This window comes from Telopea speciosissima, chromosome 1, assembly GCF_018873765.1.
Source record: "Telopea speciosissima isolate NSW1024214 ecotype Mountain lineage chromosome 1, Tspe_v1, whole genome shotgun sequence".
Classification (NCBI taxonomy): Eukaryota; Viridiplantae; Streptophyta; class Magnoliopsida; order Proteales; family Proteaceae; genus Telopea; species Telopea speciosissima.
In genome coordinates, this window is record NC_057916.1 from 26,857,581 (window position 1) to 26,922,301 (window position 64,721).

At 38.1% G+C, this 64,721-nt stretch overlaps 5 protein-coding genes and 1 long non-coding RNA gene across 6 annotated transcripts; 3 read left to right on the forward strand and 3 right to left on the reverse strand.

The window, feature by feature from the left end:
- Window positions 1–11,230: 11,230 nt before the first annotated feature.
- Window positions 11,231–14,577, forward strand: LOC122648071 (putative E3 ubiquitin-protein ligase XBAT31). The gene is made up of 8 exons (XM_043841343.1): window positions 11,231–11,451; window positions 11,560–11,619; window positions 11,739–11,810; window positions 11,942–12,063; window positions 12,162–12,302; window positions 12,389–12,496; window positions 12,760–13,024; window positions 13,709–14,577. The coding sequence occupies exons 1-8, from the start codon at window positions 11,269–11,271 to the stop codon at window positions 14,096–14,098; spliced, it is 1,341 nt and encodes a 446-aa protein (XP_043697278.1). The 5' UTR covers window positions 11,231–11,268; the 3' UTR covers window positions 14,099–14,577.
- A 4,000-nt stretch (window positions 14,578–18,577) lies between these two features.
- Window positions 18,578–20,676, reverse strand: LOC122658554 (uncharacterized protein At3g17950-like). Its single transcript, XM_043853569.1, has 3 exons — window positions 20,428–20,676; window positions 20,084–20,233; window positions 18,578–19,234 (listed from the first exon to the last, which is right to left on the reverse strand). Exons 1-3 carry the CDS (start codon window positions 20,437–20,439, stop codon window positions 18,752–18,754), a joined length of 645 nt encoding a protein of 214 aa, XP_043709504.1. The 5' UTR covers window positions 20,440–20,676; the 3' UTR covers window positions 18,578–18,751.
- Window positions 20,677–22,667: 1,991 nt separating this feature from the next.
- On the reverse strand, window positions 22,668–30,910 carry LOC122669065. Its single transcript, XM_043865704.1, has 5 exons — window positions 30,356–30,910; window positions 25,326–25,383; window positions 25,122–25,239; window positions 24,906–25,023; window positions 22,668–22,806 (listed from the first exon to the last, which is right to left on the reverse strand). The coding sequence occupies exons 1-5, from the start codon at window positions 30,908–30,910 to the stop codon at window positions 22,753–22,755; spliced, it is 903 nt and encodes a 300-aa protein (XP_043721639.1). The 3' UTR covers window positions 22,668–22,752.
- On the reverse strand, window positions 23,191–24,193 carry LOC122669073. The gene is made up of 3 exons (XR_006333962.1): window positions 23,815–24,193; window positions 23,504–23,508; window positions 23,191–23,393 (listed from the first exon to the last, which is right to left on the reverse strand). It is a non-coding gene; the product is annotated as an uncharacterized LOC122669073 (long non-coding RNA).
- A 3,432-nt stretch (window positions 30,911–34,342) lies between the features above and the next one.
- LOC122639844 lies at window positions 34,343–34,906 on the forward strand. The gene has a single exon (XM_043832883.1). It carries the CDS (start codon window positions 34,343–34,345, stop codon window positions 34,904–34,906), a length of 564 nt encoding a protein of 187 aa, XP_043688818.1.
- Window positions 34,907–47,756: 12,850 nt separating this feature from the next.
- LOC122669057 (two-component response regulator-like APRR1) lies at window positions 47,757–63,730 on the forward strand. The gene is made up of 7 exons (XM_043865693.1): window positions 47,757–47,923; window positions 48,048–48,254; window positions 49,142–49,303; window positions 49,410–49,543; window positions 50,057–50,224; window positions 62,143–62,230; window positions 62,601–63,730. Exons 2-7 carry the CDS (start codon window positions 48,086–48,088, stop codon window positions 63,548–63,550), a joined length of 1,671 nt encoding a protein of 556 aa, XP_043721628.1. The 5' UTR covers window positions 47,757–47,923; window positions 48,048–48,085; the 3' UTR covers window positions 63,551–63,730.
- Window positions 63,731–64,721: the final 991 nt, after the last annotated feature.

Here is a 64,721-nt window from a genome sequence, read left to right on the forward strand (position 1 = left end):
TCCATTTGCGTAACAAAACCAAAGAGGTGCTCCTTGGTTATTAAATAAGTGAATGTTTGAATGTCATCTCTATAAGTGTATTTAGAACTTGACGCATTCTTTTAATTGTCCCTTGTCTTATTCCTAAATGTTTTTTAAGATAGGGGTATAAAAGGATTTTAAAAAATAATTTGATAGAGACATATGGTTACGTGCACATTTTTTAGTATACATGTGAAATGACAATATTACCCTTATTAGAAAAAAAAATTGTGTAAATAAAAAAAAAGTAAGGTTAGAAATTATTTAACACCTTGAGATCAAGTTGTCAATAAGAAAATCAACCCGTGTATGTACGATGTATGTATAATTAGGTGATGACATCTATTTGGATTCGCCATACTCGAGTGGTCACAATAGAATTCCATGACTACGATTGAAAATTATCGGATTTGTTCTTTGATAATTTTTCGATGATCAGTTTAACAATGGGGTTGTTAATACTTGTGGTATAGATTTAATAGTTAAAAGGTGTAAGCTAGAGATTTCATGGAGCTTTAATGGATATTGCTGAGAATAATCCCACACTAGAAAACTTTGAGACATAGTTTTAGGTATCGAATCAGCTGATCTGTATCGGCAGTGATTGATATCAATACATACCGATACTTTTTTGTCGGTAAAAAGCAAAACATGTTGTTTTTGAACTTGCAGCTGATTTGGACTGATACGCATCAATATCGTATCGTATTGATATCGACAATAATCAATAACAGATCTGACACCGTGAACTAAAACCATGCTCTCAGATTTTAATGTCTTCATTTACCAGTTGGACTTTGGATCATCTTCACCTAATAGCTTATGTTTTTGAATCTAACTCCTCTCAGGTTCTTGACCGGTCAAGTTCGTAGGTTCCTCTCATTGGGGCTAGAAATGATGACCTCACCCTTGCCCGAACACACTGCCAGGGTGGGGTGAGGTCGTCATTTCCGCCCTCCCTATGAGAAGAACCTACAAACCTGACCGGGCAGGGGACTTGAGAGGAGAAAAACTCTATGTTTTTAGGTTGGATAATTCAATATGGTATTAGCTTAACACTACATCAATAGTATAATTGTGTGTGATTACCTGAAACAAGGACCACATGCCATGTGTATGATCACTTAAAAGAAAGGCAATATTTGAGGAATTCCAGAATCAATCCCACCTTGAATGCCTTCGTATACTAATTGGATTTCTCCATCTAATACATTGTATTATTTTCCAAAAAAAATAAAGACAAAAAGAATTAGGAGTGGACAATAATCCAGGGTCCTCTACAGTACTGGTGGGGCGGCGGTGCACATCCGACAGCACAGCAGAGACCTGATGGCACACATGGCACAAATGACCTTTACTGTACTGCTGGATGTGCACAGTGACCCCACCAGTACTGCAGAGGATTTTAATACATTAAGAGTGGACCATAATCCCATCATAAAAACTTATTTTAGGTCTCCTACATGGCCTGGATTCAAGGCGTTGATCAATGCTACCAACAAAGAAAATTAAAAGTAAGCAAGGGCAACTGTGTTTGGTGATAAAAGTAATTGTGGAATGCAGAGGTCCCTAAGCATATACAAGGAGAATGAGGCATTTAACACTTTATGTTGTATCCCACTACACCACCTATGACCTCTAACTCCTCTTTAAAGACACCTCCATCGAGACATTAACAACTCTATCTATCCTGGTCACAAATATTAATACAAAAATTCAATAAAAAAAATTAAATTTTATTTATATATTTTGGTAGTAGATGCCTTTTTCTTGTTTTGTATTTGTCATCTTTTTTTTCCTTTTTCCATTTTCTATATTTTAAATTTCTTTGGCTATTTGTGATCACAAAGGGAGAGAACTTTATGGGTTAGCATTTTATTCACTAGCTGTTAAGATAAGGCCTACTTACTCTAGATGGTGCCAATCCAGAAACTAAGTTTCAATCTAGATGCATTTCCTATATTAAAAGAGAGTGAGGGGGGGCTTCCCACGCCTCTATTGTACGTGAAGGGAATCTCTCACACCATACCAATGGCGGTAGAGAATAGATATGTAAATGGATTAAATACAATTTTGGATATGCATTTGATGATCTTCTAAACGGTTATGGATAATTTCTGGATTTTAATTTTTTGAATACAGATTATTCTAAACGGATATGAATATGGACCAGATGTAGATTTTTGACTATGCATTTATACCCTTAGCTGTTTACTTTGAGCAGAGGAATAGTAGAGAAGACGAAAACTCGACTAGGTTTGATGTTGAACGACTGAAGCCACTATCCACTAGGGTTGATGTTCAAGGGTCCTATTTGAAATTACATAGATGTCTTCATGAATCTTCTTCTTTCAATATTTAGTTTCTTGTTTAATTATATGAAATATGTTGTGAACTAATAATGGTCTTTTAGTATTATAAAAAATTAATTATAAAATTATTATTTCATCATAATTTTATAATCGGATCAGATAATATAACTTTTGAATGGATTTAAATAGTTTTTAGATACAGATTTTTTGAATAAGACTCCTTTAAACGGTTACAAACACGAATCAGATTAGATTTTTGACTATCCATTTACATCTTTAAATGATGGTGTGGGATATGATCCACATGGGGCCCACATCATAAGAAGAAGAGAAAGAAAATAAAAGATTAAACCCATGTGAGAAGGCATATGATACATTGGCTGTGTGAGATTCCCATTATAATATAATGTTTTGAAAAATGGTTTGAGAAGTCGACTATAAGGAATTTGATTTGGTAATTGTATTTATTGCAAGGTGGAAAGTTATTTTCAAATGGAGAGGAGAGAGATAGACACATGTGAGTGCTAGTGCAGGCCACACTCCCCGGCAGAATACTATTTAAATTCCCTTATTGCTAATGAAGTTTCAAAATACCTTTATGTCATTTTTTTTTTTCAAAATGATTTTTGTTGGGTATCCCATAAGGTTTGAACCCATGACATCTCGATGTTTCTTCTAATAAAGCAAAGGAGTAGAAATTCTTTAGTCTCACATTGCTTATGGAAGAGAATAAAATATATATTGCATGAGGAAGTGTTCTGTGTTCGGGAGTGTGGCTCCTATGCCAGCATGAGACCCAATCAATGCCCCCCTTTTGGTTCAATCTATAGGAGGTAAGGAGGTCATTTTAGAGGGATAAGGAAAGAGAGTTACACAAGGTGCATGTTTTAATGTTTTCTGTCTTCTCTCATAGAGAGACACATCCTTTGACCTTCTTTAGACATGTGTTTCCAAGGGGCATCTCTCATCTATGAATAGAGGACGTTCATAACACTTAAAGAGGATTATTCTAAGTTTTCTAAACTCTCTCTCATTCTCACATACCTCTCAAACTCCTCTAGGTTTTGCCTCTAGTTTTCATTGTTTTAAGAAGTGTCCTTATTCTTTTGTCCTGGTTGATTGAGTACAACCTGAATGACTACTTGGAGTGTTTCATCTTGGAGGCTGATTCGCATTACTCTGATTGGATCGTAAGAAAATTTATAATCTTAAAGAAAGTGATCAATGGCACAACTCAGCCCTATCATTTTTTTCCCAACATCGTCAAGTTTGATTATTGTAGTAGATAAGTTTGTGATTGTTCGTGAAGCAATACAACATTACAATATCATTGTTATATTTACTACAGTAATTGAAGATACAAGGGTAAAAGTTCATTACAAGTTCCATATGTAGTTTAATCAATTAATATGAATTGTCAAATATTAAGATGCAATAATACCCATCACAACCATCATTCAACAAACCGCGTAAAATAAACAAAACTTAGTGTATCTATAATTAGTTTCACTTTCACTTAACAAAGCCATAAAAATAATTAGTTTAATTAAATACATAAAATGTTATCACCGACTTGTTGTCCCTTTTTTCAAAATTAAAAAAACGATTATTTTATGCACTTTTGTTATTCATTTTAAGAGTTGAGAGCTGGAGACATAGAACCAGTCAAATAAGGTAGAAAGCAACACAAGCTACTTCAATTTTCTTCATCTTATAATCTTAAGAAAAGAAGATAATCCAAAAGGTCTCTAAAGGAACTAAATCAAACCCATGTTCCAATGTCACCAACACCAATAATAATAATCTTCCCAAAGAAAAGAATCAATTTTAGAGAATCATGGTGGGGGGCCACTCATGATGGCTAACCTGCCCTAAAAATCAACTTCAATTTATAATTTCCTTTATTTCTTTACTTCTGTTTTCTTTTTTGTTTGTCGAAGTTTGACACAAGGAACAATTAAGTATGAAATCTTTCACAAGTAAATGCAGGAGAGATGATCTTAAAATTTTTAATAATCATAGTAACTATAACGTGATTATTTTTAAAATACAGGAAGTAGTTTTTTGCTCGGGAGTGTGGCCTACGTCAATACTCTCATGTGTCTATCTCTCTCCTCCTCAAAACAAGGGGGCAGAGGTGTTTTCATATAGGGAGGAGAGAAATAGACTCATGGGAGTACTGGTGTAGGCCACACTCCCGAACAGAGAACTTTCTCCCTTAAAATACATATGAATACTATTTAAATAGACCCAAACACTATGACAAACCAAATTCAAATTAAATTAAATAATGTGTTCATGTAGTTGTGGTGTATTACCATTTCAAAAAAGAGAGACCAGACAGAAAACCTAGGATGGAGATAAAAGACTATGAACCGAAAGAAGAAACATGAGGTGGGGAAAGTCAAAAAAAAGTTAGCCCTAGGTCCTAGGATGAAATCCCAAGAAAGAAAATATTTGAAAAGAGAGCATTTGCAAATTTGCAATGAAGCATATCATAGCATTCAATTTTATGAAGAACACTCAAATCCATCAGTGTAACAGTTTTTTTTCATGATTGCAGTTGATATGGAAGTGTCGTCAATCACGGTTTTAATATCCGGATCGGATTTAGATTTTGGCCGATCCACTTCACGGATTTTCTTCAGAAACTAGGATTAGGGCATATTTGGGTAGATTCTTATCGATTCATATCCCAATTTTGGTTTTGTAAACCCTAGTGTCAATGAGGGATTGCACCAATACAATTGATATTATCATAGTTTTAGTATATGGTGTTGGATCTGAAATCATATTAGGCTATATCAGTTTTTTTCCTTCAAAGATATCAATACCATATTGTATTTTAATCATTTTACGCTATATTTGTACGTATCATCGATCTAGTATCGACCTTGCATCTATATTAATGTCAGCCAATTCCAATACAGATCAACTATATATCCCATTCCTAAAACCCTATCTATTATCTCATGGTAGATGGAAGAAGAGCAAGTGAACATTCATGCTTCTCAAAAATGTGCTTAACAACCCATGGTTTAAGTTCACAGTATTGGTCTCTATCAATATCGATTTAGATCAATCCGTATTAGTTGGGATCATGATTCTAAGTATTGGTATCATATCGCCCATATCGGGCGATATATATCGGTTTTGCCAGTCACCGATATCGATACCGTGCTGATATCATATCGGTAGTACGGTACGGACAAGGGATAAAATGGTGAGAAAATTTATTTTTTAAGGAATTTTAAGAATAATTTTGTTCGCTACAGTCGATCCAGACCGATAGCGTATCAATATCGTATCGATTTTGTATGTTACCGATACCCGTTCCAATACCGTGCACTAAAACCATGGTTAGGATCGAAAGACTTTGCTCCTATTTTTCTTTAAAAATTGGTTATTTTGATGTTTTTACCCGTAATCTGCATTGTTAGATCGTTACAAATTCAATTAGAATCTATTAAGTCGATCTGAGACCGATACCTCAAACCATGAACAACCCTCTCATTCCAAGGCATTCCAATTTTATTTTTTTAGGTGGGGGGGGGGGGGGGGTAGAAGTACGACATTCCATTTTGTATTTTTGTACCATATACGTAGTATGCTTAATTTAATTCTCTTCCTCCATAGGGAAAAGTGAACGTTGCAGTAGTGAACTATACAGTGAACCCATATTCTTGGTGGTTGTATACTTGTACTATTTATATGATATTTCAATTTAGTGGTTCAATTTGGTTGCAGATATATTTAATAAATGGATACATTAAACAAGGTACGGAATCTCACAACCCCATGAGCACACAAGCACATGCCATTGGCCAACCCTAAATAATTAGAATATGTTTTTTTGGGGTTAAATAATAATTAGAATCTTAGGAGCCGTGTTTAATTAGAGAAGGGATATTCTTTTATGTCTTAACCAAAGAGTAGGGTCAATCCAAATTCCAAAAAGCATTGATTCCAGGGAGGTGTCTATCTAAAGTAACTTGCGACTCATCACCTCCCAAGTGTTTCAAACTTTCAACACGCTTCCTTTTCTTAAGTCACAATTGAATGAGTCAAATTTAAGTTGCTTTGGATTGTTGAACACCATTAAAAACAAAAAGAAAACAGAAAGAGTGAGAGAGAGCAAAATATCCCTACATGTGGGCCTATGCTACAAATGAAAGAGGCAAAGAGGCAGGCAGGTATACAAATAGGGATCCTTTCACAATTGTTATTGGTCCCGGATTTGGGGCCTTTGTAGCGCGATAGAGTTTGTAACGCACCATCTGGTGGCCCACACTGTTCGGACACACAATCTAACACACAGGCGGGATGTTGGACTGCAGGCCATTGAATGTGCGCTACACTCCTTGTTACGCTACAGAGGACCCCAACACTATTGGTCCCATCTATTTGAATTAGAAGGATATTTTCGATCATGTACAATAGATGGTGGGAGTTTATGATAACAAGAATCTAATTACAAGATTAATTAATCAGTGATGAGGGGACTATTCCTTCTAACAGGTGAAGGAAGAGTTTTTGTCATACAAGTAAGAAGGATATAAAAAATAGATATGAGTTTCTCACACCGTAATGGGAGGCGTGGAAAACTCTCCCATTCCACAAAAATCACAATACATGAAATAATTTCATTAAGTGAAGGACCCACATGAAATCTAAGGAGTTAGATAGTAAGAGGTGTGGAAGAATCCCTCATGCCACAACAATCACAATGCGAAAAATAATTTCATTATTCTCCCACGCCACATCAATCACATTATAAAAAATAATTCCATTTAGTAAGAGGGTATGGGAAGGAATTCCTATATTGCGTGGGGATCTTTTTCCCAAAATAGAAATGACAAGCAAGAGAGAATGAGTTAATGAGTTCTTGTTGTCCATAAGGCTTGACATGATAAAGTATCTTTAATTCCTAGATAGGTATCTTCTTTAATATGGCAAGCAATCTTAAGCATGGTTTGAGGTATTGGTATGGTATCGTTCAGATCGAGTTATGTGTACCAATTTGTAGGTGATCGATCTCGATACCGTGTCGATATGACACGGTATAAATAAAGGGTAAAATGATAAAATAAAAATCATTTTTAAAGGAGAATTAGAGATAAATTTATCCAATACGATCAATCCATATCAATACCGTATTGATTTTCGAGTTGACCAATACCAAATTCGATACCGTACACTAAAACCATGATCTTAAGATCTTAAATATTTTGATCTCCCTTTCCATTTATTTGAACAAATTTAGGATTGAGTTCCCCTACTCCCCCATCTTATTGTCACATCACTAGTGGATAAAGAATTCTTCCAACCCGGCTGATGATGAAGGAAGATATTTGTCCAAAATAGAAATCCATTTGTCATTTTTTCCTCTAGTCTTTTCTCCCTTTGGACTTGTCATGTGCGGTCCTTTTTCTAGTCTGTTCTCCCTTTGGACTTATCATATGTGGCCTGTCCTATTCTTGTTTCTTTCTTTCTTTCTTTCCCTCGCCCTTCCACTCCTATAAACCCTAGGTGGGAGGATGGTCCTTTTTTCTCTCTTCCCTTTTTAGCTTTTGTGAAACTGAAAGAGAGATAGATTGAGCTCCTCTCCCGCATGGGATGATACCTAGCACACATTGTCTGATTGGGGAGGTCTCGATCCACACGCCATTGCACCGGAATATGTGCAATGGTGTGGATCGGAGCTCCCTAACCACACAATGTGTGTTGAACACCGTCCGGTGCACTTGTGCGCTGGAGAGGAGCCGTATCCAAGAAAGACCCTATCTTACCAAAAAAAAGAAAAGAAACTGAAAGAAAGACTTTATACCTCTACGCTAATGGTTTTCAAAAATCTGATCTCAGGGTTGTGTTTGGAATTGGTTATTGAATTGCTAAAGTACTTATTTGTGCTGTTAAACAAGGAAATAGCAATGGACAATGATTTTAGAAAGGACATGGGCATGTGCTAGCAAACATTACATGGGTTCCGGGTTAGGTTGGTATCAAGCATTATATGGATTTAGATTGGGAACATTAAAGTATTTACATCAAATAGGTAGGAAGGTGGAATTATATTTGAGTTTTTTTTGGTAAGAGAATTAAATTTGAGTTTGTTCAGACCTAAAGAGCAGCTGTTTGGGCATAGTTATTGCTTTTAACAACCTGACCCATTTAAGGCATAGTTAGTGTTTATATCATGTGAATAAATATTCACAATAATAGTCAACCATAAGCACACTTCATGGGGTATAATGGTGGTATGTCATGCAGTGAATGTTGGCAATATCAAGATTCAAATCACATATGATAAAATGGTTCAACCGGTTCGACCATCCGAGTCATTGGGTTGGAAAATGATCAGTCTTAGGGGTTGATCCATTCATGTAGATAAGGGTGCATTTTATTGTCACCAAAATGGTGAGTGAGAAGTTGTAACTTTTTTCATTGTCTGTTGTTTTATTTTTAAAAATAATTTAATATGAGAATAAATTAAATGATTTGGAATTGATTTGTCATTTGGGGAAAGAATGCTATCTGGTTGCGTGGCTCACGCAGTTCCTACGCCTAGACACAAAAGTATGCAAAAGAATTGCGCTACCTCCATGGAAAGGTGGAAATTCTACACAGAGCGATGCTTCCTTGTGTGCTCCCATTGGCTAGCACCAACGTTCAAGCTCTAGACGCCTATGCAACAATCTCTTTCCCTTAAAAATTACTTATCTTTCAGATAGGCATACGGAATGATAAAATTTACCCTCATTAAAAAAAATAAAATGTGTTATATTAAATGGGCAAAAGAGTAAGGTTTCTTGATTTTCTTAATTTCCACCAACCTTGGCTATAATAAGATTTTCAACAGGATCATGATTCTAGTTCATGATATTGGATTAAAATCGATATCAATAAGTATCAGTCATGTTAGGCTAGATCAGATGGTTTTGCCCCTAAGATTCTAATACCTTATTTATACTATTTTACCCCCCCCCCCCCAAACATGGTAATACCAATCCAATTGGACAAAATATCAGTATCAGTGTCGACTGACACGACCAATCTAATACTGATTCTTAAAACCATGTCCACGGCACCCCACAAAAAGGGGACAGGGGGGGGGGTTCAACTAGGTGTTAATATCCATGGCATTGTATATTTGAAGGTACTTTTTTACTAGTTATGTTGATGAAGAAAATTAAAAATACTAGTTACACTAACAGTGATCATCCGAGTTAAAAATTAGGTCGGATGGGGAAAGAAGATTCCAAGAGTGCTGCTATAAATGTAATTTAATGGTACTAAATAGAATAAGTAATCCCAAAGCATTTAAGCATAGACAATCTTTCAAATGTCTTTTGGGGTTGGGAAGAGCTATCTGTTATCATCATTATCTTCATAATGCTAGTATCCTTTTTAACAATCACATAATGAAGAGAATTGTAATATTACTTAATGCAAGAGAAGTATCATATATATATATATATATATATATTATTTATAATATGGATGCAATATTTGCTCTTTTTCAGGTTTAACATTTGCGTCGTCTGTGGGAACCCAGGGTTGTACACAACAAGTTCCATCGACTAGGAACCCTTTGTTGTGGTAGAAATAAGAAGGGGACGATCAGATTTTAACAATATGAGTGAAATAACCACCGTACCCTTGGAAAATTAAAAAACTATAGAAATTAGAAACCATCTATATTTAGGTGTGATCGCCTTGTTTCAATTCAAGAAATCAGAATTAAATTGTGATAAATCGATCGATACCAAGAGCCGACTCCCGACACTCCCTTTTTTTTTTTTAATTGCCTATGATTCATGTCTAACTCTTATTTTTATCATTGTTTTTTTATTTTAGTCCATTAAAATACTACAAAAATGAATTAAACTTATTTCTTGTATCAAAATATCCATCCAAATTTATTGAATAAAAAACTTTAAAAATCTATAATTTTAAAATATATTTTTTTATTATAAATTTTTAGAAAAAAATCTTTACTATTACTTTTTTTATTTCAATTTTATAGTTTGGACTTTGGACTGATTCTAATCCATATCGTAATCGGATTCTTAAACCTTGGGTGTCGGTGGTGGAGACTAGATCCATTTCCATTTCCAGTTTCAGCAAACAATAAAGAGAAACAAGAAAATTACCGTAGGTCAAACTGATTTCCGTTCGACGATTTAATGTGGTTCAGTGTCTTCGTAAAGTCAATCGAATTTGTCTAAGAACAACAACGGGAAGCAAATGGTGAAAAGGGCCGAGATATCCGGTTTTAAGACTGTGTGTGTGTGTGTGTGTGTGGAGTGGACTGTGGAGAGAGAGAGGGAGAACCTTCAACAGTTCAACTGCACGGTGGTTGTGGATGTGGCCGTGTGGGTCACGGTTTGGCTTTGCCGTGTGGTGGTATGGCCTGGCCTGGCCGTATGGTGTGGTGTGTGGTGTGAGGTGTGAGGTGTGGAACGAAACTTGGATTTGGTTTGGACAAAGACTCGAAACAGTGTAGCACCCGATTTCCCATATTATCATTATTTTTGTCTATATATGTATAAGAATCTAAATGGTACAGAAATATCTGTGATGACTTTTTCTCTCTTTTAGCTTTTAAACTATTGGCAGCTGCGGCTTGGAGCCTTGGACGGACCCCCTCCTCTCCTCTCCTCTCCACTGTCAGCTGCCCATCCTACTAATTACTCATTCCCCGTTTTCATATCCAGAGTTCCACACTCTCTTTCTCTTTCTTTCTGATTCTAAATACTGAAGTAGTTTGGGTGTGATCACTCCTTCTTTTGAGGGATCACAGGCATCATTTGTTGCCTTCTGAGGAAAGAGGCGCAGGATTCGGTGGTACCCGGTGCTGGTCTTTGTCCCCTTCTGTTGGATGTGAAACGACTAGAGGCCGGGGAGAGAGAAGAGAAAGAGTGGGGGGAAGGAGATGGGTCAGGGACTGAGTTGCAGAGTCGGGGAGGAACATGGCCGCTTCAGTAGTGCTGTTCAAATTGGGGACCTAGACGCGGTTGTTGCCCTTTTGGAGAGAGACCCGACTCTTCTGCATCAGTCGTCTGTCTATGATAAGCTTTCTCCCCTTCATATCGCTGCTGCTTATGGTCAGATCGAGGTTGGTTCTCTTTCCGCTCTCTTGTCTCACTCTTTGTTTGATGCCCTTTTGTGGGTTTTCTTTTTCTTCCCTTGATATTAATTATTTTTGGTGTTTGATGATGAACAGGTTATGTCCTTCCTTTTAGATCGATCTGTTCAACCCGATATCTTAAATCGTCACAAGCAGGTGAGCTCCTGTATTAATCAGATGAAGACATCGCTTCTCTCTTCCTGGAAATGCTTGATCTCGGCCCTTTCCCTATCATATGCTTATTGTGTCTTTTCTTTTATCTCCGGTTAAATCAGACTCCACTTATGATGGCTGCAATGCACGGCAAGAGCTCCTGCGTGCGGAAGCTCCTTCAAGCCGGGGCGAATGTATGTAAAAAAAATCCTAGCTTTCTCCTTCTTTCTGTTGATTTCCCCCCACCCGCGTTCCAATTTTTTCGTAAATTTTAAACCGCAATGGTGGATGATTGATATGGGTCTTGTGTAAACTCCATTACCAGATTTTGATGTTTGATTCTGCCAACGGAAGGACTTGCTTACACTATGCTGCTTATTACGGACATTCCGATTGCCTTCAAGCCATTCTCTCAAGTGCCCATTCGAGCCCTGTTGCCGAATCTTGGTGGGTGCTTCCTTCTTTATCTATTCCTAATCCACTTGGTTACATCTTCTGGATGAAAATGTTTCAAGGGCATCTTTGTAACTGGGATTACTTTGCAGGGGATTCGCACGCTTTGTGAATGTTAGAGATGACGGCGGAGCTACTCCTTTACACTTAGCGGCCCGACAAAGACGGGCTGATTGTGTTCATATCTTGTTAGATAGTGGTGCTCTTGTATGTGCCTCTTCGGGCGGATTTGGGTAATGATCCATTACATCAGGCCCCTCTTTGTCTATTGTTTCAGTAATAATAGCAGTCTCTGAAATTGATAGGTTCCTAATTGCAGCTGCCCAGGGAGCACTCCACTTCATTTGGCAGCACGAGGAGGTTCATTGGATTGTGTACGGGAACTGCTTGCGTGGGGCGCAGATCGCCTTCAAAGAGACTCATCTGGGTAAATTTTGTTTGTTCTTGTTGATGCTGAAATTAGGAAATAACTGTATTATCAAGGCTGATTGTCTGAAGTAGACACTCAGTGCTAGAAACTGGTGAACTCATTAACTTGTCCATTTTTTAGTAGTGTTTTTAGCCGGTGATGAATCTGGAACTAGATTTTGTTGGTGGGAGAATTATTTTAGAAGCTTTTTGCAATTTGTTGATGACTGAGTCCTAAAGTTTGAATATATGATCTGTAATGACTAAAATTGGTCCCTGCAGGAGAATACCACACGGGGTTGCTTTGAAATACAAGCACAGAGCATGTGCAGCCCTGCTGAACCCATCCTCAGCAGAGCCTCTTGTGTGGCCATCGCCTTTGAAATTCATTAGTGAACTTAATCCAGAGGCAAAAGTCTTGCTGGAGAGGGCCCTTATGGAAGCAAACAAGGAAAGGGAGAAGTGCATCTTGAAGGGGATGGCATGTTCACTTCCGTCGCCTTCACATTCTGATGGAGACTCCAGTCTCGATGACAATATCTCTGAGGTGATTTTCCTTATTCCACTTCTACTCTAAGGTCCATCTCTTCCGTTTAATATTGACCCTGAAAAGTTATGATGAAAAAGTAAGGTTTATTTCTTGAGATGTGCTTGAAAGTTAAATCATTCTCATTATCAACCCCATGTAAAGGTGTTATTAGTGAGTATGGTAGTCTGGAAATGCACGAGATTTCTCTTGCAGGATTTCCCCAATAAAATGAGATAGATGTTAGAAATAGAGTGTTTGAGATTTCTCAATTCAGGAAATCATCAGGAATAACTTGTTTTATACTTGTACTTAAAGATTTCTCAATTCAGCTGGAATATCTTGTTGTAAACTTCTGTATTTATAACCATCCATATGGTGATCGAAAAGAGTGCTCATAGAGCTAGAGGCTTCCTCATTTATATCATTGAAAGAAACTAGACATTTAGTAGTCTGATGAAGTTGATAGGCATCGTGCTATAGACAGATATCATCCTCGGTGGCTTATTTTTAGGTTCTTGTTTCCAATTAGTGATTTATTTGATCGAAATATGGCACTGAGCAGGAAGATAATATGTTAATTCTTTGAGTTGGAGAAAGATGAATACATTTTCTTGTATTTTTCATGTTTATAGAAATTTTCACAACTGAGTTATCAAATATGATTCCCTTCCAATAGCTCACTGGAAGAATAATCTTGTACAGGAGAGCGACAACGAGATGTGCTGCATCTGCTTTGACCAGATCTGCACAATTGAGGTCAGAGACTGTGGCCACCAGATGTGTGCTCAATGCACTCTAGCTTTGTGCTGCCACAACAAGCCAAACCCGAATACAGCATGCATGAGTGCCCCTGTCTGCCCATTTTGCCGTAGCAGCATCGTCCAACTGGTGGTTGTCAAGAGCAAGACCAAGGATGAAATGGACTGGGACACCAATTGCTCGAAGATAAGGAAGTCAAGGAAGTCCCGAAACTTTAGCGAGGGCAGCAGCAGCTTCAAGGGCTTGTCAGCCGTGGGTTCATTTGGGAAGATGGGTGCCCGCGGTTCAGGAAGGATTGCTGCTGACAGCAGTGATTGGGTTGATAAACCATGACCAGGGAAGATGGTTTATCTCTCTCTCAATCTCTCTTGCTATATATATAGATGGACTCCATAGCTATGTAGATTTCGGTATTGAAGGCATAGGAGGATGGGATCAAAATAAGCAAGAAGCCTTTGCAGGTTTGGGTTGGTTGATTTTGCATTTGAGTCTTAATTGTTGTAGCTTTGTTTAGTTATTAAGATTGTTGAAGCAGCAGTGGTGCTTTCGAGAGTCTGTCGACTAAGTAGGAGAAAATTCTTGTTTTGTAAGGAAAAGAAAAAACACCATTCTTCAATTTGGTGCTACAAAGGTAACAAATTTACCTATCAACTCCAGTTTAAGCTCTGGATCTACCAACCTCTTCTTTCCTTTTTCAGTTTTCCATTATCATTTCTCTGAGAAGGGTGTAATGTTATATCCATTTATTTTGTTTTTTCTTGTTATTTATGTCCCTGTATAGGGTTTTCATGATCTGAAAGTTATTTATTCAAGAGAAACAGAAAGAAAAAAAAAAAAAAAAAGTTGAAGTTTAAAAAGATGTGGAGTATGGTGAATTATTGAATTGTCTTTAATGTTAAATTGCAATGTATGTAACCAATATGATATCAACACGTGGATTTGGAAGGAACTAGAGATACTTTGAGTTGGCAAAGTGGGTAAATATGGTTAGCCAATGACTTGGCCCTTCAACCAATCTTGAAAGCGTTTGAAGAAGAACTCAATGATTGAGAGGATACAACCAACCAGAAGGACAAAAAAGCTTACCCAACTGGGGAGTGTGGGCCCCCATTTCAGATGGGCTTTTGTTTTCTTGTTACATGACTTTTATGAGATAAGCCCAGAGTAGTATGAGGTTTCCTGGCAGCAGAGGATGGGACAGGTCACGTCCGTATGGGAGTTACCTTGCACCCAACCCAACCCAACCCAAACAACCCCAATCCTTCAAAACGGACCCACATTATTATACTCGTCTGAGTATGATTGGATCCAATCTTGCCACGTATGGTGGATAGTACATGTCATCCTTCCATTGTGGGACCAATAGAAGACAGAAATGCAAGCATTCGTCTATGTCTGGTCTGGTCTGTCCATTTTTGGCCTTTACAACTATTGCTACTCTTAAGAAGGTGACAATTTCTAAGTTCACCACTTGAGTGACAACAACAAGAAGCATCTTTTTATAAGAGTCTAGATTCCTGATATAATGTATGAAGGTCCAAGGGGGTGAGATCGTCATTTCCGATCTCCTATGAGAGGAACCTACAAATCTGACCGGGCAGGGAACCTGAGAGGAGAAAAATTCATCATCATCATCATCATCCTCATAAAATAAAGAGTGTTCTTAGCAGAGAATTTTATTATGGATGAGGAATGGAAGAGGAAGAAGGAAGGAACCTAATTAATCTAATTCCTAGTAAAACTGAGAGAATATGTCCAAAGTTAGGTAGAGAAGAGTCAGCTTCCAAAGCCCTTATTAGTTTATAAGTAGATGATCCTCACAAATATCTCTTCCTATCTAACATATCAAGAAAGAAAAAGTGATAGAGAAAGAGAAATTGCAACTAATTAATAGTTAAATATTTAATTTTGATTGTTTATTTTGTTTTATCATAGGGTTCAAAGGTCCACGCGTTAAGCTCAAAGACCGTAATATATACAAAAGATCATTAACAATCGCTAAATAAGCAAGAAAGTCAAATTAATACGTCTCTAATCTGAAATCTTGGAACCACCACTGGGCACTGGGTGTGTTCTCATTCGTTACTCTTTCACTAATTAATGTTAAATAGTGCAAGACCCATAAAACATTTTCTAAATTATAATTTTGTGTTATGCTGAGCTATGGTTTGACTTGCTTGAAGCTGCTAATATGACTGAATCTTATTCAACTTATTAAGAGCATGAATCAGGTGCAGATATTTCTCAATGACTGAAAAAAAAAAAAAAAAAAAAAAATTTGGTTCCTAAGAGGGCTGTGTTTGGTATGTATTCTTAAAAATGCATTCCTAATATAGAATGAGAATGCTGTTTGTAATGGGCTATTCTTGTTCTCAGCCAGAATGTAGAAAAGGCTAGGTAGCACATTTCAAAATGTATTCGGCTCTCTTCCAACCGTGGCAAGAGGTGGAGGATCCAACCCAGTAAAAACAAAGGGGTTTTGATCATTTCATAGGGGGCTTAATCTCAAAATGTGTTCTCAACTTAAAATGTATATCAAACACAACCAAAGATTAACTACTCTCTTTTAGGCATAAAGGGCTGATGCACAGAAGAATATCTGAAGTTCACTATCGTCACCATTCACCAGAATTCCTCTTTTTATAGGGATAGTTAGTGAAGATGCTAGGGAATGTTTTTCTTCCTCCTCTTCTTAATTAGTGGTTTTATTTGACAGTTGATCTATAGAGAGAGAGAGATGAGATTTGAACAACAACCATCACCCATAGTGGGAGAGAGAGATGCATAGTTTGAACAATAACCATCACCCATGGTGGGAGATCTATCAAACCAACAAAACTGAAACCCTAATTAGATCTTCTTCTTCTTCTTCTTCTTTTTTTTTTTTTTTTTTTTTAATATTAAGATACAGGAAAGGTGCATATTTAAATATGAAGACTGACAACTGGGTATGGATACATAAAAAAATACATTAGATGTTACTATTATAATATGTTACTTGCATCATACATAAAAATTATAATATTTTGCATTACCCAAAATAATCAAGCTAGCTGCTATGTTTGATCATCTAGTCTCTAAATGCTATTGTTATTGACATCCAATATACAGAAGAAAATATATATATTATTATGAAAATGAAACATTATATTAATAGCTTTTAATGAATGCCAAAAAAAAAAAAAAAAAAAAGATCGGCCGACATTGTTGAAGAGTAATAGTTTTTAAACTTGAAAGTTCAGAAAAATAAATATTAGTGTGGAGAGAATGAGGGTTGTAAGCACGCCTAGGTATCTACCCATGGAGTAGAGGCGTCATCTAACGGTGTCCTGTGAGAGGGAATAGAAAACACCACCAAGTAAAAATCTTTTTCCCTTACCATCTCATCTGAAAAGTGATTACCAAAAGAAGTTTAATTAATCCATCTGGTTGCCATCCTAATCAGCTTTAAAGGTCTAAAAGTAGTAAATAAGTTTTTGGGGGAAGGTAGGGGTGATCACAAAGTCCATATCCCCACGCAACTGAACACTAATACCTATTACCTACCTAATGTGGAGGGAGGGCTGTGATGGGAGAGGCAGATGGACTTTTCCATGGGGAAGGAGAGAGGCAACACCATGTGGGCATAGCGCTAGCATGCCCAGCCTGCTTAAAGAATTCAGTTTCTCTGCACACCATGGATGGTGAAGAGAGAATCTTGTCACCACAGAGATCTGAACATACCCTTTATAGCATGAATATTGATATTTTTCAACCCGTAAAATAAAGGATAGGAGTTTATGATGACATAGGAGTTCCAATCACAAGATCACATCACTAGGGAAAAGGAAATTATCTCTTCTCCTCAGGGTTGAAGGAAAACTTGATCCAATAAACACAGGTCGTCTAATAACAAAAGGTGTTACCACTTTACCTTAGAAGGATTTGATTTCGAAAAACATAGAGGCACAAGGATCCGTTATATCTTTCAACTTTAAATTACCCCATGTCAAGTTTCATCTTTGACTACAATAGGGTTGATGTAGCCAATCCTAATCTTTGGAAGTATGAAAGACTCTCTGAATTAACCACGTCAAATTTTAGGGCTTCAATATGTCATACGACCCATCTTTTATCATTTGTTTCTCTATATATTTCAACATTTCCAATTAGGGTTTTTAGTAATCGTTATTGGGATATCGGTATCAGTCTTGGCCAATACCAATATAATATCGATCTGGATCGACTTATATTAGTCCAGTTCGGACAGTTTTACCCTTAAATTTCAATGAAAATTAATTTATTTATATTTTTATCCTTAATCAGATAGCTGTGGATAGGTATCGTATCGGTTAAGAATTGATATTAGTCTCTACCGATCTGATACTAATCCCTTAAACCATGTTTCCATTGTATTTTATTTTTTTAAAAAAAATCTAATATCAAGAAGGGAAATGATTATCGGAGCTGGCAGGAGAAGATATTCTAGCATCTCTATATCGATCTCTCCTCTTCTCATATGAAATGACCTTATTGTCCTCCTATGTATGATACAATATTATTTTATCTCACCTCATTGGTACTCTCCCACTATGCCGCTTGTAGCCTTGTACAGCGAACCCTCTCCCTCACTGAGAACTCCATTTCAAATAAAACTTGATACCTGAGTTTCGAAGTTTGGGCTGGGCCTATTTGTGGGTTAAAAATTTTGGTATTACCACCCTTGCCAAGTCTCAGTTACAAAAATTGTCATAAAAAAAAAAAGTCTCATTAAAAAGCCTGATACAAGCTGATAAAGGGTTAGGGTAAGAAAAGGGGGTGATTTAGAAAATATGGAAGGAATTGAAATTTTATTGAGATTGTAGAACGTGAAATCATATTCCAAACTGCAAAACAAAGAGAACAAAGGAATCCTATTCTAAAATTCCAATAGTGAGACAGAAGCATAACTCCATATAAGAAAAAAGGGGGTTCTGGCGACTGATGTGTAAATGATGCTTCAATTGCTTAGGGTTGTCCACACACACATGAAAACAGTACTGGAACAGGGAACCCATTTCCATGGTCCAAGCTCTTGTGGTTGTGGGATGACCCACCAACTTCTGAATCAAACCATGAGTTTGTTGACTGAGGAGGTGCTATGCGGCCATCAACGAATAGTGGATTTGGTTCAGACCCATTCCTTGCTCGGCCATACTCGTCGGCTTCATAAATAGTTGGACTCTGATTTCTCCTGTAATCGTTAGCTGCTCTTCTCTCTGCTTCAAGAAAATGGCCCAGGGATGGAGGAGGGTTGTTCAGTCCATCAGGACTATCTTCACCTCTCGAGCATAGAGAGAAGAACCAAGTTTTGGACTTGTAACTCTTCCTGCTTCTCAAGGCTTCTGTTCTTCTTCCTCCACCTGATCTTCCTGAGAGCTCTAGAATGCTGGACACACCAATGAGGCTTCCAAGTGTCATGCTCTTGTCGTGGAAGAAGGATCCTGTGGACTGAAACAAAGATGTAGGAAGTCAAAAACTTTAACGGAAAAGTAAAAAATCACAGAAACAAAAAGAGGGTAGAAGGTATTTGTATGTATATCTCAATGAGAAACTCAATTAATTAAAGATGGAGACGACATTTGAAATTCAGTGAGCCTCAATAAATTTTTGAAAATTTGTTTCTAATGTGTGTGGGTTTAGTCCCAAATTGGGTTCTTTCAGAGAGTTTTCTCCATACCCAAACTAGATGCAGCTAATTTATTATAATCTTTTCATTTTTGCAGGAACAAAATTAAAATATGGATAATTAACATGTTTCAGTGAGTAACTTAAACATCAAGAAGGTGCCCAAATGTTTCAAATTTCTGTAATAATCATTTTTGTGTAAAGGAATGATCTTTTTTCACTTGCACATTACCCTCGGATCCCTTCTAGTCCCACATCCCACAGAGGACAAACACTAAACATTATCAGTTCTTACTGCCGAATAATCTGATGTTTTACAATGTGACTTCTCAAATGACTACAGTGGTGAATTTGAATGTGTGTGAGTGAAGCATCACATCACACAGTCCCCAATTGAGCCCATTAGGGATTGGTTTCTGTACAGTGTATGAAATAGTAAGAAAGGACATCCAATGAAGCAAGGAGTCAAACATCATTGTAGACCACCACCATGTGGAAACACTGGAGTGAATGGCATTTCAAAAGAGACAGGGAAAAGAAAGCATACTATCAGAACCACCAAATAGTAGAAGGAAGGAAAGGGAGACAGAGAGAGGGGAAAAGGAACTAAGAATAATAGTAGAAAAAAGTAAAATGGGGCTTTCTAAATTAATTCTACTTTTTATAACCTACCTCTGTATCCAAATCTGATGAAGAATCCGTAGAGGAACTTGGAGAACCAGTGATCAAAGTGTTGAATGAAATTGATCCAGAGTAATTACTATTCCTAACCAACCCAACTCTCACATTTAATGGTTGCAAACCCAGAGGCCATCCATCTTCCTGCCATCAAAATGATCATAAGAAAAGTGAAATTTTTTCCAACAAGAGAACAGAATAGCAAAAGACAAGACAAGTGAGTAGAATAAGAAGAAGATAAACAGGAGATGACGAAAAACTCAAAAGTGAAGAGACCCATCGAACTGTCGAAGTGAAAAATGAAAAATCCGAAAGGGAATAGCTAATAGGTAAATCACCTGTTGAGCCATAGCTCCTGAAGTACGCTGGGTCTGATTGATTTACCAAGACAAGTCCGATGTCACTTCACAAGAGTTTTCATCTTTGAGAACACTGCAGAAGAGAAAAGTCATTGTTTACACAGACAGTGACCATGAAAACTGTAACCATAGGTCATCCATGTAGCCCAAGAACGGCAAACACGGGAAGAGAAAGAAAGAATTACTAGAACAAGAAAGAAGGGAGGAAGAGTAAGAAAGAGAGAGAGACCAATGTGAGGCTGAGAGGTCCTACCATATATAAACGCTTTCTCCGCTATCTCTGTTTCCATGACAGACCACACCTCCTCAGATGGCAGATCAAAGAAAGAAACAAATAATTATTGTGCTTTAAAGAAGAAAAGGAAAGAGAGTCAGACCTGGGAGGTGGGAGAGGGAGAGGGATGCAGCAGCAGCGGCACCTTTCAGCTAAATGACCAAAATTACCCCATCATCTGGATTTGACAATTTTTCTAGCTAATGTGCCAAACACTGCATAACAAAGTTCAAAATGCAAAAGATTCTGATAGGGGTATAATCATTGGATGAGTCTGAATCTATACTATAAACTCCTCATTTTGTTGCAATGCACCATCAAATCCCATTTGGGATTGCAATTATTGTATTTTTTTTTTAAAATCCTCAATATCCAGTAGTCAAATGTAGTCAAAGAATCCAGCGTCTTCCTGACCTACTGGTGTGACCGTGTGACCAGGGAGGGATGTTTTAGATTCAGCTGTAGCTTTGGTCCTTTCTGGGCCCAAAAACGACCTCACATTTGTCAGGTACGTATCAACCTGACTACCCTACCACCCCATCACACTCCATCGCGGCCCTAGTGTCATCCTCTTCCTCTGTTAGAAAACATCAATGCCATCATAAGCCGTGCATAGATCACATTTCTTGGCATGCCTATTCAATCCTAATTAAATAGATAGTGGAATAGTCCATAAATAGACTATTACTGTTAAATCTCAACTCACCTTCTCATGTGTAACTTTGGTATACTTGACCTTGCAAGTAGACAAATAACCGAAGGATGGCAACCATGTTAAATATAATGAGATAGTACCCCTACCCTTTGGGATTCCAAGACAAAAACTTAAACTATTAGGTGGAAATAACCCAACACTTTTCCCCTGATCTCCTCACGTAGTTTTAGCATATCTAGCTCTACAAATGGAAAGATAATTAAGAAAGACAATAAACAAACCCAACTCTGATACCATGCTAAATATGGTGAGATAATCTATACAATTACACAAAAACTTAAGCTATTAGGTGGAAATAACCCAATACTTTTCCCCTGATCTCCTCACGTAGTTTTAGCATATCTAACTCTACAAATGGAAAGATAATTAAGAAAGACAATAAACAAACCCAATTCTGATACCACGTCAAATATGGTGAGATAATCTATACAATATCACTAGGAGAGTACGCATGCAGAAGGCTCTGACTCATTATTCGATGTATGAGGATTCTCCTTTCTCCTTTGCCATCTAGAATTGTTGAGAGTTGTAGCTGCATAACGGTTGGGTAGGACCTTGGACGTGTTCTCATATACTATTGAGCTATCTTCACCCGATAGTTTTTGTTTACTACTTTGGTAACAGATGAATTATGGCGTACAAATTAGAGAGGTAGAGGTGTATGAAGTCCAAACACACACACTTTCCCTTTTCTTTTCTGGTAGAAATCCAAACACAAATTTCATGATGTTACATGATGAGTGGTGGAACTAGAACTGTAGAGGAGCATCCAATAAAGAAAAAAAGAGAGGTGCTTTTGCTTTGTAATATGAGAGCTGGAAGAGGACCCAAATTCTTGAGTGCCACTTTTTCTTTTTGTGGTGGTCCATACACCACAGGCAACACGTTATCCGTGCTTCATCTAATGATCCAGCACAACCATACCTATACTGCTAGCATCAATCGAAATGGGTCCTCACTGCTCTTGCCCAAGAATAACCTAGTGGAGCCCATATCTAAAGGCTTAGATTAGAATCGTAACTTGACCTCCTTTCCAACATGTCACACCGAATCGAGAAGAATAGAAGAGAATAAAAATCAACTGTTGTTTCAGGGGACCATTCATGGAACTTTCTCCTCCAAAAGAGGGGGGAAAACCCCCCCGTCTTTTTTCCTTTGTTTGCATGGAATTTTAGAACTTCATTGTCTGCGAAGGAAAACTTTCTCCCTGTGTGAGTATACAAAGTTTTCCACCAATGATGTTGACATCTCCAATTATCTCCGGATGAGAATGAATCAGAATCTTTCACCGAGTACACTGATTAGGCTATATTATTCATCGATGAGCATTGGTAGCACCAGATCGATACTCTCCAATTCCTAATAGGTCCTGCAAATGTCCACATAAGAAATAGGAGCTATGTCCCATGCCCTATCAAAAAAGTAAAAAAATAATTCATTCTTTTAACAGACAATATTATGAGTCACATAGACTACCTCCAATGATACATGCCAACACAATTAAGCAAAACGTAGGCTTTACATAGAAATGATGGACAGAAGAATGGTAAGAAAAGCACCCGAGAAAAAGTCAAATTTGACTGTAAAATAGAATTATGCCAGCAAAGATGGGATCCAGCCTCTAACGCTCAACTGGGTTAAAACCCCAGGTTGACCGTGGTAAGAAAGATTAAAATGTAGATGTTATTGGGTAGCTACCCGTAAGATAAAAACTTATAAAGTCATGCAAGTATTTTATATCAACAGGCAACAGATGAAGCTTGTAGTTAAAATGTGTTACTCTTAAACACCTACAAGCACCTTGGGTATTGTAAACTATTACACTTTATATGATGGAAAGGTGATTCTAAAGTTGGTAAGGTAGCTGTTTGGGCTGTGATGCGACTCCAGTACTAATTAGACTACATTGCTGCATCAAATCTCGATAACAATTTTGACACCTAACATACCTAGATCCTTTTCATTTCAAAGATAAATACACAGTTCAACAGGGTTAATGTAGTATTTCCAGTAGGCACCTATTTGGGCCATTTTAAGGTTTCTCCACATGAGCAAGTTCATGCAACACAATCTGTGGATTCAGAATATGAAATCCAAAATTCAACATTTCTTACATTTTCAACAGCAGAAATATCTTACCTGAAGTCTTATTAACTAGACAAATCTTAATGTTTCTCCAAAACCTAAATTCAGGGCCATATTAAAGCTTTTGTGAACTTAGCTTTCCCAAGGGATTGCACAGTTGGGTGGCTTCAGTGGAGAAGCATCAGGGAGAGGATAACGATAGCAGCTTCTAGTTTATCCGGACCACAAAGACATTTTAAGATTACATTCTGGGCAAAAGAGAATTTTTTGGATGGAGATCCAAATGCAAAACGAACCCCGTTGAAAAGTTTGTGCCTGCAACAAAGATGCAGGGACTCTGCTCTTCAAAGTCTTCACTGACAAGCTAGAAGACTCGGAGAATTTACACTTTACCTTTCATACTACCCATCCTATGCAAATGAATTGCTTAACCTATCTGGCTGATTGGAAACATAATATTAATACCACAATACCATATTGACTGGGATGATGAAATAAAAAGCAAACAAACATGTATCTTTTGCCTTGAGGTTCATCTGGATTAGAATGTGTTCAAATTTTATGTGTTAACAGAAGAGATCAATGAAGGATATCATCTCAGGAGGCTTCCATTGCCTTCTTTCCATTTTCATCCATCACCTTCTTTATTCTCTTGATAAGGTAACATGTTAATTTCTGTTTCTAACTCTTTCATAGCTTGCACAAATTGTGTAATGCTTAGTTGTGTTTATTTCTTCTGGGCTTAATGATTGATACTTTTCTCTATATTTAATTGTAGTCTCTAACTTACCATGCCATGATGAAAATTATTAACGTGTGACAACCTATAATTAAAATTGGCAATGCACATGAATGTTCTGAACGTCGAAACAACAAATCATTAAAAAAGATGATTGCATGAGAGTCCAACTGTTAGCATATTGACAGTCGCAGCAGTTATGGTGCACAGTGCTTAGTGAGGTGATAGTTCTGTATTGCTCCTTGCACTTACATGTAAAAAGTTCTCAAACTTCGTATTTCTCTCAGGCCTTTGGATGATGGCCTGATTAGTCCAACCACTGTTCCTATGTTCGGATTTGATATTTATTGACTAGTCAATGACCCAAGGACCAGGTCGTCAAGAGTTAAGACCCAATTGTCGATTGCCAGGTTCCCATTCCAACCACCAGGTCCAACAGTCCATTAGAGCATTGCCATAAATCGTCGTATGAGTAAAACGAACTTCATTTTCATAAAAATAAAGAGATAAATAAACCGAACTACCAGAAAATTCAGGATCCAGCTGGAGGAAGAGAGTGAACCAACATTTGATATACCAGACAATCAAAATCAATAAACCGCGAACATTGGAAAATAGGAAAGTACATGGAAGGATGATTATACCTGGCATGCTTTATTCTTAGCTCTGGTTTCTGCTATGCTGGGAATATCATGGTTTGGTTTAAAAAACCATTTCTCACGACGTTCACATGACCCCCATCCATCTGAGAATCTACCACCTCTAGTCACAGGACCATGTAACAAAAATGAAACAAAAATAAAATGACTAGTACACCAAAATTTCATGACAGAGTTAATTGCAAAAGATAAAGAACATACTGCATGTATGCCCGAACCACAAATTCAGCTCGTTGTACATTTCTGTTCTCATCAAACTCAATAGTTTTGTCTCTAATTTCATAGGACAGATTGAAGTAAAATGATATCTTCCTCCAACCTGAAGAACAAATACATAATTCAACCCAAGAAAAATCAATTTCCAATGCCATTGCAGAAAGAACCCCAAGGATTTCAAAATATTACCTGATTTCTTTATAAATGGGATCCCAGAAATTACTGTGTAATCAGTTTTCTCCAGGATCTGTCCATTGAAGAGACAAAACACAAGCATATTACTCATCCCCAAACAAGAACAACTATGTTATAAAATAGGAAAAATGAAAGCATCTGCCAGAAACTTCTTATTCATTTTCTTTTTCCTTATCAGTAACCAGCATCCTAAATAGACATGAAATAACAATGCATTTTACATGTAACATAAACAGTAGAGATTCTAATTAGATCAAGTTATGGGAAGCATCCATTAGTATCCTATGGAACAGCCATGAGAAACTAAATTCGTTACAAAATGTGGAAAGCATCCACATTCCACAAGCAATTACAAATCCTATAATAAGTTCTCGTAAATCTCCATTTTCCATCCTATCTATAGAATACTAAACAATGAAACAAGAAGTTCTTTCTGTGCTGAATGCTATAAAAAATATCAGTTATAAAACAAGGATTAGAAACCCAGAATCGGGATCCAGATCGGATCAGATTCTTTCAGCATTGGTGAAGAACCGGTCCCAATAAGCCCTAATGGTGGGGGCTAGATAGGATGAACCCTAGGTTTAGATTACAAACCTCTTTTAATAGGATCTCAAGAAAACCTTGAGAGAAGAAAACAGTACATAGAGAAAGGGATATAACCTTTGATTTCCCACCGACAGACCTACATCAGAATCTCTCCAATCCCATGAGTCTCTCACTCTACGCTGAGTCTCACAGCAACAAAATGGCAACAACCATAGCTTCATTCATAAAAATCATTGGTGATCAATAAGTCTTACAAGCTGTTTATTTAAAAGAAAAGAGTTCCTAGCTTTGTAAGAAACCTATCTCATCACACTCACATAGCCATTAGATAACTTAAAAGGGAAACCCTCTACACTAGGTAAGGAGTTAAACTTAAACAAAACAACTTAAACTAACCTAATAAAGTAAATCCTGTATTCCTACCTCCGACCATTATTTTGGCCCATTATAGTGGCCTATTACAAAGAAAACTCATTGGACTAAAGGCCCAACATGTATAGAACATAACTCAAGGCTTATTTCCACTAAAATAAGCCCACTTATGCCTGATTTATCTGCATCGATTCTCCTCATCTTGAAAAAATTCGACCTCAAGTTTTGTAGTGACAAAGGGGAAACAACATGTGAGTAGCAGCTTTGACCATTCCCAAACAAAACTCTGGTGATTTAGGGATGTTAGAATGATGTCTTCAACCCTGTCAACTTTCTCTTCAAAATAGTGAAGTGCATCACAAACTCAATAAATTCTCCAACGGTAAGAATAGCATCATGGGTGGTAACAACTTCATACGGAGTGTACTCGAAGTCTTCCTTAATCACGACTTCATCTGGTACTACAGCTTTAACCATGTCTTCATCAACCTCTGCCATGCAATCCTCCACATTAGAAGCCTTTGATTGTTAGAAGTCAGTCTTAAAGTCTTCAAGTATTGCCTCTTCATTGTCATTACAGAATTCTTTGATTTCTTCATCTTTATCTTCAAATGTAGGCTCTAGTTTTTTGAGATGAAGGAAAATATTCTACACTGCAAGGAACATGATTTTCACCTTGAATCATTGATGAAGTGCTAATCCCAAACCAGTAAAATCCAGTGAGAGATCAACTTGCAATACAATCACAGGAAAAAAGGACAAACCAGTTTTGAAAAGAAAACTAATAACAAAATAACAGTAGGTCTGATTTAGCCAATAATCAAGTCAAAGGGTCTGATTTTAGTATAGAAGATTTCTGGAAAGTATGATCAAAATCTGATAATCAGATTAACACTTGTAGAGTAATCCTACTTGGGGAAGGACAACTCAACAACTGTAGAATCGATGGGTAGAATTGGAGCTCTAAACAAAGATCAACTAAGGCTCTAATAATTGATTGAACAGTAATAGAATATAGAAACTGAATTACGAAACAGAACCAGAAATCTGAAAATTGTATGAATCCTACTTGCACTAGGATTTCAGGTTTTAATTGGAAAGTTCAGATTTTGAAACCTTCACAAGATCCAGAACTAACAATATAATAGAAAACTGAAATCAAAATTCAAAGACCAATTTTAAAACAAGAGATTTGGAGAAATACAACTTAAAGTAAGAAACTAGAATTCCATAGGAAAGATATTTTTTTTGGTGGGGAGTTTTGAAATTGAAATTAAAATTGAAGAAAAGATATGATCAGCAATCACCACCTGATTTGAAAGGCTGGAATAAAAACTAATACCCACCTTGGAATCACCACAGCAAAGAGCATTTTGAATCACCGTAGAACCAAAGGCAACAAGCCAAATTCATTACTCAAATTAGTGTACAAGGCTGTAGCCCATTACAAACATATATCGAAGACTTGAAAACTCAAACTCAAAAAAAGGAAAGGCATAAACTAATCCAAATCAAACTTGCTTAAGAAAATTGGATTCTCCCTTGCCGGCTCATCCAAACTGATAAGTCTCCTCTTTAACAATTTCCTTCATTTTTTCTTTTGATGGTCCAAAGTTTAGCTCAATCTCTATTTTAACATTATTGGTGTCAAATTAACAACACTCTCCACCTTGCGAACTGAATTTCATTGATGGATGCTTCAAGTTGTCTTTAGCTATGATTGAATTTTGATGGTAATCTTGTCGAAGGGCGAGTTAGGTACTTATTCTTCAACTCGTGCTTCATATCTTCCCAAGTCCTAGGTTCACGTCTTCTAACTCTGAGCCTTCCGCCATTGAATCTCCAACATTCTTTAGTATGACCACTCAATCGCAAATAAACAAATCTAAACTTCCTTGCCTCAGTCAGATCGTACCAGCAAAATATTCCTCTAGAGAATCTAACCAATCAAGGAATAACCGTGGGTCTGTCTGTCCAGCAAAGTAAGGAACTTCTCGCTCCACCTTCTTCAAAATGATATCAGGTCCTAGGAAGTGCATAATATGTAGGTGCAGAATCAATATGTTGCACCATCCTGTCATGCATTTATTCAACTGTTTCAATATCTTAATCACTTGAACAGTAAAGTCATTATTCTGGCTTGAGGTACTGAAATTACCTACATCCATAGCTCTGAACCAAATTGGTAGGGGAAGAGAAAAGATGAATCCTAGGTTAAGATCACACACCCCTTTTAACAGGATCTCAAGAAAACCTTAAGAGAAGAAAACTATAGATAGAAAAGGGGATATGACCATCGATTTCCCACCAACAGGCCAAGATCAGAATATCTCCAATCCCAAGAGTCTCTCACTCTATACTGAGTCTAACAACAACTACTTTCACAGCAGCAAAAAGAAAACAGTCATAGCTTCATTCATAAAAATTGTTGGTGGTCAATAAACCTTACAAGCTATTTATTTAAAAAAAAAAAAAAAAAAGAGTCCCTATCCATGTAAGAAACTTATTTATTCACACTTAAATACCCATTAGGGGGTTGAATGGCAATGTTCAAAAGAAACACTTCATGTATTTTTGTGTTTTTTTTAAAATAAATTTGGAACAAAACATGTATGTCATGTCCGGTTTGTTTTGTGATCTTTTTTAAAGAACCCGATGAAAAAACACACTTGTTGGTAATTGGAGAAACACATAATATGACAAAAAAGGCAGCGATCAATTGTTCAGTTATTCCTAAACTTTCTGAGATAGTATTAAACATTGATTAGGAAAGGTGACAATGAAAGGTCTTGAGAGGGAGAAAGAGCAATACTTGGGATTTCCCAAGGAGTTTTTGAAGTCAGTTCTCAATCTCTAGCTCACTCTAAACTTTATGCACTTGGGTGAGGGCAGACCCTTAAAATATAAGGCCCGAAAGAGAATTGTTTAAGAAGTCCAAATTAAATGAGCAATTTCGTAGAAAATAATTCAATTAAAGGGCTATAACCCAGTATTCAACCCACATTCACAGGTTCCTGAGAGGGGTAGACTAGAGGTGGTCCTAATCTTCTAAATTTTCTCACATGAGGTGGCTGCTTTCAGACTAGAACCCTGTCTAGCTTGTTGGATTCGTGTGTCCATCAAACCCAATTTAATTAATTTAAATTATAAGTATTTGCAGTAATATAATTGGAAAAGTAGGAAGGATAGAATCATTTATGAATATACTCAAGGAAACACAATAATGCTAGGAGACAAGATGAGGAAAATTCTTCTAAGATGGATCAACCATGAGCAACAAAGACCAACAAATATAACAGTGGGGAGTGATGAGATACAGGTTGAAGGCATTCAAAGGACAAGAGGACAGGTTAACCCCCTCCCCCACAAAAAAAATACAAAAAACAAAAAAACAAAAACAAAAAAAGGACAAGAGGGCTGCTGAAAATGATTTTTTTACTCATGAGTAAACTCTGCAGAAACCACAACCAAAACAGAGTGAAATGTTGGATCATGTGGTTTAGCTCAGTTGAGCAGATTGTTTTCTGGGTTGGACCAAACCATGCAAGATTAAAGAGAACATGTAATTTTTAATGTATAGGAATCACTCAGTGCCCTGATCTCCTTTAACAATGTTACTAGTTTATGGTACTGCTCCTTTGAACTTTTTTTTTATGGTGAAGGGGGGGGGGTAGGAATTAAGAAATCAGAAATTAAGCCACAAACATAAGATGTTATGTGATGATATTCCAAAGCTTAATATGATTGAACATTGCATGGTGAGCTGGAAATGCTTAAAGAACCAACCTACAATCTCAATGGATCTCTTCCATAAATCAATGGTTTAAGGAAAACAATTAGGGTCAGGACACAACATAACAGAACATATATTAGTCGCTCCTATTCATACATGCTGTACAATTGCTGAAAATAACTCTCCTATTACAGAAGACCTGTACGGTGCATAGGTAGATTACCTGGTCATGTACGGCTAAAACTAAGGGGTGGGGGAGGGGGACACCACTACAACTTTATATTTCTGGAGCTTCAAACGCTACAGACAGGAAATCCAAATAATAAAAATACAACGAAAAAAGTAGGGAAAATTAAATACAAGTAGTTACCGCCATGGCCGCATTCTGGTATTCCTTGAAAAGAGAGACCGAAGGGAACTGACCGGATAAGCTATGTGGCGTGTTATTTTTAGTGTCATTCAGCCAGAAACTGGACGGGGAGGCCCCTGAAGAAGCAGGACTAATCTCTTGCACAGTAAACCTCCCAGTGTCTGGCGACGAGTACGACGGTGTAGTAGGAGTCCGCTGCAAATGCTTGACGATAACCAGCTGATTATCTTCAGTGGAATCAGGATCACGGGATCTGGCGATTTTCTGCGGTCGGTGACGAATCCAGGGCTCCTGTAAGACCTCGCCATCAGCAGAAACCCTAACACCATCCTCCAACGTGTAATGTGTCCGAAGATTTCTAGAGAATTTGGTTACAGGTGAGGGATGATTCGGAAATGGACTGTGAGACTGAATATTAGAATGCTTCAGCGCCAGCGGTTTGCGTGAACTGGAGGAGGAGTGAGAGGCGGCGGCTGCGAAATCGATGACGGCCCAAAGCTCTGCATCGTCTAGGTTATTATCTTCAACGACGGGAAAGTTGATCGACGAGGCCATTCTTTCTCCCTCCTACCGTGAGAAATAAGGATTTATAGATTTGAGAGGAACCATTGAAATAAAAGCTCTGCATCCCTTTTTTTTCCTTTTTTGTGTGTCCTCTCGCAGTCTCGCAAGCGCAAGCGCGAGCGCGAGAGTTTCTCTCATTCCGAATTCAAATATCTGCAGTAGATGGACAAGATGGGACGTTATAATGCTCTGTTATTACGCATTTGCCAGGCCCGTGCTTGGTATGGTAGTTTGTGTCGGATCTGGCTCCTTGTACCGCCCAGGGAGCGTCCAGAGGCATCCAAGGGTTGGGCTGTGTCGCAATGCATGCCTAGGTATGGTAATTTGTGTCCCCAAATCCCCGGTTCAGATTACAGTCTTGTTCAACGCCAATGATCAATCTTACCCCTAATCGAGAATCTAGACCATCCAAGTTGGTTTCAACTTTCAACTTCCAACTCAAACATAGCACAACCAAAACTCCAAAATCAACTTATTATCAAAAAACAAAAATCCAAAATCAGCACGATATTGGTATCGATATTGGAATCGGAATCGGATTGACCCATGCACCTAGATATACAAGGAGGTGAAATGACGAGCTCGGATTAGGTCCTCATACGAGGACTGTCCTTGGGAGCTCGCTCCTCTACGTGGGTCCTCTGGATTCCATGTGGGTGGCTACAAGCTCCCAAGGACGGGTCGAGGATTGATCTGCTCTCCGAAATGACTCCCCCTTTATGTAAAGCAAAAAACTCATGTCCCCATTGATGCACATGTGTGTGTAGTGATTGGGCCCTGTGTTTGTATAGGGGCTACATTGTTAGGCAAAGAACTCTTCCCATATATAATAAAACAAAAATGGGGTGATGATGATCTTTACACCGCAACGTACCGGGGATGCAGGCTGCACCCAAACACATGGGGTGAGGCAGGGCGGTTATTTCCGAGTGGGGCAGTCATTTCACCCACCTCCCATGTGTGTGCCCCCGATGCAGGGAACATTTTCCCAACAATAATAATGATGAAAATGAAACAAAATCCATATAAACGAGATTTGGTTAGAAAACAATCGGCATGTTGTCCAAGCTTTCAAGTGATTATCCAATCAAACATCCTAGTATCTGTCAATTAGGCAAAGGTACGTTGATAGGTTGTGCGGCTTTTGCGCCAATATTACTCATGATCACATGAAATTGCCACCCTGCCCAATGAAACCAAAAATTCTATTCATGTTAATGCTATTGTGTGTGCTCTCATTGGTCTTGTACTAGTGCTGAGCTACGCGATCAGATAGTGATCTTTTGCTCAAAAGATAAAAGTCCTTTTTTATTTTTCCCAAACCATTGCATTATAGACAAAAGTTTTTAAAATGGGAAAAAGAACTCTATCCGGGAGTGTAACCTACGCCAGCACTCCCATGAATCTATCTCTCTCCTCTCCATATAAAAAAACACATCTGCCCCCTTGTTTTGAGGAGAAGAGATAGACACATGGTAGTGCTGACGTAGGCCAATCCTGACAGATAACTAATTTCCTTTAAAATATATGTTTTTAATTCAAGATGGTTGAGTGCTAGTCATTCTTCTCTTGGGTTCTACCCACTAATGGCACAAAAAATCAACATACACCTTTTTTTTATAATAAAAAAAATCGACATAAACCTCTTATGAAAAGTCAGAGAAATAAAGGGTTGATGTTTTCTGTGGAGAGCATGGCCCTTTGCGTGCATGTGGGCTAATGAGTAGTTCTGCATGGAGAGCATGGCCCCTGTGTGTGCACGGGGGCTAATGAAAGTGCACACATAAATATTTTGGCCATCTCTTGTCTAGACGTGGGGTATACACTCCTCCACAAAGAATTTTCTCTCTAAAATAAAATAAAGAAAAAGAACACGGTGTTGTGTGTGAGCGTGTATCTACGTCTAGATAGAGTCCGACAAGAAATAACCATCGTACTCCTGGACCTTTCCACCTTTCTAGGGAGTGTGATGGTCTTTTATTGCCAGGTATGTCTGGCGCAAGTATAAACCCACACACAGCACCGGAAAGACTGCATTGAAGTTGTTGTCTTTTGATTCCAAGAAGACTTTACATTAGGTTATAAAAGTTTATGCCACCATGGCTTCACAAAATATCTCAACTACCAAAAAATGCTAGGATGTGACAAATTCACTTGTTTATCAAACGGCAAACTGACCAAATGAGATGGTTGTATATTCAATATTGAGAGGATGGGATGGGTGTCAAATGCAAGTACTCAAAAAGTGGAATGCAATAACGAAAGATTAGTGGGACACAACAGTTTAATAATGCATCATTTTGGCACTTGGCAATCCCACTTTACTTTTGTTATACTAATTATTATTAATTAAAAATGATATCATATTATCATCCCCTGACTTTAATTGTTGATGTCCTTAACAATTATTTATAGGACTAAGTTTCCCTTCACACATAGAGGGCGATTCACCCACTAATCCTAGAGTTCACGAATCCCTCCTAGGGTTTTAGTATGTTTCAAAATCCCTTCTAGATACCTTTTTCCGCCCTCTCCCACCCCGCGGTGAATGGGATCCCTTCACCGTGGGTGGAGGGAAATTCGATCCTTTATTTATATATAGATCAATAAGAAAATGATGGAGTTTTCTTTTATTCACGATTCATTTATAAGTTCTGGTGCATAGATAATATTTTAAAAACTATGTTAAGAGCATTTCGAACATTCTTATACGCGGGTAGATCAATATTTTAATTTCTCTTCTTATCCAATCATCCAAATACAAGACAATCTTCTCTCTCTCTCTCTCTCAAAGTCTAAAGGATCAGTATGCTCTATTGTTTATGCCAGTGTCTCACATCCGCCCATGAGTCCCACACCCTCAGTCCTCATTAATGCATACCTCTATTAGACGATTCATCACCCTCCCCTCCTATTGGTGCAAAATCGCACTCTAACGTCAACATGTCATACCAAACACCTTACATTAGTAAATTTCTCTTATTTCTCTCGTGAAACCAGTTATGTGATAATTACGAAAATGCTTCCACTAAGGCTATGTTTGGTTGGTAAAAAGTGAAAAAAAGAAGAAGAAAAATATATATAAAATAAAATAAAATAAAAATCATGATGATATAATGATTGATTTATGTGTCTATCTCTCTCTTCAAATAAAAAAAAAATGATTTTTTTTTTCTTCTATCCCATTTCTTGCCAACCAAACATAACCTAAAAGCACAAGGTTGTGGCCCATGTGATATGCACATTTCACCTACAGTTGCATATTCATGTCAAATATTGCATTGTGATACTAGGAAAATACTAGATGTATTCAGTTGCCAATTATTAAATGAACAAATGTAGTAGGTTTATTCCTTTGGATCTTAGTTTAATTGTAACTTCGTTTCTCGTGTTTGGCAGCGAGTTGATGTTATTTCAGCGGCAATGAAGGCCTACATTAATGAGTATAGTGATACACTGAAAGCAGTTCAGAATACCTCATCAGCGACTATTGCTTCTTCACCCCAATGGGAAGCTCCTCAGGTTGAAACGGTGAAGTGCAATTGCGATGCTAGTTATTCAGCATCTTTGCGCAAGGCTGGTGTTGGTTTTGTTTGTAAGGATCACGAGGGTACAGTACTTAAGGCTACCTCATGTCCATCTTCATTTACAGATATTTTGGTTGGTGAAAGTCTTGTAGTTCGGCTTGCGATGATGGAGATGATTGTTGTTGGCTATGAGAGGGTGGTGATTGAGTCTGATAATAGTTGTCTGATTAACTATATTATGAATGGTGGCCGTGCTTCTCCCCTACACATTCGGATACTAGTGGATGACATTATCCACCTTGCTTCCTCCTTTGTTTCTTGTAATTTTGTTTGTATTCCACGAGAGATTAACAGCGTTGTTGGCTCCTTGGCTAGGAGGGCTTTGTCAGTAGCATGCACTACTGATTGGCCCCTATCCACTCCATGGTTGAGTGAGTTCTGCTCCTCACTTCCTCCATGAGTTTATGCATGTTCTTATCCTCAATAAAGATATGTTTACCAAAAAAAAAAAAGAAGCTTTAAAACCTTATCCATGTTAATTGTGGGGATCACCGATCATGGTTTCAAATATTGGAATCGGTGTCAGTATATGTATAAGTCTTACAAAATAAAATAAAATATCGGTATTCATACAGATCTCAATCGATACATATTTGTCATATCAACCTGTATCGGACGATTTTGTCTTCAATTTTAATAAAAAATCGTTTTTGGATAAAATTATCCTTGATAAGAACTGTTCCATTGATAGGAGATTAGCCAGGTATCGGCCTCAACCATTATGGTTGATCCGATACCAGTATTTGAAACCATGGTGGCATTTCATAATTTTTTGCTTTGAAATTCTCTTGTTGCTTCTCTTTACTGATTTATGGACATATAATTATGGACATATAATGAGTGAGTTCAGTTATTATTTGCTTGAATCAAGGGCATACTCTAGTATCGCTTATGTTGATAAACATATTTTTGTTAGGCAAAAGTTTCCCTTCACCAGTCGTGTTGGAGGAATCCCTTGTCCATTGGTGTTATGATCATAAGATGAGACTCTTGTTTCATGAACAAGCTTTCACCCCTATTGATTATCGAAAGGGAAAAGAAACACTAACCGGTTGTTAGGCGCCACGTGTACCTGCGCTCAGACACAACTTGACGCACTGGTCTTTTTGCATTGGGCTGTCTGGGTGTAGGTACATGCTAAGGCACATCACCAGTTAGTGTTCTTTCTCTCTAATAAAAAATACTGTTTCTTATGGTTTTTGGCGATACTAATGGCCATGGGAAAGGAATTTTCCTTTTGACTGTGGGTGTATAGAAACTCTATCCTTGTTGTTAAACATTTGCTTTCTTGGATTACAAACTTGTAGATGACCTATAAGGAGGTAGGATTTGTGTACCTGGAAAAGACTACAACAACCAATATGGGGTAAAATACATGTTCTAACTTCTAAAGTTGCCACAACATATATGTGTATTAAAATTGAAAAACATAAAGAAGAAGAAGAAGAAGCTGCCATAATGTTTAGTTCCAACCTTTACAATAAAATGGATATGCATCATGCAATAAGAAAAAACCATTATATATCCGTACAACATAAAAATAATAATACTAAGGGAAGAATTTTCCTCACTAGCCCATTTAGATGATCACCTGATCCATCTTAATAAATCTTTTACTAGTAGAAGAAGTGAAATATTTGTAACCTTAATTTTGTTGTCTTTTTAGTATTATATAATTATTTTTTTAACGATGATAAATATTGTTTCTTATGTACACTAGGAATATGTGCATGATAATGACACATTTTGATAATGATATAATGATACATCCTTCATTTTGAAATTATTTTTAAAAATCTTTTTTATACTCTTATCTTGAAGAGCTTTTGAGAATAAGACAAAGGGCAATTAAAATAAGGTGTCAATTTCTAAATACACTCTCAGGGTTCTCTTATGGACCCTCCCCATGAAGCAGTTGCAATTCTAGATGATGTAATGCACCTATGTAAATCCTTTACTATTGTTTCATTTTCTTCTATTCCACGGGATCTGAATATTGTTGCAGATACAGTGGCCAGGACGCTCCTGTCTCGCATGTGTATGACAAATTGATCCATTTCCACTCTTTGACTCCAAGATATGTTTGGAGTTCATGGCCCCTCACATGATTATCTGTAAAACTTCATGTTACAAAAAAAAAAAAAAAAAAAAAAAAATCTAAATACAAGTGTCATTTACACTTCCAGTTAGCTAAGTCAAAGCCAACACTTAAAGTATGGGAAAAAGATTCCCATATCTATGTAAATCCTTTACTGTTGTTTCGTTTTCTTCTATTCCACGGGATCTGAATATTGTTGCAGATACAGTGGTCAGGAGGTTTCTGTCTCGCATGTGTATGACAAATTGATCCATTTCCACTCTTTGACTCCAAGATATGTTTGGAGTTCATGGCCCCTCACATGATTATCTGTAAAACTTCATGTTACAAAAAAAAAAAAATATCTAAATACAAGTGTCATTTACACTTCCAGTTAGCTAAGTCAAAGCCAACACTTAAAGTATGGGAAAAAGATTCCCATATCGATGGTGTAGGGATGCTTTTCCAAGCTCTCTCATGTCCTAACCACATGGATCTCGCAATGATATTTTCTCTTCTTGACCATGTGAATTCTCATTGACAAAATCACACCATGATTGATGGTGTGGGAGATTTCCCTCACACTTGCAACATGGGGAACCTTCTTCCCCAAGTATATTGGAACCAATGAACCACTTTTTGGCTACTCTATTTTAATTTGAGGTTATTTCTGTGCTGTCCAATCAATTGTTAAAAATTCTTACCAAAAAAAAAATTTGTTAAAATTAAGGGAAAAAGTTCTCTGTCCGGGAGTGTGGCCTATGCCAGCACTCCCATGAGTCTATCTCTCTCCTCCCCATGTGAAAAGACACCTCTGCCCCCTTGTTTTAATGAGGAGAGAGATAGACACATGGGAGTGCTGGCACACTCCCGTATAGAAAACTGCTTCCCTAAAATTAATTACCATAAAAAAAGTTATGGGGAGAGAGAGGGTTCCCCATGCCTAATTTTGGGGAATCTCCCACGCCACATTAATAGAATAGTATCGTGTGTATGGTGTCATCCATATGGACCCACATATTATGCCAGGAAATAGGGAAAGAAAAAAAACTCATGTGAGAAGACAATGGTACACTAGCATCATGGAACTGTTTTTTTCATAGGTGATACATGCAAGCAATAATGCTTTTTCCTCTCTCACCTTCTCCCCGAATATTCAACCTCGCTTCAAGAGATGGTTCTCTCGCATATTAAAAATGCCTTAGGGAGAGGGACCAAAGAAGTACCTAGGGCTACCATTTGAGTTTGGGCTATCAAAATCTGAGCTATATAAGAAAATTAATGATAAGACCCTGAGTAGAATGAAAGGCTGGAAGCAACATCTCCTCTCTCATGCGGGCAAAGAAGTCCTAATAAAATCTATTGCAATGTCAATGAACACATATGCGGCCTCTCACTTCAAATTACCGATATCGCACCACTCTAAACAAACGAAGGCTGGAACTCAATTTGATTGGGAGAACAAAGAGGAGAAGAACATCTGATGGGTATCTTGGAACCGCCTCTACCAATCAAAGCAAAATGAAGGTCTAGGCTTTAGAAACCCTGCTATCCAAAACAAGGCGTTATTAGGGAACCTTGCGTGAAAACTATGGCAGTCTCCTAAGTCTAAATGGGAGATGTTAATGAAACAAATTTATTATCCCCACACTGATTTTTTGAATGCAAACTTGGGATCTAGCCCCTCCTGGGCTTGGGCCGCTTGGCACAGTATTATAGAAGGGAGAAAAATTATATTGGACGGCCTATTTTGGAGTGTTGGTGATGGACATAGCATAAAAATCTGGGAAGATCGGTGGCTACAAGCAAATCAAGATTTCAAAATCCAACAGTAGCAGTTCCGAAGTTAGAATCTTGTCTGGGTTTCTGATATGATTGACTCTCATACCCGTGAGTGGAAACGAGACTTAATCCTTTCAACCTTCCACATTGGGGATGCCTCAGCTATTCTCAATATTAAACTGAGTCTCTTCGCTCAACCAGACAGTAAGGTTTGGGGAGGTTCAGGTCTTTATACAGCCAAAGCTGGATATCATTTTTTGTGTAATCAAACGGATCTTAGACAAAGCAATTCTGGGGATATGGCTTCTCCAAGAAGGCAAACTCCAATTCCTAAAGAGGTTTGAAACAGAATTTGGACTTGTGACACTTAGCAAAAGATTCGTCATTATCTTTGGAGGGCATGTGCAAAAGGTTTACCTACTGGAGAAGGCTTTGTAAGGAGAAATATGCCAATAAACCCTATCTGTAGCCGCTGTGGATCTGAACTGGAAACCGCAAGTCACATTCTGTTAGATTGCCCATTCGCTAGAGTAGTTATGGTTTGGCTCAAAAGCTCTCTTTTGCTCCCCCCCCAAATCCCCTCAACTCTTATATTTCATCCAAGGTTGGAATTCCTTTTTCTCCTCCAACAAGAACCCAGGCAAAGAAGTCTCTAGTTTATCATCCTTCATATGTTAGGCTCTCTAGAGATCTAGGAATGATTTACGATTCAAAAGAATCAAGCACTCTCCTTAGGAAGTCCTAAAATTAGTTGAAGATCATTTTATAGAGTTCAAGAATGCCTCCAACAAACCACATACCAAGCAACCTGTTCAAGGAGTGAAGCAGTCGGTTTGGTTGCCTCCAAAACCCAATTTTTATAAACTTAATTCTGATGCTTCTCTCATGGGAGACAAAGGAGGCATTGGGTTTGTTAATCGAAATGAAAAGGGTACGCCTATGGCTGCAGTCTTTTCACCGACAACTTTCTCTTCGATTCTCCAAGGTGAAGCTCTTGCTCTCCGTTCCGAATTGGTAAAGGGCATTGTAGAAGGATTTGAAGCTCTTGAAGTGGAATCGGGCAGTAAGGACCTGATCTCCTATATCAAATCCACCTCCAATACTATTCCTCCTGGCAATTTCTTTCTTTAAGGAAGTAACTTTCTCTTTTTCTCCCAGGGAGACTAATAGCGTGGCTGACTCCTTAGCCAGGAATACGTTAGCTTGTCCAATTGAGACTAGCTGACGAGTTACCACTCCTTGGTTAAGTGAGCTCTATAACTCAGAATCCAAACGTTTTTCTTGTCCCTTTAATGGATAAGTTTGTTATCTACCAAAAAAAATAAAATAATAATGCTTTTGGTTTCATTCATGTCCATGCACATTTATAGTTACATATTTGTGGTCTCATACTCATGTTTTTATTTTAGTTTTTATAACATAGAATAGTAATCTACAGAAGAGGACAACAATATCATTTCGTGTGAGAGAGATGCTAGACTACTCTACCTTTGCTCAAAGAATTCTTTCTTTCTTTCTTTTTTTAGTTCATTGTTAATTAAAACCATACCACTAGTGTACTTCGAATATTAATGATTTTCTTTTTCCAGTACAGCTGCATCATATGGTCACCAAAAAGGGCAAAAAAAAATAATTTAAAAGGGAATAATATTTGTATGCATGATGACCATTTGTGGCAGAGAAAAGACAAAACACCACTAACGAGGTTCACATTTTGCCTACTCAAAAACCCTTAAAATACAAATAGAAACGTTGCCAATCAAGTAAGACCCAATTTTTTTTTTCTTACAACGGATGTGGAGTATAAAATCAAGATAAGGCCCAATATTTAACTTAACTTGACCCCATTATGACCAGTTCTAAAAAAATTTAAAAAGGTAGTTATTCATGAAACAGTGGAAGTTAATATTTCAAAAAATCGCAAGACAAATCTCGATCATCCATTTATATTTTTAAATATCTAAATCTTTGTTCCCACTCATAATTGATAGAGCACAGTAATGTCTAGAGTATTTATATATATGCATATAGACATATATACACATGACGTGTTCTTAATAGAAAAGGGGCATTTGATTGAATTAAAAACTATGAAATTTAACATGTAACTAATCTAGATCATGTCCACTCTATCCACCTATCAAAATGGACATATCATCTTTTCGAGTGGTAGAATATACATTTTGTGACATTTTATAAAATAACAAACACTTAAAAAATACAAATGAAACATAGGACCGAGTTTCCCTCCACCCACGTTGAATGGGATCCAAGAGGTGGGAGAGGACGGGAATGAGTATAGGAGGGTATTTTGAAACATACTAAAACCCTAGGATGGTGGGTGAACCATCCTCTATGGGGGGAGGAAAACTTTGTCCTAAAATATAATGCAGCAAAATGATTTTCTAATTCTCACCGCGTTTAGCTATCCTTGTTAACAAACTAATCCATAAGATGGTAAATCAAAGTTAATATTGGTTAACTTATTAATGATTTCATTATGAAAAAATACAGAAAAAAGTAAAGATGATTCAATCAGATGCCATCAAGGTTTTGGGAATAAGAATCGGATTCATCGTATCGGTTTTAGTTGATATCAATATCTTACCGATACAATACAAATTTGGTTATTTTTTGATGAAATTTGATCCTATATCAGCTTGAAAATGATTTGACATGGCCGATACATAACGGTATAATGCCGTCACTGAACCGTGAACAAAATCTATGGATGGAATGCCATTTCAGTAATCAAAGGTGTGCATTGTGCCTATCCGAAGTGGGTTGCCTGAGGAATTATCTTTATCTGTGGAGTACTTCATAGTGGAATCGGATTGCAAGGAACTCATTCTATATCTGTAGGAACTTGCTCGACATGCCTCAGTGGTAGTCCAACCCATCCTCTTGAATATAACCCATATATCTTGCATCGTATTTCATCACATGTAATTTCTCCTACATTTTTAGAGAGTCCAACGCGATAGCTGACTCTTTAGCTAGAAAGGTCATGTCTATGTTGTGTACGGTGATTTGGCCAAATTGTACTCTGTATCCATCTTGGATCATATTTCATCAAATGTCGTTTCTTCCATGTGAAAAGGTCTTGTCTATGTCGTGTACAATCGATGGTTTGGCCAAATTCTACTCTGTGATTAATGGAGTCATGTATCCCATCACCCATGTGTAAACATGGACACATAAATAGATTGATCTTTGCAAGTATCTCATTCTATATCTACCAGACCTGCTCGACATGCCCCACTGGTAGTCCAACCTATCCTCTTGGATATAACTCATCTTGCATCGTATTTCATCACATGTAATTTCTCCCACATTCTTAGAGAATTTATTATGATAGATGACTCTTTAGTTAGGAAGGTCTTGTTTATGTCGTGTACGACAGTTTGGTCAAATTCCACTTCGTACCCATCTTACATCGTGTTTCATCACATGTAATTTCTCTCACATTCCTTGAGAATTCAATGCAATACGTAGCTGACTCTTTAAATAGGAAGGTCATGTATATGCCGTGTTTGGCGGTTTTACCAAATTCCACTCTGTGTTTGATGAAATCATGTTTCCACCATCCACTTGTTTACCAAAAAAAAAAGTCAATAGATTTATCTTTACTAAAAAAAAATCAGTCTAATTAGTACAAACTAGAATGCCATTTAACTCTACAAATCATGACCGTGCATGGAACGTTAAACTTAAAGCTGCCCACATCGGATAAAATGAAAATGGTAAAGGCCATGTCTATGCCATGTATGACGATGGCCAAATTCCATTTGTATTCATCTTGCATGGTATTTCATCACATGTAATTTCTACCACATTTCCTGGGAGTCCAATGCCATAGCCGACTCTTTAACTAGGAAGGCTCTGTCTATGCCTAATACTATGGTTTTGCGGCTTTTGCCAAATTCCACTGCAATATTGATGGAGTCATGCATCCCACTATCCACGTGTTTTACATAGACAAATTAATAGGTTAATATTTATGAAAAAGTCATTCAGATTAGCACAAAATAGAATTCCATTTAGCCCTAAAAATCATGACTGTGTAGGAAATGTTTATATTAAAGCTCAAGGGTGTCAATTGGTACGGTACCAAAGTCAAACACCTCATACCAATACCGTTTCGTATGGTATCAATACGGTTTATGATTTTATTTGGTATGCATATGATATGGTATACGGTATTTGTTATATGATTTTTCTTATTATATATATATATATAAACTAATATCTATAATATGAAATATATTATATTATATTTAGTTTTACCAAAAAAAGAAATATATTATATTTAGTACAGGTGGAATTGCAAGGAGTTAGAAGTTTCATTACTGTGGTACATGCTAGCTGCTTCCGAGTTGTGCGACGAAATCTCTAGTGTGATATAGTGTCTATTGCAGGGGCTGCATGCCCATGGTTGGTTATAGGAGATTTTAACTCATATTTGTTTGCTTCAGATAAGAGAGGACCAGGGAGATACAATGCAGGGTCTTCAGAGGAATTTGCGGCAATGATAGAATCATCTTCTCTATCTCTCATTCCATCTACGGGGCACAAGTTCACCTGGTCCAACAATCGTAGGGTAGGGAATGTGAGGGCAGTGCTAGATCGCAGCATGTGCAATGATGTATGGTGGCAACGCTATTCAAATAGCGCTCAAAAGGTTCTGACTAGGGGAAAATCAGATCATGCCCCAATTCTGGTGCGATGTGATACGATCCCTCAACCATCTAATGTCCCTTTTCGCTTTCAACGCTTATGGGCTGAACATGAGGAGTTTAAAGAGGTGGTAAAGCAATCATGGGCAGAACCAGTGAGAGGGTCACCTATTTTTGTGGTGATGACGAAGCTGAAACGCTTAAAGGGTCCGCTAAAGGCTTGGGCTAGAGGGGTATTTCCGCATGTGGATTTGGAAGTAACTCGCACGGAGGCAGAGCTGGAGACCATTCTTAGTGCTATGGAAGAAGAAGGGTTCTCGGAGTATTTATTTGATAAAGAAACTCAAGCACAAAGGGCACATGACAGAGAGGTGGGGCTGCAAGAGAAACTATGGAGAGAGAAATCAAGGGACAAGTGGATCAGATATGGGGATAGGTGTTCCAGATACTTTCACCAATCTGCAAAAATTAGAGGATCAAGGAATGCCATACGTGAAATAAAAAAAGAAGATGGTTCTATCCTCACAGAGGCGGGAGAGATAAGGGAATGTATGGTTTCTCACTTTGAGAATTTTTACAAAATTGGGGACTCGGTAAAGAAGCCGGAAATGCTGGAAGTGATTCCTACAGTTCTTACTACAGCAGACAATGAAATGTTGGCAAAAATTCCCACACAGGAGGAAATTAAAAAGGCTGTCTTCGACCTTGATCCAACTAGTGCTCCAGGTCCGGATGGGTTTCTAGGTACTTTCTATAGGGTTTGTTGAAATGAAGTTGGCTATGACGTTAGTAGGGGAGTTCAAAATTTTTTCAAGGAGGGGGTGATAACGAAAGGAGCTAACAGCAACTTCTTGAGCTTAATCCCTAAGGTGGAAAATGCAACTAAAGTGGGTCAATTTCGCCCTATCTGCATGGGTAATTTCTTCTTCAAATTAATTCAAAAAATAATGGCAATAAGACTCTCCACAATTCTTCAGAAGTTGATCTCGCAAGAACAAAGTGCAATCCAACAGAGCAAGGTAATTTTTGAAAATATTGGAGTGGCTTCTGAATTGACAAACCTAAAGGATGCCAAGGGCAGGGGAGGAGGACTTAGCATGAAATTGGACATCCAGAAAGCATTTGACTCATTGGACTGGGGGTTCTTATTGGATGTGCTCAACAGGTTTGGTTTTTCGCCATTATGGATTTCATGGGTTCATCAGATTATGCTCTCAGCAAAAATATCAGTACTCATTAATGGAGGACCCATTGGTTTCTTTGGCATGGAGAGAGGGTTGAAGCAAGGGGATCCTCTCTCCCCCCTATTGTTTATAATAACGGAAGAGGTCTTGTGTCGGGGTCTAGCAGCTCTCAGCAATTCAGGAAGATTAAAGCCTCTCCCAGGCCCTCGACAGGTATCAACCCCCACCCATTTACTTTATGCGGATGACCTCTTTATTTTTATGAAAGCAGACCTGCATGATGTGAAGAAGGTTATGAGATTTTTAGAAGAATATGGAGCATATTCAGGCCAAAAAATTAATTTGGCAAAAAGTAAAGCTTTTCTAGGCAACAGAATATTGGAGGCTAGAAAGCAGCAACTGAAGGCAGCTTTGGGAATACCACTATGCAGTTTTCCCACAAGATACCTGGGAGTGAATCGAATAAGAGGGAGAGTTAAAAAATATTTATTTATGCTTTTGATTGATCACTTCAAGAAAATGTTATCGACATGGAGAGGGAGGCTACTTTCTATGGCTGCAGGGAGAATTGAGCTGGTTCGATTGGTGATTTGCAGTATTCCAATCCACAAATTTTCAATCTATCTATGGCCGGTCTCAGCAATAGACATGTTAGAACGATGGATCCGGAATTTCATATGGTCAGGAGAAGCTGAGAAGACAAAGGGAATCACAGTTCGATGGGATTCACTTTGTAAACCCAAAGGAGAAGGAGGACTTGGCATTAGGAGGATGAGAGATGTTAATTTGGCTTTAATAGCTAAATTAGCATGGTTTATAAAAATCGAAAAATCACCTTTGGCAGCATTTTTAAGAGGACGATTCTTGAGCGCTGATGGTTCTCTGCGAAGGAATATTGGCTCATCATCAATCCTGCCAGGGCTGAGAAAAGTATGAAAGTTTACTACAAATGAAGAGAGATGGGCGGTGGGTGATGGCTCAACAATAAACTTCTGGAATGATAAATGGTTTGGTGATGAGAGCATTGAAGATTTGCTACAACCATAACAAATTCCAAGGGGATTAACAGCCAAGGTGGCTGATTTCTTTGAAGGAGATATTTTAAACTTCCCACAGGTGGACAACATAGCATTACAAAATATTTTTACAAGCATCAAAGGGCAGGAAATCACTAGATCAAATAGAAAGGACACAAGGCTATGGGGGAAGTCAAAGAGTGGACAGTTCACAGTAAATTCAGCGTGGGAAGAGATAAGAAAGAAGGCCGAACAACCAGCGTGGACTAGAGATATATGGTGTAAGCAATTGCATCCCCGGATATCTATTTTTGGATGTCGTCTTCTACATAATGCACTACCAACTGATGATAGAGTCAGCCGGTGCTCAGTTCCATTAGTGTCTCGATGTGAACTTTGCCACTCTGATGCTGAATCAGGTCTACACATTTTTATAAATTGCAGGTTTTCATGGCATATATGGAATGAAAGTCTATCTCTATTCAATGAAAGATGGAGAGGATTCCCTTCCATTGAGTTGTTTTTCTCATGGTGGAGAAGGAAGTCTGAGGTAGTCATGCTGCCAGATATTTGAAAAGTTTTAATCACAGTCATTTGTCGCCAAATCTGGTTAGAAAGGAATCGAAGAAGATATGAAGGCTCAAAGCAATCACCTACACATGTTGTGAAGAACTGTTTAAGAGACATTTCAGATTGCACTCGCATCAGTGGAGTAAGAATTAAATCCATTCAAGAGCTGGTGTTAGCACGGACTGTGAATCCTACAATAGCCTGCCCCAAACCCAACAGCATAATTGAAGTAAAGTGGAAAGAGCCACCAGAGGGTTGGTGTAAGTTAAATATAGATGGTTCTTCTCTGGGAAACCCATGGCCAGCAGGATCAGGAGGAATATTTAGAAATCATCTTGGTGCGGTAATCAAATGCTTCGTCATCTTTCATGGCATAAAAACAAACTTTTATGCAAAGATAGAGGCATTTTTTTATTGGAATCAAAGAAGCTAAGAAGCTGGACATCAAGAAATTATGGGTGAAAAGTGATTCAACTGTAGTTGTAACAACAATTTTTACTGCTAACCCTCCAGGAATATTTCTACAAGCATGGTGGGCTGCAATAGATTATCTAAACACCATAACTTGGTGGATAACACACTGTTTCAGAGAGGGAAATGGGCCAGCTGATTCCCTAGCAAATCATGCGGCCAATTCCAAAACATCATGGACTATAAGTACAACTCCGAGTTTGATTGTGAATCAGGTCATTTGGGAAGCTATGGGGCGACCTCATTATAGGTTTTTGTAATCTCATAGGGAACAGTTTTTATTCCACTGAAATTTTTGTAACATTTATTTTCCAATTTACAATCAATACATACTTTGCTAATCTTTAGCAAAAAAAATATATTCTTATATATATAAACTATTATATATATATATATATTTAATACACATATACTTATATATATTATTTATTATATATAATTAATAATTATATAAATATATATTATTATAATATGATACGGTATTGGTATTCGGTAATTCAATACGATATTTGTATGTACCGATAGTATCAATCTCCATATCGATACCGTCCGGTACCGAATACCCGCATCGGATAAACTGAAAATGATTTTTAGTTTAAGAATTCCAAAAAAGAAAAAGAAAAAAATATATCATTTCCTTCAACTTGATTGGAGGACAGTGATATAAACGCGTCGATGTGAGAGACGAGATTTGGATTTGGTGACTGTGATGTCGGACCTACGCACGAGGGGATTTGGGACAGAGAGAAAAGAGGAATAAGGGAATAGGGTGTTTAGGTTGCCACGTATGCTTCCGCAAACCTTTTTCTTTATTTTCTCACTGATCTTCATGTGACGTGGCCAACCCTCAATCACTAGAAACAAGAAAAAGAAAAGTTAAAAAACCGATCCTCAGCCGTTGGATCCCATCATACATCCCACTTGTCTTCACTTTTTTATTTTGTCCTATTTTGTTGTATCTCTTTCCACTTTTAGCGGGGACTCCAATATCCGGTCATTCCACCGCGGTACTTCAGCGCACGTTAGCCAAAACACAAAAACGTAAAATATAGAAAATATCTTCGAAAGCCATTAGAGAGAGGCAGAGAGCTAAAAAGGCGAGGTTCTCTCTCTCTCCCAGTCTCCACCAACACTTTTCTGGTTCTCCTCGTCGACCAGACTTCAGAGGACTCAGTACTGAACACTCCACGAGCTGCACAGATCAGTCTCGTTCTTTGTGATTCGGCTTCAGCGACGCAACGCAACGCAAGTCCTCTTCAAATTTTGTTTTTTTTTCTAGTCTGACTTGTTCAGTATTCGGAGGTAACGAATACCTAATATCTCTTATTTATTTTGCAAGAAATGGATAGAACATGCGGTGTCTCTCTCTTTGCCTATCTTACCAGAATTTAGGTTTCTATAACACGAGCTGAAGCCTTTCTCGGGCTCTGATCAGGAAAATGGAATCGTCGAAGGCCATCGATGCCGTAGAGGATGAAGAAACCCTATTCTATATCTGCCTTTCCAGATAGGAGAGGGATAAGAGTTCTTCTCTTATGCGAGATGAATTGGTGGTTTTTCAGGTTTTTCATGAACCTAATCTAAACAAAATTATTGGGATGGGCGCCGATTATGATGAACCATAGCCTTGCCAACGAGGAGGTTCATTATCTGCTACTTTTCTGGGTTATTAGGAGTGTCATCGTTGGCGCAATTGGAGCTTCTAGTGTGCCTTTTGCGCATCATATGTGGGCGTCTACGTTTACGATGTCATGAGAAAATCCAATTTGTTTGGGTTCAATCGTTCAAACGGATTGCATCGCGATGGAGTGGAAGGAGGCAAGTCTTGACGGCAAAGATGGTGACGTTGGTGGCGGGAGTAACACTAAGATCCCCTTTCTAGATCGTAGCAAAGTTAAAATTCTCCTGTGTGAAAATGATGCTAAGAGCTCCGATGAGGTTTTCTCACTTCTGAACAAGTGTTCCTATCAAGGTATTCTGGCATTCATTGTAGTGCTGCTTTTGTCACTTAAAGATTGTTTATTCACGATGTGCGCCTTTTATTTTTGAGTTGGAACTGATTTCTGCCATGTTGTGGAGATTATATTTTAGTTTGTTATTTTCTGATTTTGCATACATTCATGTACTTGAAGTTGGATTAGAGAGATGCTCTGTAACGTGTCAATGTCCATAAGGAACTTTTGGTCTTCATAATGCTCACAACTGCATACTCAAGCTGTGTTTTGTAGCTTGTATATTTCCAGCTGCGATTTATGGGATTCAGGGAGTTAGATCCTATGCTTCCTAATATTCACAGTTCTGTTGTTATTCAGAGGTTGTTGTATGAATTATACAAGAACCAGATATTTTCACTATTAGAGGGATGCATACTTTATATTGATTTTTTTTTTTACTGCGACTTGGCACAGTTTCTGGAGACCTTCCTGCTAACAAAGCATCATTAATGTGTTCCCCCAAAAAAATTTTGAAAAAAAAGAGAGGCAAACCCCATGTAAAATCAAAATTCTGTTGATGGAGTGAAAAATAACTCTTCTAAAAGCTGTATGAAAACAGTTTCCATTGATGTCTAGTTTCACATCCCACCTATAGAAGAAGTTACCTTTAGGCCTTTCTATTCATTAGTCGATGGTGAAAGAGAGTTTGCACCTTCATGTTCCCCTGCATATCTATTATATTATGTCTATCAAAACAGGCTTTGCAATGCATGCTTGCTATTCTATCAAGCTGTTCCATTCATGTTTGACTTTTTCCACTGTAATAAAACTCCAAATTGAGGAGGAGGAATATCAGCTAAAGCCTGAACCTGAATCCAGAGATGATTTGCAATTTACATACTAATATGAATATCCATTACCTCAGTGACTTCAGTGAGGACGGCTAGGCAGGTGATTGATGCACTTAATGCTGAAGGGCCTGACATAGACATAATACTTACTGAAGTTGACCTTCCAATAGCGAAAGGCTTGAAGTTGTTGAAGTACATTATGCGGGACAAGGACTTGCGGCGTATTCCCATTATAAGTGAGTTCATATCATATTCTTATTTTGTTTCCACCATTTCTTATTCATGTTTCGTTTCCTTTTCATAGATTTCAAATTGATTCTTATTGTTATTTTTCTGTGTCAGTGATGTCTGCCCAAGATGAGGTTTCTGTTGTTGTCAAGTGCCTAAGACTTGGGGCAGCTGACTATCTTGTGAAGCCATTACGCACTAATGAACTATTAAACCTGTGGACTCACATGTGGAGAAGAAGACGCATGGTTTGATCTCCTGAAACTGAGCAATATCTCATCCTATTAACATTTAGCTGTTCTGAGTTCCGAGTTTTAGTATTTTCTTCAAATTTAATTAGATGGGAATCTAAGGTGTAGATTGATTTACTAAAGGTGGAAATTTTATCAATAGAACACATGTAAATTTGGAGCACAGAAAAATAGTGGGCCCCAGTATTCACTGGGTTCTTGGGGATCTTCAATGCTAAAGAAATGATATAGTTCAATAAGCTGATTGTTATGTTATTAAAAATTCTCCCTGTTATCTGCCATATATTTTCTGATAACCCAGGAGAATGAGATTCGCTGAATGATTGTGGACCTTTTTGGTCCATCTGATATGAAACCATATCCATGGTGAAATCCATTGATTTTGGGTGCCGACTTGCATGTGTGACAAATTCCATTACTTTTTATCCTTGGAGTCTTAAGCTATTTGGTAACCTTAGAGTTCCTTCTAGGATTGAGGAAATTAATCACTATTCTTATTTGTGTTGACAGCTTGGACTGGCAGAGAAGAACATCTTGAATTATGACTTCGATCTGGTAGGGTCAGACCCCAGTGATGCAAATACCAACAGCACAACATTGTTCTCGGATGACACTGATGACAAGTCTAGGAGGAGTCCACTATTAGAGATGAGTGTGTCAAATCATCAAGAAGATGAGGCAAGTATTATTGTGAAATGAAATTTGTGAATCCGTAGATTTTCTGGTACCTCTCCAAAGGTTTTGTGAAATCTTCTAGGATGCTAATTGGTAAAAGGATTGGGGTTGGTTAAATGTATTTACTGAAATAACCCAATCCTTTTTTGGTAAGACTTGCGTAGAAATATGCCATTGACGTGAGTAAGCTAAAGCAACTGTAGTATTTTTATCATTTGTTGGTGCAGCTAACTCACCATGAGGTAACTGTATGATTTTCCAAGGTAAAAGAGCCCCTGACCAGTTCAAAACAAAAATAAATAGGAACATAGTTCCAATAAAGGGAACTCAAGGACCATATTCTTCTCCAATCTGAGTTTTGCTCAAGTCTCAAATGAATTCAAGGACCTAGTCAAAGAAATTCTGACTGTCGGGTGGAATGGTTTGTGGATTCCGAACAGCTACAGAGGTTGAACCTAATAGGATGACTGCCTTCCTTGCAATCTTGATCGGTTCAAACCCTGCTTATACTCCATTCTGGGCTATTTTAAGCTATGATGAAAGGTGTCTGGCTTGTTGAAATGGCCCCTCATCTGACATTGGCTTGTTGATCTGGGAATCAGATGGAGAAGGCTAGCTAAATTATCCTGCAAAACCTAATTTTCTCCCTGTTCATCACCTTTGGGTGTCTGATAGTGGTCTCACCCATTGTCCTTTCTCCATTACAAAATAAATCAGTTCAATGGGGCACAAATATGTATACGGCAAGAAGCTTATTTAGTTGGATATCCTTAACATCAAATACAATTATTTTTTTATTGTAGTTGTTTGAGTTAAAATAAAACCGCAAGCGTACGGGTCAATCGTAGCTACGGGTCGAACACGAGGAGATATACGCCACTCTATTTAACTAATTTAAAAGTAATGCAAAATGAACCAAATTAAAGTGTTAAATTAAACTAATTAAACTAACGAAAATCAATGCATCCTAACTCATAAGCATCTAACAAAATTAAGGGATTAAATCGGCATCCTAACACATGAGCATCTAACCTATCAAACTAAAGCGAATTGAAAGGAATAAAAATGCAGCCACACATACTAACCACATAAAAAGAAATAAGGGAATAAAAATGCATCCATAAACCACAACCATATAAAATTAAAATAAAAGAAATAGAGGGGGAAGAAGAAGATAGAGAGAGATAGAGGAGATGGAGAATGAGATTGAGAGTTTAGATAGTAAAACCTGGATGTGCTTGCATGAATGTAAATGAAAAGCTTGAATACTTGCATAAACTTACCATGGCCTCCTCTTCTAAATCTTCAAGTCTTGTCATCAACTTAAGAACTTAGACTAGAAGGCTTAAAACCTAAACTAGAATTAAGAAATTACAACCCAATTGAAGACTTAAATTGAAATTAAAGCATAAACTAAACCTATTATAAGCATTAACTAAAAATTATAAAAGCAAACTAGAACTTAGAAAAGCCAAAAATCACAAATTAGAAGGAGAAGAAGAGAAGAAATTTCACTAAGTGAATGAGCAAATTTTTACAAGAGAGGTAGGGGGTATTTATAGGTGGAAGAGAGGAGAAGAGAGAAGATGGAAGTGTAGGAGAAATATTCCCTAAGAAAAGAGAATATTCTCTTCTCTTTCCTCTTTTACAATGCCTTGAATCCTAAGAAAAAAGAAAAAAATAGAAAGAAGAAGAAGAGAAGATTGTTTACATAGACCTTCTATTTCTAGAAAAATAAACTTCCAATTTTAACAAGTGCTTCCTTTTCTTTGTAGATATCTTCTCCAAGCAATAAAATCAAAGCATCTTTGATTTTTCAACCTTCCATAGATGAGAAAATATAAATCTATCCCAAGTAGAATTTTGAAGTGCCCTTGAGAAGTTGGAGGAGAGAGAGAGTAAGGGTGATGACTAGGATTCCTTCAAGAATAAATAAAATACCCATTCTGTCCTTCAGAAAACGTGGAGCATGGGGTGCTTATATAGGTCTCACCATTGTGTTCCTTGCGAAAAATCACACAAAATAGACCCAAATTTCATCCAATTCGGAGTTGGGAGCCCAAGATATCTCAAGTTGAAGTTGGACTGTCCGAGCCTTCCAAATGGAATCTTTGGTGACAGAAAGTAACTTCTGATAATTTCATTAAGGCCTTTAAAATCCGAACTTCCGTTTCACTTTGTCCCCATCCGACTATCAATAATTATAAATAAACCCCTGAGACCATTTTCACGCGTCGTTACGGAAACGGCCATAACTTCTTCGTTTCAACTCGGAATTAAGTGTCGTTTGAACCATCAGAGCCGACTCGATGGGCTATGCATCCATTTACGCTTCTAAAAAGCTTAAAAACATCTCCTTAGCATCATCTCCTTCATTTTCACAAGAATTCACCTAAACCCGAAAAGCACAAGAAAGCACCGAGTAACTCGTCAATGTGGTAAAATGTATAATTTATGCCCTAAAATTTCACACATAAATGTGCTCATCGATTCCCCCACCTAACGTTACTTGTCCTCAAGTAAAGCAAAACAAAAACTAACCTAGAATGCGAGAAAATCCTAACTCACTTTCGTAGGAATCACGGTTGCACTTAGCATGTGCAACAAGCCTTTAAACCCCTAGGTTACCCTAGTGGACGAGTTGTGTCTCGTGGGTGTTTGCAGTGAATATACACCCAAAATTCAATTGTAAATAAATGCTGCAAATTTTAATCATGGCATAAGTAGGACGTGCACATAATCCCAAAAAGTGTTCAACTAATGATCAAGGAGCCAAAGGTTCCCCACACTGAATTTTATCACCCCACATCAATTCATGTAACAAGCATGCATCAAGTTCAAGGATCTCCTCATATTTTCCGAACACTACTCATCTTCAAGTAAACCCCCATAGCATCGATGGAACCAAAGACTTGGGCATTGAGTATTGGTGACCATACTTTTTTTTCAGGCATTAAGGCAAAAGTTTTTTTTCTTTCTCAACCACAAACTCTATTTCTACTCCACTCATGTTCTCCGAATGACATGGTGGAGCATACACACGACACCCAAATACTTGGTAGCTTCGCTTTGCATATATCCATAAGACATTGAGACATTGATGCAAGAGTTTTTTTTTTTTTTGAGTTTCCTTCCAAGGAATTTCGATCAAGTCACCCCGTTTCACGAGGCACAGTTCCTGTCTAGTCCTAAGGAATTCCACTTTCTTTTCTGTTCCTTGTTTTTTTCTTTTTCTTTTTTTTCATTCACTTCCACTTTCATGCCTTGCCTTCCACAAACAAATTGGTCTCAACTACTAGCCAAAAGATCAAAGGGGTCCATAAACACATAGAGGAATCTAACCATCACATGAAGTAGCACTCATATTTTCAAACTCAATCCCCATCACCGGATACAAACCAACTACCATCCTTGAAAAGGGATTTTTTTATTATTTCGCATGCTAGGAGGGCACCTAATTCCCTCTCACTCTTGCTTTGCAATTTGAAGAGACTTATGCACATACCCAAAAACTATCGCCACAATCAAAATTCACAAAATTCAAAATTCACAAAATTCACAAAATTCACAATTAAAGTTCAACACACCCCCCCACACTTAATTCATGCAGTGTCCTCAATGCATGCAGAAAAGAAAGAATAAGGACAAGGGAGGGGATACATACCAGGATATCAGGGGTCAAGGTAAAGAGGCTCATGGAGATTCATGACCTCTTCGTCAACTAGAGTAGGCATCTCTATGTACGGCTTCAATCTTTGGCCATTGACCTTGAAAGTAGCTCCTGTACTTGGATTGAGGACTTCAATGACCCATGAGGATAAACTTTTTGAACAATATAGGGCCCATCCCATCTAGAACGCTGACTTACCGGAAAGATATGCAAACGAGAATTGTACAACAAAACATTATGGCCTACCTCAAAAGATTTTCTCAAAATGTGCCTATCATGGAAAGCCTTGGTTTTTTCCTTGTAAATTCGGGCATTCTCATATGCCTCATTCCTAAGCTCTTCCAACTCAGATAGTTGGAGTTTCCTATGGGCACCTGCAGTGCGTAGGTCAAAGTTAAGCTTCTTGATAGCCCAAAAGGCCTTGTGCTCAATCTCTACAGGTAAGTGACATGCATTTCCATACACCGAGGCAGTACGGAGATTGACCAAGATCGGTCTTGAAGGCTGTCCTATGGGCCCACAACGCATCTACCAATCGGTTAGACCAATCCTTGCGGTTCGGGTTGATGGTTTTCTCAAGAATTTGCTTGATCTGCCTATTTGAAACCTCAACCTGGCCACTGGTCTGGGGATGGTAGGGTGTGGCCAACTTATGGACGACACCATACTTTTTTATGAGGGCCTCAAAAGGCCGATTACAAAAATGCTTGCCCCGATCACTAATGAGAGCCCGGGGAGTACCAAAACGGGAGAAGATGTTCTCCTTCAGAAATTTCACAACCACCTTGTGGTCATTGATCTTACAAGCAACTGCCTTAATCCATTTGGACACATAGTCCACAGCAAGTAATATGTACAGGTTACCAAAAGAGTTAGGGAAAGGCCCCATGAAATCAATACCCCATACATCAAACACCTCAACCACCAGAATTGGGTTGAGGGGCATCATATTTCTCTTAGTAAGACGCCCTAAGGATTGGCATGAAGAACATGCCCTGCAATAAGTAAAAGCGTCTTTAAATAGACTAGGCCAATAAAATCCACACTGTAAAACTTTGGCTGCAGTCTTATTAGGCCCAAAATGGCCTCCACAAGCCTGATCATGGCAAAAAGATAAGACAGATTGTTGCTCATGATCAGGGACACATCTCCGGATTACTTGATCGGCGGTCTTAAAAAGATAAGGATCATCCCAAAAGAAATACTTAACTTGTGAAAAGAAACGATTCTTATCTTGGGTGGACCAATGCGCAGTGTCACACCAGAACCAGATAATTAACAATGTCAGCAAACCAAGGTTCACTAGACATCGCCATCGGATACTCATCGGAAAATTCTCGTTGACTGGAGAATCAATATCAAGGAATTAGGCAGCGGGATAGATGGTCCGAACCAAATTTTCACACCCTTTCTTATCCCTAATTTCAAGATCAAATTCTTGTAACAAAAGGACCCACCTAATGAGGCGAGCCTTGGCATCTTTCTTCCGCACAAGATATTTGATAGCTGCATGGTCGGTATAAACAATCACATGTGATCCAAACAAGTGGCCTAAACTTCTCTAAAGCAAACACAACAATGACTAAAAATTCTTTCTCGTGGTGGTATAATTAAGTGTGCATCATTAAGAGTCATACTTGCATAATAAATCACATGGGCAATTTATTGATTCTTTGCCCAAGAACAGCCCCTATAGCAAAATCGAGGCATCACACATAAGTTCAAATGAAACTGTCCAAATTGGAGCTTGAATAATGGGGTGAAGTCAACGCTCTTTTCAATTGCTCAAAACTATCTGACACTCGAAGAGAAATCAAATGGGCAGTCCTTTGCCAAAAGAGAGGTGAGAGGTCTAGCTATCCGGCTAAAGTCCTTGATGAATCTTCTATAAAAACTTGCATGGCCAAGAAAAGATCGAATGTCCTTCACACTCTTGGGTGGTGGTAAATTGGCTATAAGGTCCACCTTAGATCTATCAACCTTGATCCCTTCTTTGGACACAATGTGACCAAGAACTATACCTTGCTTTACCATGAAGTGGCACTTCTCCCAATTCAGGACCAAGTTCTTTTCTATGCATCTTTTAAGAACCAAAGAGTGATGATGCAAGCAATTAGAAAAAGTAGAGCCATGAATAAAAAAATCATCCATAAACACCTCTAGGAAGTGCTCTACCATATCAGAAAAGATACTCATCATGCACCTTTGGAATGTAGCAGGGGCATTGCAAAGCCCAAAAGGCATACGCCGGTAAGCAAAGGTTCCATAAGGGCATGTGAAAGTGGTCTTGTGTTGGTCCTCTAGAGCAATAGGAATTTGGTTATAGCCTGCATAACCATCAAGAAAACAATAATATTCATGGCCAGCTAGTCTCTCTAACATCTGATCAATAAAAGGTAAGGGGAAGTGGTCCTTCCAAGTTGCCGCATTCAATTTCCTATAGTCAATGCACACTCTCCATCCTGTTTGGATACGGGTTGGAATCAACTCATTATTAGCATTCTCAACTACGGTGACTCCTCCTTTCTTAGGCACAACCCGCACAGGACTCACCCATTGGCTATCGAAATAGGATAAATGATGCCATGATCCAAGCATTTTAGGATCTCTTTCTTGATTGCCTCTTTCATCACAGGATTAGCCCTCCTTTGGGGTTCCCTAGAAGGTGTGGAACTCTCCATCGATGTATATGATGTTGAACAATGGAGGGGCTAATACCTTTGATGTCGACATGGTCCAACCTATGGCTTCCTTATTATCCTTTAGAAGCTTAATCAACTCTTCTTCCCGAATAGAAGTCAAATCGAAGCAATAATAACAGGAAGAGTATGATCATGTCCTAAGAAGACATACTTGAGGTTGGAGGGCAATGCCTTCAACTCTAATGTGGGGGGCTCAATAATAGAGGATTTGGGAATGGAAGTGGATATGGGTCCAAGGGGCTCCAAAGGTGGTTGGATGCTCCAGACCTCAGATAAGGGAGTATTATCAACACCCTCCAATTCTTGCATACATTCTTGAAATCCCGAATCAAAATCAATCTCAAAGAACGTATCAATATCATCGGGAAATCCTTAAAGCATATGCACCTCTTCGTCTATGTCAGGCTGCTTGCCCAACCTAAACACATTGAAGTCAACAGAAGTATTGCCAAAAGATAATTTCATGAGACCATTCCTGCAATTGATTAAAGCATTACTGGTAGCTAGGAATGGTCTACCCAATATGATTGGGCTTTGGTCCTTGAAGTTGGCAGTGGGTTGGGTATCTAAAACAATAAAATCTACTCGGGGAAAAATAAATTCCCAACCTTCAACAGGACATCCTCAATCATTCCCTTAGGAACTTTAACCGACCGATCCGCAAGTTGAAGAGTAATTTTGGTCGGTTTCAGTTCTCCCAATCCCATTTGTTGGTAGACATGAAAGGGTAAGAGGTTCACACTTGCACCAAGGTCCAATAAGGCATGATCAATAGTAGTATGGCCTATAGGGCAAGAGATGGTGGGGCTTCCCGGATCCTTATGCTTGGTGCATCTGGTCGTGAGATTAGAGAACTAATGTTAGCACCAAGAATGCCTTTTGGGCACATTGTGGTCCGCTTTTGGGTGCATAAGTCTTTGAGGACTTTAGCATAAGCGGGGATCTGGGCAATAGCATCCAACAAGGGGATATTCACTTGAACCTGTTTGAACACATCCAATATCTTCTCCATAGAAGGAGACTTCTTGCTAACCAACCTATTTGGGAAAGGGGCGGTGGGGTATAAATTCTTTCGGGGTTGGTCTTTTTGACTTCCTCACAGAATCCTCTTTGGTTTCCTCAACTAAATCATCGGTATATCTTTAGGTTCATCAGACGAACGAAACTATAGGCACTTCAATGGCCTCTTCAGAAGGGGGAGAGTCAACAGGAGTATGAGATGATAAAGACTTAGGTGCACTAGCTTGTTGATACTCACGGCCACTCCTTAAAGCATAAACAACATTTACCTGTCTAGAGGGCCCTTGGTGCCGTTGGCCTTGTGCAACATTGGTTGGAGGAGCTTGGGTACCTCTTGAATATGAACCGATGCCTAGGATTTGGCTCAGTGCTAGGTAACTTCCCTGTTTCCCTCTCATGCGGATTGTGACAATTTGGGTGAGTTGTTTTTCCATGTTATTGTGGCTTATCATGAGAAGAGCTATCTTGTTGTTCATCTCATTGAGTCTTGTTGCCTCTCCTATATTGGTAAACCCGGGGTTCTTGATAAGGTGCAAGGAGAGGAGGCCTAGCGAGAATTAATAGAAGGTCCTGGATGAGGACGAGGGGGAAAGGGGTTAGAGACATTCCTTGGCTTTGTGGTGCATAGTTGGTCCTTTGGGCACCAACCTGGCCTTGATGGTTAAAGTTGGATGGGCCTGCTTGGTTCCCTTTATTCCATGAGAAATTAGGTTCCCTTGATTCCATGAGAAATTAGGGTGATTTCTCCATCCTGGATTGTAAGTATTGTTATATGGGTTATTTTGGTAGAGAGCACTTACATTCTCGTCTGGAATTGCCCACCAAGGTGTTGGGGCATTCCTCGAAAGGTGTCCAGGGGTTTGGCACCAACCGCATACCGACACATGGTTGACTGATTGATCGGATTAACTGGTATAGACTCTTTAAGAACTATGGACTCCAACCGTTTTATGAGGCTATCAAGTTTGGCCTCCTTGGCTGGCATACCCTCAATGAGATACCCCTTAGTGGTCCTTTCACCTCTTGGGAAGATTCCCATTCCCTAGTCTTATCGCCAGTTGGTTAAGAATGTCCATGCATCATTCTCCTCGAAAAAGAAGTAAAGCTCGATGGACACATAGACTCTACAAGTTGCTTGGTCCGATAATCAATACCCTCATAAATAATTTGGCATAGCCGCCACAAGTCAAAACCATGGTGAGGGCATTCTAAGAGGAGGTCCTTGAATCTTTCCATGAATTTAGAAAAGGACTCATGTGGTTTCGCACGCGAAGGATGTCACTTTTAAGCTTATTGGTCTTGTGAAGAGGGAAGAATTTTCTCAAAAGACAATGGTGAACTCATCCTATGTATTAATGGAGTTTGTTGGCGATCCATAGAGCCACTTCTTGGCCTGGTCTTTCAGGGCAAAGGGTATAAACCTAAGCCTAACGCATCATCAGTCAAATTCGGACCTTAATTAGAACACAGACCTCCTCAAATTTCCTAAGGAAGAGATATGCATCCTCATTAGCCATCACATGGAAATGGGGTAGCATGCTGATGAAGTTGGTCTTGAGTTCATAGTTATTCCCTATAACAACAGGCAGACTAATGCATGAGGGTTGTGCAGCCCTGGTGGGGTAAAACCTATCCTTAAGAGTCTTGGTTTGTTGGTCACCCATGGTCAAAGGTGGTAGAGAAGGTGGTCTTCTAATAAGACGATTACTTGAATCACGAGTCCACACCTTAGCCACCTAAATAGATATGAGGTCTCCTTTAGAAAAATTAAAGAAAAATAAAACACTTAAAAAAAAAAAAAAAAAAAAAAAAACTAGAAACAAGAGGGACCCCAAGGTAGATAGTGTATCTCTATCCCTCAAAAATCGAAACAATGGTTCAAAAGTCGTAAGGATGCCATATAGGTTGACAAGAAGGGAACCCGTATAGTCTTCTATAGCCACCTACGTGCGACTCCAATAGGGATTCTGATGTAGAATGGAGGTCTACTATACGTTTATGTTTCCAACACTCTCACTATGTCGCTTTCCTGTTATCAAGAGTGGTCACCTCCAAAGATAAGTCACATGTCAATCCACCCAACCAAGTCAAGATGTAGCGTCATAGGTAACTTAATCCTATGAGGGACACCAAAAGATGGAGGGTTGAAGCATATGAAGGACTTTAGATTGGGCGCACACTATTTGAAACAGAAGAGAAACAAGAAGAGGTTTTCAAAAACTGATTTTTTTTTTTTTTTTTTTTTTTCAAAAAAAAAAAAGAAGAGAAAATAATAAACTAAAACACTTCGAACTACTTAAAAATCAGATAAATAAAATGGACAATAATCTCCCCGGCAACGGCGCCAAAAACTTGTTTGAGTTAAAATAAAACCGCAAGCGTACGGGTCAATCGTAGCTACGGGTCGAACACGAGGAGATATACGCCACTCTATTTAACTAACTTAAAAGTAATGCAAAATGAATCAAATTAAAGTGTTAAATTAAACTAATTAAACTAACGAAAATCAATGCATCCTAACTCATAAGCATCTAACAAAATTAAGGGATTAAATCGGCATCCTAACACATGAGCATCTAACCTATCAAACTAAAGCGAATTGAAAGGAATAAAAATGCAGCCACACATACTAACCACATAAAAAGAAATAAGGGAATAAAAATGCATCCATAAACCACAACCATATAAAATTAAAATAAAAGAAATAGAGGGGGAAGAAGAAGAAGATAGAGAGAGATAGAGGAGATGGAGAATGAGATTGAGAGTTTAGATAGTAAAACTTGGATGTGCTTGCATGAATGTAAATGAAAAGCTTGAATACTTGCATAAACTTACCATGGCCTCCTCTTCTAAATCTTCAAGTCTTGTCATCAACTTAAATTGAAATTAAAGCATAAACTAAACCTATTATAAGCATTAACTAAAAATTATAAAAGCAAACTAGAACTTAGAAAAGCCAAAAATCACAAATTAGAAGGAGAAGAAGAGAAGAAATTTCACTAAGTGAATGAGCAAATTTTTACAAGAGAGGTAGGGGGTATTTATAGGTGGAAGAGAGGAGAAGAGAGAAGATGGAAGTGTAGGAGAAATATTCCCTAAGAAAAGAGAATATTCTCTTCTCTTTCCTCTTTTACAATGCCTTGAATCCTAAGAAAAAAGAAAAAAAATAGAAAGAAGAAGAAGAGAAGATTGTTTACATAGACCTTCTATTTCTAGAAAAATAAACTTCCAATTTTAACAAATGCTTCCTTTTCTTTGTAGATATCTTCTCCAAGCAATAAAATCAAAGCATCTTTGATTTTTCAACCTTCCATAGATGAGAAAATATAAATCTATCCCAAGTAGAATTTCAGAAGTGCCCTTGAGAAGTTGGAGGAGAGAGAGAGTAAGGGTGATGACTAGGATTCCTTCAAGAATAAATAAAATACCCATTCTGTCCTTCAGAAAACGTGGAGCATGGGGTGCTTATATAGGTCTCACCATTGTGTTCCTTGCGAAAAATCACACAAAATAGACCCAAATTTCATCCAATTCGGAGTTGGGGAGCCCAAGATATCTCAAGTTGAAGTTGGACTGTCCAGAGCCTTCCAAATGGAATCTTTCGGGTACAGTAAAGTAACTTCTGATAATTTCATTAAGGCCTCTAAAATCCGAACTTCCGTTTCACTTTGTCCCCATCCGACTGTCAATAATTATAAATAAACCCCTGCAGACCATTTTCACGCGTCGTTACGGAAACGGCCATAACTTCTTCGTTTCAACTCGGAATTAAGTGTCGTTTGAACCATTGCGAAGCTGACTCGATGGGCTATGCATCCATTTACACTTCTAAAAAGCTTAAAAACATCTCCTTAGCATCATCTCCTTCATTTTCACAAGAATTCACCTAAACCCTTAAAAGCACAAGAAAGCACCGAGTAACTCTGTCCAATGTGGTAAAATGTATAATTTATGCCCTAAAATTTCACACATAAATGTGCTCATCAGTAGTCAAGATAAATGATAAAAGAAAAATTTTCAGTTACCCCATCTGATTGAAGTGATTTTTTCAGTTATATCAGAATACATGAAGTGGCACCATCAATCCTGCATTCAAGATTGGTGAGCATGTGCAGCATTAATAGGAAATGCTGGGTCGTTATTTATCATAGCAACCCCTGGGCTATCCGCAGGAAACCATGGATATTATATTGTGGCAACCCCAGGGATATCACTTTGTTCCTAGCAAAGCATATCCCTCTTAACCTTACCTGAAGAGTCAAGAGACTGAATTTCTGACTCGTTCTTCTCAAAATATTGTCCTCTTAATTCTTTTGTTCAAAGGATTCCACAAGCATTAGTATTCACTTAAGAGTTAAAGTACCATGATAGTGAAGCAGATTCAGTTTCATCATAATTGATAATTTGTTGTTACCATTTTCTGTTGGTGGATTGCATTAATGAAGCCTGTTTTCGTTATCCTCGATAATCTCAGTATCTTCTTGGATGACTAGTGGTATTTAAACAGCATCTTTATGTCACCTTTTCAGTGCAATATGGATACCTGTGTAGGGCCTCCACTGAATAATTCATCAGAATGCCACCCTGATGTGCCATCTATTAGTGACCGGCGAACAGGTAAACATCTCCAAATATTTCCACACTTGGTTGTAGTATTTCCCATTGGTCTCATGTTCTTAACAAGCCACTTGTTTTTTTATTTTTTTTTTATAAATATTCTTTTTATTCCACTTTTCTTCCTCTTTTTATGCAAAAGAAGTGAAAAGTAGACCCTTTAATCTATGTTTCAAAGAAATTTTCACATTTCAGTTGCCAAAATGAATATTTTCATGAATTCTCTCTCTCTCTCTCTCTCTCTCTCTCTCTCTCTAGCACAAAAACACACACAACAAGCATGTGTGCATACAAATATGCTTCTAGGTATCGCCTTGTCCTTGCAACCTTCCTCCATAAGAAATAAGTTAAATTAATTTGGTGAATTTTGCAGGTCAAATATTGTCATACCCACAGAAGAGCGAACTAAAGGTTGGTGAGTCTTCAGCCTTCTTTACATATGTAAAGTCAAGTATACCCATAAACAACTCTCAACGAGTTGGCTGTGTGGATGAAAATACTCGATTGGAATCTTCTAGCAGAGAAGAAAAATTTCCTCAATGGTGTAATCGAGTCAGTGATGATGCTCAGAATTGTGAAAATAGGGAGGCAGGGGTAAGCTTCTCCCATGGATATGGCCTTCCAGTAAGCCACAACGGACCTGATTCTACTTCTACTGAGAGATCTTGCACACTTCCAATGCCATGGGAGTTTCAACAACAAAGGAGCTCAAAGGAGGGACAGCAATCCACAGTATTGTTGCATCCAAGCAATGAACCCCAAGTTGATGTATTGGGTGTACCAACTCTTACTCCATTGCCGTATTATTTTTCAGGTATGATGAATCAAGTTATGATGCCATCATCTGCACAAATGTATCAACGGAACCTTCATGATTTGCCTAAGCATACTACTTCTGCTATGCTGCCTCAGTACAATAATCTCTCACAATGTCCTCCCCGTTTACCTGTGATTACGTCCATCCCCTACTACCCAGTTAGTATATGTCTGCAACCTGGTCAAATGCCGGCAACCCATGTGTGGCCATCAGTTGGAAGTTCGTCTTCCACTGAAGTGAAAGAAGCAGGTCGAGTTGAAAAGAGAGAGGCAGCGCTGATCAAGTTTAGACAGAAGAGGAAAGATCGATGCTTTGACAAGAAGATTAGGTATGTCAACCGGAAACGACTTGCTGAAAGAAGACCTCGTGTGCGGGGACAGTTTGTGAGGCAGGTCAATGGTGTAGAATTGGATCTTAGTGTCCAACCTGTTGCTGTTGATGATTTTGATGAGGATGGAGAGGATGATGAAGATGAGGAGCTTGCATCTAGGGATTATTGTCCTTAAGACGATGCTCAAGGATATTAATGTTAACACCTATGGATAGACTCTTAAATGCTGCATTTTGATTGCTGTTGCGGTAAAGCTTTCATAGTCAGCTTGTAGATGCTAATTTCTGGCAGCCACTTGCAATGTACACTTTAACTGACTTCTATGAAAATGGAGAGAAGTAATTTGGTGACACTAGATTGAGGTACTCCAGTCTTTTCGTCAGGTATGTCTTTTAGTTCCTTTTAGTTATACTGAACCCGTGCTACATTTTTGTACAATGTGGCATCTATATCGGGATAGACCCCAAGAATGTTTTGTTCTTGGCTATTGGACATTTTCTTCCAGGGTAAACAGTTTATTTTAGCGTCTAACAGGCAGGAATGGTGATGGAACTGTAGTCGGGGACCCCACTATATTGTAATCTTTTTTATTTGAAATGATGAAATAAAGTCAATCCACATGGTATAAAACCAAGTTCTAAAATTCTGATCCTATGATCTTTCTATAGTTGGATACCCTATCTGATGTAGGATATAATCTGCCCTATCAATTTCTACTACTAAAGTTTCTGAGAGTATTGTATCATAGGTGTCCAAAGGGACTGTTTTGGATGGCTTGTAGGGTCCATAGGCAAGGTCATGAACCTAGATCCAAAACCAGTATTTCTGAATCATTTATGTTGGGAATTGGTAAAACAGGTAACTCTTCATTTGGATCTTCTGTTCTTCGCAATTGAAATTAGATTTAATGTACAATAAAGAAGAAAAAGCTATATATTTGCTATTAACCAAAATAGAAGGTGTGAAAGACAAGTAAAATCTAAGCTAATAACTAAAGATTACGCGGAAATAGAAACTCCAAAACAGAAACTATATAAGTAGAAACTAAACTAAAGACATAGCAACTAATATCTTCATGTGAACAATATTACATGAACAGTGTGTGGATCTTTGTTTTTTCCTCTTCATGCTTTGATTTACAGTCAAGCTGTACTTTTTTATTTGTAACTCTTGAGCAGATTCCCCTACAATGAAAGACATTTCCTTCTTTCGGTAACTCCTGTCCCTGTTTTCACTGCAAAAGCATTATTCTTTGTTGATTATACCTGCTGGGAAAGCTGCATTGGTAGTGAGAACTAAGTAAGCTTAGGTACTGGTACAAAGATCATTCTTTTACGAGGGTTGAG

Bases quoted from the DNA above. Each gene is read 5' to 3' on its own strand.
- LOC122648071 (XM_043841343.1), top strand. From the start codon at position 11,269: ATGGGTCAGGGACTGAGTTGCAGAGTCGGGGAGGAACATGGCCGCTTC. The intron at 12,064-12,161 runs GTGGGTGCTTCC...ATTACTTTGCAG, and splicing joins AGCCCTGTTGCCGAATCTTG to GGGATTCGCACGCTTTGTGA. The intron at 13,025-13,708 runs GTGATTTTCCTT...AATCTTGTACAG, and splicing joins TCGATGACAATATCTCTGAG to GAGAGCGACAACGAGATGTG.
- LOC122658554 (XM_043853569.1), bottom strand. The intron at 19,235-20,083 runs GTAGGTTATAAA...TCTTTGTTTCAG, and splicing joins CATCAGATTTGGATACAGAG to TCCACAGGATCCTTCTTCCA.
- LOC122669065 (XM_043865704.1), bottom strand. From the start codon at position 30,910: ATGGCCTCGTCGATCAACTTTCCCGTCGTTGAAGATAATAACCTAGAC. The intron at 25,240-25,325 runs GTAATATTTTGA...TTTGTTCTTCAG, and splicing joins CCCATTTATAAAGAAATCAG to GTTGGAGGAAGATATCATTT. The intron at 25,024-25,121 runs GTATGTTCTTTA...TCCTGTGACTAG, and splicing joins GTGGTTCGGGCATACATGCA to AGGTGGTAGATTCTCAGATG.
- LOC122639844 (XM_043832883.1), top strand. From the start codon at position 34,343: ATGAAGGCCTACATTAATGAGTATAGTGATACACTGAAAGCAGTTCAG.
- LOC122669057 (XM_043865693.1), top strand. From the start codon at position 48,086: ATGGAGTGGAAGGAGGCAAGTCTTGACGGCAAAGATGGTGACGTTGGT. The intron at 48,255-49,141 runs GTATTCTGGCAT...CCATTACCTCAG, and splicing joins GAACAAGTGTTCCTATCAAG to TGACTTCAGTGAGGACGGCT. The intron at 49,544-50,056 runs GTTTGATCTCCT...TTGTGTTGACAG, and splicing joins TGTGGAGAAGAAGACGCATG to CTTGGACTGGCAGAGAAGAA.